Genomic DNA, 67,402 nt, shown 5'->3' on the forward strand with positions numbered 1-67,402 from the left:
CTGCTACCGCTGGTGCAGGGACCCCACTTGGAGAACCACTGTCGTAGTCGCTAGGGAAAGCAAATGGAGATGAATTCATATAAACCGGGTAGAACCACATGGCACGTAGTAAGCGCTCCACAAAAACGTTAGCTGTTGATACCAGTTCATGCCAGTGAGTCTGGCCTTCTTTAAATTCAAGGAGACCTGAGTCCAGGGTCTGGCCACACCGTTTCCTGGCCTTGGAACCCTGGGAAAATCACCTGGCTTCCCTGAGCCCCAGCGTCCTCATCTTCACAGGACTGTCCTGGAGGTCCCTTCCCAGGATAGCCTGAGCTTCCTAAAGGGCTTCAATACACAGCTGTTGCCTGATGGATATTTCTTGAACCAAGTGAAGTTTGAAAGATTGGGAATTCCCTGGTGGTCCAGTGGTTAGGACTCTGCGCTTCCACTTGCAGGAGGCACGGGTTCAATCCCTGGTCAGGGAACTAAGATCCCACGTGCCGCACAGCATGGTCAAAATAAATTAATTAATTACTTTTTTTTTAAAAAAAAAAGGAAAGGAAAAGAGATTGAAGCTGCAGGGTACAGCATGGATATGAGGCACGGCGGTCAAACCGACACAGGCTTATGAAACACTGAGATCTGAGGCCCCCGCTGCGACCCGCAGGGTACAGTGGGGGATGTCAGTGAGTGAAGCCAGCCAGGTGTGGGACAACAGGAAATGGTGAGCAGTGTGGCGAGTCCGGAGCCAGGCCCCTTCAGAAGAAGCAGCCACCATGTCTTTCAGTGAGATGTGGCAGTTGTGTAAGCGCAAGCCCAGGGCTGTCAGTCGCTCCGCCTGTGGCAGGAGCGGGAATGAGAGTTGTGACGTGAAATCACCCAGCAGTCAGACGTGACCTACTGTGGACCAGCTGCCAGCTCGGAGTGGAAGCAACTTAAGGGCGGCTGGCCTGAGCTCAGGGCTAGGATCCCTGAGGAGCCAGGGAAGGGCAAGGAGGCGGGGGGCAGGGCCCCCAAGGACGGGTCTGAAATCATCAGGATCTAGACGGGTGTTTGGCTTCAGGGCATTTATTCCATGTTCCTCGGTACAGGCCCTGGGGCCAGGTATGGGGACAAGAGACCAGGCAGGGGTAGCAATAAATAACACGGACAGACGGGCTCCCCTCCAGACAGATGAGGTTAAAGGAGGTTACAGGGGAGCCACAATGCGGAGCTGGGGCGCTGGCAGGGCGGGGACAGCTGGGAGGGAGGGGGAGGCCAGGCCCCCAGGACCTCACTGTCACCTGCCCCGTCCCTTTCCTGCCCCAGCCCCCGCTACTTTGGGGAGGAAGGAAGCCCACAGCCAGTGGGGGCCAGTGAGGGTCCTGAAGGGGTGGTGGCCATCCGGGCTGCCCCCGGCTCCCTCACTTGACGCGGATTTCAGCATACTCGGCTAGCTCCTCCGTCAGGGTGTAGCTGTCCTTGGTGGGTCGTTTTCCCAGGTCCGAGTGAGAATAGCTCAGGTCCAGCTCTGGGGGCTCCCCCCGGAGGCCCAGCAGCCTCCTCTCAGATCCCAGGCGCCTCTCACTCTATGAAGGGAACCAACCCATTAGAAGGTCCTGTTCCACCCTTGACAGATGCAAAGGCTGGAGTCACTTGCACCTCCCAGAGCTGAGTCCTGTGTGAGCCTCCTTCCTTAAGGACCGCCAGCTCAGCCAGCCCCACGGTCCCCAGTCCCCCTCTGGAGCTCTTGCCTGTGCCGATCCCCGCTACGCAAAACAACCTCCTCGCTGCCAAGCCTGAAAGTCGCCACAAATTCAACGTTTCCAGGAAGCCTTCTTCAACATAGGAATTTGGGGGGAGGGCACTCAATTCAGTCCATAACATGCTCTTAGATTAAAGCCACCTGGTCGGGTGCCCACCTTCCCCGATTTTTGTAAATGCCTGGCTCAGTATGTTTGGGTCTGGTGTGGTCCCCCTCCTCAACCTGGGAGATCCTGCAGGTGCAACTTTGGCTTCCCTGTCACGCTTTCCATCCCTACCCCCCACCTTTGGACACACACACACACACAGGACAGTGGCCACAGACATACAGAGGGGAGCAGCAATGGGACAGAATAGACAAGGCCAGGAGTGCTGGGCAGAGCCAGACTGAAGTGGGGACCAACCTGGACGCCTGACGGGGACGCATACACATGCACGCCAACCCCAGGGCCCAACAAGGGCCCAGAGGTGGGCACACTGAGGCCCCCGGAACCTACCTCCTGGGGTGCTCATTCCAGGGTAGAGAGCTCTCTGGACTATTGGAGAAGGAAATGCAGTCATAGACGCAGGCGGGGTGGATGAGGGCTTTTCTTGGGCCCCGAGCTCCACAGCCCCCCGCCAGGCCTCAGCCTGAGAGCCCCTTCCCAGCCCAGGGCCAAGCCAGCCCTCCGCACGACCCCTCCCTCCCTTCTGCAGGACAAGCTCCCCCTCTGCCCCTGGGTCTCCCGGGCCCCCTCCAGGCCCTCGGGGTCCCTGGCACACAGGATCTCCAGCTAGCCTGGCCCCACAGGGTTCTGGCCTCACCTCATACTTCTCCGGCACCCCAGAGATGCGGAAGTCACTGCTGAACAGGACGGGGGGGTCGTCCCCCGCTGGGAAGCTGGCGCTCTCTGTCACGTTCTTTCTGCAGGGCAAGACATGTCAGCTCCAGTGGGACCCCCAGGTCCCCCCACTCCTCTCTCTATCTGCAACCCCATCTACCTAAGGAGTATGGCCCAAGGGACCCCAGAGCTGCTCCCACCCGCCTCTCTAAGATGGGCAGCCAGCCCCTTTGGTGAGCAGCCTCTTCCTGTCCACCACTGCCCAGCCCTCCTCTGCTTCACAGCTGAGGATGAGTCACCTGGGCCCTGGTATCTGCCACCTTCAGGACCCCAGCCTGGCTGCTCTGGGTTCTCCTCATCCGCTCTGGGGCTATCCGCACCCCCTTGCCGCCAGGATGCGGAGCGGGAGATTAACTCCTTGTCAGGAGAGCTGATGTGTGCACACCACAAGGCAGAAAATCAACAGCAGCGCACCTGTGGCAGGTGGATGTGGCTTGGGACTGCGGAGCGTTTTGTTTTGTCTTGTTTTGTTCTGTTTTTTTAAGATTTCTTTGATGTGGACCATCTTTAAAGTCTTTTCATTGAATTTGTTATAATATTGCTTCTGTTCTACGTCTTGGTTTTTTGGCCACGAGGCATGTGGGATCCAGCTCCCCGACCGGGGATCAAACCCGCACCCCCGGCCCTGGAAGGTGAAGTCCCAACCACTGGACCACCAGGGAAGTCCCTGAGGAGCGTTTTTGATACCACAGATACGTGTAATCGTTGGGGCTTCCGGAACCAACTGTGACTGATGTTCTGGTTGCAAGCCAGGGGTACCGGCTCTCCCCATCACACCGGAGCGGCAGGAGGACACAGTACAGGATGCGGGGCACAGGTATCGACTGGTGAGAAGTGCTCGGCCCAGGCATTGGCATGCGTGACCCGACCACGGCGGCCCATGTTAGCCGGGGCCCTCTCTCCTCCATCCAGCTGAACATTCTCAGAGCAGAATCCTCCCTCCCTGGCCCACCCCCAGCCTCCAACTGCTCTGCCCCTGCCCTGCCCTTGGAGGCCACCCCGCCCCGCCCCAGCTCAGCCCGGAAGGCTACTCACTTTCTGCGTGTCTGGGTGATGTAGCAGACGACGGCAATTAGGATAGCAAAAGCAACCACCGCTCCCACAGGCCCGATCTTGGCCCACATCAGGCGATCTGAGGGAAGAGAAGACCCAGGCGCCCTCAGGGCTGCCGGTGGGAGTGAGGACACCTGGGTTCTTAGGAGACAGGCTGGGGCAGGGGTGAGAGGGAAAATATTTACACCGCTGGCATATCCTTGCACTGACTGGTTAGCCTGAAGGCCTTTGTTGCTGGAGGGGCCAGTAAAGTACAGGCAAGCTCGGGGCAGCCCCTCCTAACTGGCTGGAAAGGGCATCTTTACCACCCACTCAGCTGTGCAGCCTGACCCACGCGCAGCGGCTGGTGATCAGCCTTGGGGAGGGGAGCTTGGATCCAAGAGGGGTCCTTGTCTGTCCCTCGACTCCCAGCCCCAGGCCACACCACTCACGGGCTCCCTGGAAGGGCAGCTCCAGGCTCTTGGTGCCGTAGAGGTTGTGGGAGGAGCAGATGACCCGGGGCGGGGCCTGGGCCTGGCCCCGCAGTGTGAGGATGCTGGTCAGCAGGAGGCCACTGCGCTCCGAGTACACGAACTCGCGCTCCGTCTCGTTCACGGTCACGTTACGCGAGGGCAGCTCGAAGGCCACAGACGGCTCTGGGTTGGCTTTTACCACGCACAGGCACTGCACCGTGTCACGGGCCGCCGCACAGTGGGACTCCAGGAGGATCACGGGGGCAACTGCAGGGGCAAGACCAAGACCCCGCGGGCTAGAGACAGGGCCTCGGGGGCTCCTTGGCTGTCGCAGAGATGAGCTGCCTGTTCCCCTCTGCACTCTCTTTTACGTCCCCTCTAACTCTGCTCACCTTGTGAAACATAAATCAGATCACGGTGCTGCCTGCTGAAAGGCCCCCCCCCCCGCAAATTGCTCCCCGTGTGACTTAGAATAAAACCCCAATTCTTTGCCTTCGCCTGCAAGGCCCTGCAGGACTTAGCCACTCTCTAATCTCCTGCTGTCACCCTGGCTCATTCCCTTCCAGCCACACCAGCCTCCTTGCTTGTTTCTCATACTTGTGGAGCTGTTTCCAACAGCCGGGGTGGGGGTGGGGGTGGGGGTCTTGCATTTCTCCCTCCGCTAGGAACACTTCCCTGACACCTGCCAAACTCACGCCCTCACTCCAGGCAGCTTCTGCAGCAGACCATGTCTATTTCTCTGACCACCCCATGTAAGTTGCATCTCGCTTCAATAACCATTCACTCGAGTTTTCTCCCCAGCACTTATCCCTACCCGGGTTTTACACTGATGTGGCTGGTCTTGTATTTGCATCGAGACAGGCTCTTACTGAGTCTCCACTCTGTTCCCCACACTTAGAACATGACTTTCTTTTTTTGCCATACCACACGACATCAGGATCTTAGTTCCCTGACCAGGGATCAAACCTAAATCCCCTGCAGTGGAAGCGCAGATTCTTAACCACTGGACCTCCAGGGAAGTCCCTAGAACATCCCTTTCACCCGGCAGGAGCTCTGGGAAGACCTACTGGATGAACTAGTGCGTTCAGCCAGCTCCCCTTCCAGGCCATCCTACAGATGCCCCTATGGGCTCCCTGGAGCCCCCTGCATCCTGACCCTCCCTCCCTCGCAGGATTCCCCGTGGTACCAGGTACCACCCTCCACCCAATATCATTTTGTTGGGCTTTGCTTTGCTGCCATTTAAATTACAAAAACGATACTGGTATTTTTTTTTCCTTTCATTTTCCAAAATATGAAATTATAATAGAACGTTGAATGTTGCTTTTTAAACTGTGTTCTCTTTCCCTCATGGAGAGTCTGGCACTCCCCTCTGCTTGCTCTAGACTGACCTCTGATTCTCAGCCCTGAGCAAAACCCACTTCCACACGGGCAAAAGATCCTTGGCCCACCTACCCCACTTATTTTCAATTTCCAGTAAAAAAGAATATGCAGGTAACAGCGACGGAGCAGGGAGTCACCTGAGCCATGTATTGGCAATAGGGATCATTCCATATGGAACCTCAATGTGTACATATCTCTACGTCTAGTAAATGAACAGTTAAATATTCCAAATTCTGTTGATGCAGACGTGCACTGTGCTTGCTGTAGTATTGACAAATTAACGCACCACAGAGTAAATTAGTAATGACAAACCTGAACGGACAGTGATTAATTTTTTAAAAATCCTTTCATTCAATACTGCACCACTGGTACTGTTGTGACAGTGTTGCGGGAACGCTGACACCCTGTTGCATGTGCTCAGCATCTTTGCAGCATTGCCGGCAGCCTCGCGACCTGTGAAACCCTGATTGACACTAGATAAGCCCCAGGTCCCACACAGGATGGGGAGTTTGGGGTGAGACAGCTTTGGCTTGAATCTCAGCTCTGCCATCTACTGGCTGGTGGCCCCAATCAGGCCACTCAGCTTCCTGGGCCTCTGAGTTGGACTTCTCACGTGTGCAAAGAGGGGTAATGGTCCTTGACTTGCCAGGGGCTACGGGACTCTGTTCTGAAGTGGGTACATGAGTTTGTTGAAAAGAAAGCTTAGGGACTTCTCTGGTGGTGCAGTGGTTAAGAATCTGCCTTCCAATGCAGGGGACCTGGGATCGATCCCTGGTCTGGGAAGATCCCACGTGCCACGGAGCAACTAAGCCCGTGCGCCACAACTATTGAGCCTGCACTCTAGAGCCCACGAGCCACAACTACTGAAGTCCGTGCGCCTAGAGCCCTCGCTCTGCAACAAGAGAAGCCACCGCAATGAGAAGCCCGCACACCACAACGGAGAGTAGCCCTCGCTCACCGCAACTAAAGAAAGCCCACGCAGCAACGAAGACCCCATGCAGCGGAAAAAAAAAAAAAAAGAAAAAGAAAGAAGAAAAGAAAAAGAAAGCTTAATATCCCACGCAGGGATCGAACCACTCCAGCAGAGGAAGCAAGTGAGCAAACAAAGCCTTGGCAGCAGGAAGGCAGGCGGATACCCAGCCAGGAGTTCAAAGGAGAGATGAGTGGGAAGCTAAGAGGATGTCTAAGACTTACGGGGCACATGGGACACGTCGGGCACTATGGGCGCTCACCATGATTTCCTTATACTGTCATACCCGTTTTTCAGAGAAGAGAATCGGGGCTCAGCAAAGGTGAATTCACTTGTCTGGGATCACACAGCACATCTCCATCACAAGATGGAGATAGAGCTGGGATTCGGACCCAGGTCGATTCAGCTCTGTCGGGTGCTGGGCACCAGTAGCATTTCCGTTTCCTCCTATTAAACGGGTGAAGGGCAGTCCCTGCCCCCAATCGCGTTGTTGTGAGAATGAAATAGGTCAATATGCGCAAAGGGCTGAAACCAGTCTTCTAGTCATCACAAGGTCTCAGTGAGGTGAGTGCCCTGCAGGTCCCACGCTGTGCTGGGACCCAACCCCCACCCCCGCCCCCGCCCCGCTCAGGAGCACCCACCATCGTCAGCGAGCACGGAAGCCCCGGTACTAGGGGACCCAGACTTTGGGGACAGAGAGGGGCCTGAAGCCGGACACCCAGAGGGTAAGCACAGCGACACAGGCCTTGGAGCCCAGTGACCGGCTCAGCAGGGGTGGGGTGGGAGGCACAGCTGCTCCTCCCCACCGGCAGACTGAAGGCCTTGAGTACCTTGGGTACCAAGGACTGCAGGGGAGATGAAGCAGCCAGAGGTTTAAGAACTGGGTCGACAGGAGTCCAGAAGAATCCTGGCACTGGCCAGCCTTCCAGCTGCATAGCCTTGGGGAATTCTGACCTTCAGTTTCTCCTCAAAGGGGATGACGATAATACGTAGCTGCTTCAAGGGGCGACCACAAGGGCTCAGCAAAATAACACGTGCAGGGGATGCAATCCTGGCCCAGAGTAGGCCCTTAATGAACGTTTGCTGCCACCACTCTTATTATACGGGAGGGTCTGTGACTGAAAACATTCGTGGGCTGGAGGTGTGTGTATGATCAGAGGTTTCCATCAGATTCTCAGGGGGTTCTCTGACTCTACACCTAAGAACCCCTGGCTTGGGATATAGGTTTAACGGGGAAAAGCGTGAGGCAGAAGGGCGGGCATGTATGGAGAAGGCGGGGTACCCGCACAACCCATATGCATGATCACGTTGGTTGCTGCAAGCCAGCAGAGGCTGGGAAGGAAGGTGCCCAAAGAGGAAGGGCTAGCAGGGCAGTGGTGGCCATCACCTTGCCCTGGAAGACGGCACTCCAGGAATAATCTGTCTCTACTGACTACAGCCACATGCCATATTGAATATACGGACTGTGCCCAAAACCTTCTGGCAAGCTTGTGTGGTAGGGACCATTGTAGGTGGAATAATTTGGAGACAAGTGCCAGAGGCCAGGCTGGAGCTGGGGAGGAAGCAGGGGGAATGGAACTACGAAGGTGACATTCCAGAGGGAGTTGCTGGAGGAGGGGGAGTGGAAACTGCGACTTGGGAGCTATGACCCGAGCGAGTGACGGCCGGGGTGGGGGTGGGGTGTTGGCGGTGATGTCCATAGAAGGTTGGGAAGGGCTCTGGTTGGCAGTGGAACAATGGGCTTCATTCCCAAGACAGTTAGCTTTTTATATGCGTCCGTCTCATCTCTCTGGCTGTACTGTTATCTGTTAATACGCTTGGTGTCCTCTTGGTCCTACCCCCCACCTCCCACTGAGCCACACAGCCCGTGCATGTAACAACGGCTTGATCAATGTATTCTGATGTCATAACATAGGATGAGGTCGATGGGCAGTACAGAAGAGTGGAACCAGACCACTGTATTTGAATCTCAGTTCTGCCGTTTTCTGGCTGTGTGACTTTGGGCAAGTGACATAACCTCTCGGGACCTCAGTTTCCTTCTCTGGAAACTGGAGACAGTAAGAGAACCTCCCTCATTGGATGTAACAAAAACGAAAGAGTGGGTCCCTGTACAGAGCTTCCAACATTGCTTGGTGCCTAGAGGCGCTCCATAAGGGTCAGAGGTCGTGGTTATTCTTTTAGTTAACGCAAAGGGGCTGTGGCCACAGGATTCAGAAATCTCCTTGGTCACAAGCCCACACCAGGATGTGGGGGTACCGTATTCTCAGGTGGGGCTTTTATTTTCTTGCTGTGGGTTCCGCTTTCCCCCCTTCCTCATCCTTATCTGCTGGAGCGAAGCTGACCCCTGGCTGGGATGCGTGGGTACCTCCCGGTAACCTGGGTGTCCCCCGTTGAGCCGTCTACCACAGGGGTGGGTGGGCAGGAATCAAGGCCGGCTGCCCTCAGCAGGGGCAGCGGATGCAGGGGCGTACTCACACTCCACGGATAGGTTGAAGGCGGTGGCCCTCTGACCGTACTGGTTCTCGGCCACGCACCAGTACTCTCCATCATCCTCCGGCATGACGGCAGGCAGCTCCAGCTGCAGCTCGCTCTCATAGATGACCGTGGCCAGAATCTGCTTCTCCTTGAAGATGGTGAGAATAGGATCCGGGTTGCTCTGTGTGGAGCACAAGATGGAGACTGTCTCCCCCTCCACGGCCACCACTGTCCCGTTCACCGTCGGCTTCCAGGGTGCATCTGGGGGGCAGGACAGGGGGCCGATGGTCAGAAGCTCCCACCCCCAAATGTGACCCCCGACACCCCAATCAGGGCACACCGACTCAGGATGGCTCAGGTAACCCCAGGCCTGGGTGTCTCGTTTACAGAGACAGGGGCTCTGCAGCTACAGTGCCTGTGTTTGAATCCCGGCTCTACCCCTTCCCAGCTGTGTGTGGACCCATGTCTAAACCCCTCTGGGCCCCATTTTCCTTATCTGGAAAATGGGCTTAATAATATTCCCAACCTCATAGGGGTCACTGAGAACCAACTGTGACAAGCACTGTTTCAGCCTGAACAAGGTAGATGAAGATCCCTGCCCATGTGGACAGATGCTATATAAGGAAATCAAACATCTAGTCGGCAAGATGGGGATAAGTGCTTTGCAGAAAAATAAAGGTGGGATGGGAAATCGGGGTAGCTGACAGTCTTAACTAGGATGGTGAGGGAGGGCTGCTGTGAGCCTAGAAGGAGGTGAGTAAGAGCCAGCCGTGGGGAGGCCCCAGGGGAAGAGTATTTCTGGAAGGCACTCAGAAACTGCTGAGTAAATGTTGGCCGGTGCTGTCATTTTTATTATCCCCAGCCCTGGGCACTTTGCCTCAATAAATATTTGTGAATGAATGAATGAATGAATGACCTCTCCTTGGCTCCTAGTTAAGAATCCTGTCTGACGGGCCCCCTCTCCCTGGGGCCCCATAATGTTCGGGGGCTGGGAGAGGCCTGGGTTCTCCTCAGCCCTCCCATCAGAACTGCAATGGGGCTCATTTTAAAATGCAGATTCCCGGAGCCAGGCCCAGCTCTACCCGCAGGAAACTGAATTTAACAGGCTTTCCTGGGTGGCAGGGATTGCCTCTGCCTCTTCCCATCTCATCCTAGCGAGGAGAGTGGTGCAGAGTAGGTGTTCACCAGATACTCGTGGGGAAAATGAAGGAACTCCTTAACCTGCAACTTCCTCTCCATCTCCACCTCAACCACGGGCATGGTCCCGACCGCGCCCCCACTGGGCCCCCAGCTCCGCCCCGGGCGGGGGCGGCGACTCACACATGACGCTGAGCCCCACGGTGCGGTTGTCCTGGCCATAAGCGTTCTCGGCCAGGCAGGCGTAGACGCCGTCCTCCGCGGGCGTCACCTCGTCCAGCTCCAGGAACAGGCTCTCGGTCACCGCCTCCCGGAGCACCGTGCCGTCCCGCATCCAGGTCAGCAGCGGCGGCGGGTTGCTGTCGGCCCCACAGAGCAGGCTGACGTGGGAGCCCTCGATGGCCTCCACCGAGGAGTTCATCTCCACAATCACCGGGGGGTCTGCGGCGCCGGAGACACAGGACGTCAGCGGGCACGTGCCGCAGACCCCGCCCCCGGCCCGCACCCCGGCCCGCACCCAAGCTCACACTTGACGTCCAGGCTGGCGTAGCCCTCGAACTGCAGGGTGGTGTTGGGGAAGGAGGCCTGGCAGCCCAGCCGGTAGCCGTTGGCCTCCCTGGTGGGCACGAAGTGCAGCAGCGACACCTGCACCCAGGTGCCCTCGTCCTCGCGGAGCCGCCCCAGCACAGCCGGCTCCCCAAGCCCCTCGTGGCCCAGCCAGCTCAGCTCCGGGTGCATCTCGGGGCAGTTGTCAGGCACCATGCAGCTGACCTCCACTTCTGTGCCTGCCACAACCTCTGGGGGGACCATGATGTTGGGGGTGTCTAAGTGAGACGGGGAGATGGAGGGTGAAGGAAGCAGCATCGGACCCCCACATTGTCCGACTCCAGTCCTGGTACCCGGTCCCCTCCCCATCCTTGGATGCAGAATTTCCTACAACCTTCTCTCCTCCTGGGTACCCTTCACCCAGGAGCCCTCCGCAGATCCAACCGCAGATGCGATAATAACGGAAACAACAACATAGTGGTCTGAGTACTTTACTGTGTGTAACTTGCCCGTCCTTCCAGCCATGCCGAACGTAGAAAGTGGGTAATGTTATTTTGCCCACTTTGCGGATGAGGAAACTGAGGCCACAGCGCGCATGAGGTAAAACTGAGCTTCCATCCCTGTCACTCTGGCTTCATCGTCTGTGCTCTGGACACTACGTTATATTCCTCAAGAAACCTCTCTCCTTCCCATGTTTGCTCTGGTTTACCTTCCACGTGCGTGCGTGTGTGTGTGTGTGTGTGTGTGTGTGTGTGTGTGTGGTGTGTCCTGGAGCTGTCTGGCTGTGCCTGGCGGCGGAAGCGGGGTCTCTGTGCCTCAGGGCTGTAATCTGGCTCCTCATATAGACTCAGAGCTGATGGCAAACCTGAGTCTAAGGGTTCCATGCCTTTCGGGGCCTCTCAGAAATGAGGCAGTAGACCCTACTCTAATTGCCCAAACTGGCCCAGAGCTGCATTTTATTTGACCTAAATTTAGGGTATTTTTTAAAAAAAGTATCTGAATCAGCAGCTGATGTTGAAAAAACATAGAAAAATACACAGTTCCCTTTGAAAATTCAGGAATTCCCTGGTGTTTCAGTGGTTAGGACTCTGCGCTTCCACTGCAGGGGGCACGGGTTCGGTCCCTAGGATCCCGCATGCCGTGTAGCAGAGCCAAAAACAAAACAAAACAAACAAATGGAAAACTCAGAATGCTTGACAGCAATGACCCTGCCTTCTCACCCAGCACCACTTAGACGGAGCTGGGCGTCATGTACCAGGTACTGCTTTGCCCACTTGACAACTATTCCCTCATTGAACTTTGAGTGCTGTTCTTAACCCCATTTTACAGAAGAGGAAAAGAAGGCCCAGAGAAGTTAAGTAACTTGCCCTCAGTAGCCCAGCTAACATAGGAATCCAGAGGCCTGGCCCCAACCCCTGGGCCCGCTGCCTTTACCCCAGGTGTTTCTGGAAGAGTAAGACCACTGCTTTCCTCTGAGAGCCCTGCTTTGCCTGTTTCAGTCATCTGCCTGGTCTGTGTGGGCAGGGGGGGTTGCACCCCTCCCCCCAGCCAAACCAACAAGTCCCTGGTCCTGCCAGCTAGACCTTCCTGGAAAGGTGCCAGGAGGACTTCCTGCTCCCCCTGCACCCCCTGCATGGCCCCAGCCCCACGGCATCTGCACGGCCCCTGGGAACTCACTGATGATGTCCAGGACACTGTGCTCGGAGAAGGTGTACTGGTTGTAGCCCCCCAGGTCCCCGCGGAAGTAGTACTTGCCGCCCAGCTCGGGGCTGAGGTTGCTGAGCAAGAGGGTGCAGTTGCGCAGGCCCAGGGCCCCCAGGAGGCGGCTGCGGCCCTGGAAGCTCTCGTGGACGACTTGGGTGCGTGACTTGAAGACCACTGGCGGGTAGTTTTTCGGGTAGGGGCTATTGAAGTACCAGACGCCGTGCACAACGGCCGGCCGCAGCTCGTCGGGGAAGTCGAAGCGGCAGGGGATGGAGACACACGTGCCCTCGAAGGCCGAGATGGATGAGGGCATCCAGGCCCCCCAGTGACCCCCGCGAGAGGCTGTGGGCAAGTAAGACCACTGAGGCTGAGGGACATGTCCTGCCCGGATGCCCCCAATCCTCCCGCTCCCATCACCTTCCACTGCCCTGCGGGGCGGGGTCGGAGTCCAGGAACCCACAGAATGAACCCCAGCCTGCTCAGGGGCCAAGACCCCAGGAGCCCCAGACCCCCAGGCATTACCTGAAATCATCATCCAAAACAGAGGCAGCGCCGTGAGGAATATCATTTTGTACAGCAAGTGAGCAACAGCTGGATAGGGGAGAAGAGAGGAGAGGGTTAAAGGCCAGGGGGAGTGAAAAGGGTGCTTCTAGGAAGGCTTTAGGAAGCAGCCTGTTCAGATGTTAGCCACTGCTGCTATTATTATTTATAATTACAAACACATGTATGGGCATCAACCATGAACCACCCCCAGTACTTTACTACACAGAGTCATTTGATCTCTTTGAGGTAGGTGCAATTATTACCCTCGCTTTGTAGCTGCGGTCCAGAGAGGTTGAGTAACTTGCCCGAGGCCACACAGCAGGTAAGTGGCAGAGCTAGGATTCAAGCCCTGTCTGCCTGTCCAGGTCTGCAGATTTCACCACCAAACTGTCCTGACTCTATGTGGTAGTGACGTGCTAATAATTATCTTCATCACCATCCTGCCCTTGGGGATCTCCAAAGAGTAAGGATAGAGCCAAGTCTGGACCAGCATCGGGAAGCAGGGGAAGCCAGGAGGAAGGGGAATTTGGAACCCTCCCCCTCACCTCCGTCTCCCTGAGTTGGGAATGTCTTCTGGTCCCACTTGAAGCTGTCAGCCGGCCAACCTGGAACAAGAGTCAGACAGGTGCAAGGAGGTGGGGGCCTGAGGGTCCCCTGCTCCTCCCCGTCCCGCTTTCAGGATCTACTGTGAGTAGATCCTGTAGGCCGCCCACATGGTCTCTGTTGCCCATGGTTGCTTGGGACCCTCCCACACAGCCTGAAAGCTACTCTGTGGTCACCTCCCGAGGCGAACTGCGACGGAGGAGAACTCTCGGGAAGAAAAGGGAAGCAGCAGAGCTCTGGGGGTGGGGGGAGGCGGGGGGAGTGAACGCGGTGAGGGAGCACATGTCCCACGGCTGAGGCCTGGGGGTGGGAGGCAGGGACCCAGCCCCATCAATGACTGGGTTTCACATCATCAGCATTCCCAACATGCCACGTGAATTCCTGCCGCCCTCTCCCACCCTACAGATGGCCCCTGGCGTCCCCACCCTCCAGAGGCGAGAGCCCGGTACAAAAGAGCCCTGTTCCCTCAGGGTGAGGGTGCCTCGTCCTGGGGGGCTTCTGGGGTAGATGGGGGTGAGGGGAGAGCTGGGCGAGCCTGGCTGGGCTCTGAGTGGAGCCAGGAAGGACCAGGGATTGGGGTTAGTGACTCCCTGGCACCCAGCTCCTCTGTGGGTCGCCTCAGGGTTGGACCCAGTGTTTCCAAGTGGCTTCTCTTCCTGGCCTTTGACACTCTCTTCCCACGGACAGACGCATGCGATCAGACGCATGCAAATACTGCCATGAAATGTGACAGATCTGGACGCAGCCAGAAGGAGCAGGCTCGCACCGTAACACCAGTCAGGGCTCTGCACACGCCGACAGGCACCGAGACCCCCGTGCGGCAGACACACACACACCTGCGTCCTCCTGCCCACCACACACCGGGACGGGCATAGGCATGGCAATCGGGCATACACACGGACCTGCCTGCGTGCCATGCTCGCAAAGACACTCGGACCGGCTATGGACAGACCCACTCAGACACATGCTGATGGACACGCAGCAGATGCCACCTTTGCACCTGCGACGGGAAGGTACAGGAGGTAGACACAGGTGAGGGCCACAGGGCCTGGGCAGACGTGTGAAACAAGTGTGTAGACCATGCCTTCTGAATGGGGGTGAAAATTGGTTCTTGGGGTGGGGTCCAGAAAAATCTTAGTTATTACAGTGGTTTGTGGCTCTCTAAAAGACCACGGTACATAAACATATACAGTCTATCCATAATATTAAGATCTCATGGGGGGAGCTGGATTAGGAAAAACAGGTCTAAAAGCTTTCCTTAGTGGGGTGTAAATAAAGGTGGAGAAACCCTGACGTGGATTAAGACTCACTAAGAGAGGTGCGTGAGCACACGCGCCCCCGTCGTGTGCTCAGGGGCTGGAACTTGCTCTCTCACAGCCCCCTCCCAGATGGCAGGATGCAGACGTCTGATCACCTGGGCATCCTTCCACTCTTCACCTGGCCCTGGATGACTTCCACCCCATCTGCCACAAACTTAGGAGCCCCAGGGCAGAACGTCCACCAGAGGGGGGCTGAGGAGGGCTCTTCATTCTTTCTCTCCGTGGTTTCTTCCCAAGGCCCCGTCACTACCCCTGCCACGGTCCCAGCCCACGCCCGCAGCACCCTCCCCCGCCCTAAATTAGTGGCAGCTCCCAGCCACCATCCACGGCCCAGACCGCTTCGCACTGCACATGCCCTGGGCGACCCTGCCCCGTGCTCTCAGCCCCAGTCCTCTGTTCTCCTCCCCGTCCCACGGCCCTCTCGGCTGCAGTACTCACCTGATGCCCTTGCTTCTGCACCCTCTGCTCCGCAGGCCCCGCTCGCAGTCCCCTGGCCTCCCAGGGTCTAGGCCCCCACTTACCAGCCCCTCCCCTCCCCCGGGGTGCCAGGGGCCGCCTGCCTCCAAGGCCCAGCTCCTCCCTGCCCCCGGGGGAGGGGGGCACAAAGGGCCCTTGTCACCACTGCTTGAACTGGGCAGCCTGATGCCTGGGTTCTACGAGCTCCTTCCTGGAGGGGCTGGGGGCGGCTGCCTCACTCATTCCCCCCTCCATCACTGTGTACCCTGGTTCTGGGTCCCTGGGAGGATGCTCTAAGATCTCTGGAGTCTCAGGCTGAGAAGCAGAAGGCATTGTCCTCAGCGTCTAGGGGATCTTGGTGGCAGTGTTAGGGATAACCCCAGGCCTGAGAGGCCACAGAGGCCGGTGTGGCCAGGAGGAGGAGGCAGGACATCTCACTCTCGGCTCCAGTCACGTCCACCCTCTCTAGAGGGTGTCGCGTTTGGTACCCACATCCTGGTCTATTGTCTTCCAGCCACTTCTTGCCATCGGAAACCACCTTATGTGTTGACTGTCTCCTCCCGTGATAACATGACCTCCTCCAGGAGGACAGGGCTTGGGCTGCTTACGCCCAACCTAGCCTGCTGGGAGGCTGGCTCCTGGCAGAGTTAAGATTTGTAAGCGCAGAGTGGGTGCATGGGTGTGACCCTCCGATACCCTGAGCGGAGGCCTTGGCGCCTCTTCCTCCCTCCTAGAAAGCTCCCCTGCCCCGTCCCACCGCCCGCTCCGCTGCTGGCCGTAGCCTGTGCGGCCTGTTGGCTCCCAGCTTGGACGCTGCTTCCTCTGGAAGCCTGCCCGGCCCCTCTCACCAAGCCAAGTTCCTCTGTTTAAATGCTGCCCGGTCCCTCTATGGCCCTCAGCACGCCATTTGCCAACCTGCACCCTCAGTGAGCTGCTTCCCCACTGGCATCTGAGCTCAGGTCTCCGCCTGCCTGTTTGTCTGTCTGTCTGTCTTGTTCACCATTGTATCCCCTAGAACAGTGCCTGGTGCACAGAGGGTGCTCAGCCAGGGCTGTGCTGACTCTCTGAGCTGGGTAGGGACCCTCTGTGCACAGAGTCCACGGTGGTCCTCCTGCCACCCCGGCCCCTCCCATTGGTCATGACCTTTGCATGGTAATGGTGGTGTGATGAAGTGGAGTAGTGGTTTGATCATGAGCTGTTCAGTCACACTGGGGCATCTTCTGTCCTCCTTCAGGCCAGGGCAGTAGGGAGGGAGGCGGGGAGGGTCCTTTCTCCCAAGGGAGAGCCCAGCCCCCGGGGGCGGGGGGACAGATGCAGAGGGTGATGGGTGGGGAAATCCCTCAGACTGGGGAGTGAGGAGTCAGAGAAGGCTGGATGGAGGGGGATGGGGAGTCCCACCCCCACCTCGGGCTTCATGATGTCAGACTCTGCCCGTGCCTTTCCCAGTCAGGGACAAAGGCCCACTGAGAGTGGGGTGGGGCTTGAACGCCAGGGTTCCAGACAAGACAGTGGCCTGGTGCTTGGGCTTTGGGAGAGGACACGGAGATCCTAGGGGACTCTTGTCACAGCCTTCAGCATCAACGCCAGCCACCCTGGGGTCTTGTGCCAGAGCAGTTTGGGGGGTGGGTCTATCGTCTCTCCGGGTGTGAACTGAATGATGGCTGTCCCTGGGGGCGGGCTGTGCACGTGAGTGAGTCCCACAGAGGGCTCTGTCGCTGAGACTTGCACTCGGGTCTCCAGCCCAAGGGAGGACTGGGGGACCGGAGAGCACGTACCAACAGAAAGGAGAGGTGTTGCTTAGATCAGCTACCAGTGCTACCTGATCATCGGACCCTTCCAGGCAAGGCAGGTGTGTCAGTTTGCTAGAACTACTGTGACAAAGTCCTACCAACTGGGCGGCTGAAGAAACAGTTTATTGTCTCACAGCGCTGGAGGATAGAAGTCTCCGTGTCCACATGGCGTTTTCCCTATATGCGGGTCTCTGTGTCCAAATTTCCACTTTTTATAAGCATACCAGTCCTATTGTATTAGGACCCAGCGTAATGACCTCCTTTTAATGTGATTATCTCCGTAAAGACCCTAGCACCAAATGCCACACAATCGCACTGGGGATTAAGACTTCAACATAGAGATCATTCTATTCTATTCTATTCTATTCTATTTTGCCATGCGGCTTGTGGGATCTGAGTTCCCCGACCAGGAATTGAACTCAGGCCACCACAGTGGAAGCATCTAGTCCTAAACACTGGACCACCGGGGAATTCCCAACGTATACATTTTAGAGGGACATAGTTCAGCCCGTAACAGCAGGAGCTCAGATTTTTATGTGAAATACCTCTATCTTTAGATAGTAGCCCAATTTTTGTCTAAAACATTGTGCAGACCAAGCAAAATTGATCTCAGGGCAGAATCAAGCCTTCCCAGGCCCACTCGTTGCACGTGCTCTTGAGGGGTAGCGGGTGGTTGGTCCAACCCAGAGGTGCTCTCTGCCCTCAGACAGAGTTGGCAGCTTCAGCAGCAGGAGTCTTCAAACTGTGGCCCCCTGGCCAGCAGCAGCAGTATCAGCTGGGAGCTTGTTAGAAACGCAGATCCTAAGGCCCCACCCCAGACCTGCCAAATCTGCATTTTACCAGGCCCTCCAGGAGAGTCGGGTGCGTGCTAGTGTTTATTTATCAGGAGGGTCTGCGCAGGCTCAGCGGCCATGGCTCACGGGCCCAGCCGCTCCGCGGCATGTGGGATCTTCCCGGTCCAGGGCACGAACCCGCGTCCCCTGCCTCGGCAGGCGGACTCAACCACTGCGCCACCAGGGAAGCCCGCCACCTTCTCTTGAAAAGGCGCTCTAGCCATGTGTCGCCTGCCTGTGGGCACGGCAGCTATGCCTGGCAGCCCTCTTTAGATGGGGCCCCAGGCCTCCCCACTCCCTATCTTTACGCAACATTGAAGCCAAATGGCCGAGGCCCTTTATCATCACGCTAGCGCTGATGTGTTCCCATGGGCTAAGATGATAGTGAAATGCATCTTGCATTTCTTCTATCAAAAGTGGGGAAATCAGATAAATTGACAGGGATACAGTTTTCAAGAAGCAAGGGAGGGAATTCAACCCCTTATGGAGATGAACAGTATTGTCCTATGTGTCTCCTATGCGAAGTATGTTGTTATTGAGAGAAGATAAGTGAAGATGCTCCCGTGAAACAAATCCATCGCATCTCGCTCATTTACGTCACCTGGTGGTCCCCGAAGGCCAGTGGTTCTCAGGTGTTTTGGTCTCAGGACCCCTTTATACTCTGAAAACTTATCGAGAACTTCAAAAACCTTGTGTTCTAGTGAGTTATATCGATAGGTGCTTAATTTATTAGAAATTGAAACCGAGAAATTTTTTTTTTTTTTTTTTTTGCGGTACGCGGGCCTCTCACTGTTGTGGCCTCTCCCGTTGCGGAGCACAGGCTCCGGACGCGCAGGCTCAGAGGCCGTGGCTCACGGGCCCAGCCTCTCCGCAGCATGTGGGATCTTCCCGGACCGGGGCACGAACCCATGTCCCCTGCACCAGCAGGCGGACTCTCAACCACTGCGCCACCAGGGAAGCCCCGAGAAATTTTTAAAGCATAAGATACACAAGCACACGATCTACCAGACGTCAGAAGGATGACGTCCTCGCACGTTGTGGGGCCTCGCTGTCCACTCACGAGGGAAGGAGGGTGAGAAAGACGGGAGACATCTTAGTAGTTTCCACCTTGTGGAGCCCTGGAGTAGTCCCCAGACCTTACTCTGAGAACGCTTGCTAGGCATGTGAATTTACCCCGGTAAGTTGCAGAAGATTGCAAGGAGGAAACTTTAACTTTCATTCCCTGCTGTTGCGACATAAATTCGAGGTTTTCTGAAGCGGGGAAAGATGGGAAGAACAGAAACCAAATACCCTTCAACAAGCTTCCTTGCAAGCACACCAACCCTGCACACCCCACCGAGCACTGGCCCTCCCAAGACAGGGGCCACAACGAGCCTCTGGCATAGGCCTTTGGCAGGGAGAAAAGACAGTGGACTCTGGTTTGGAAAATAAGGGCTAGAACCGGCCGTTTTATTCCAAGACCGTTCACTGAGGGTTGGAGGGTAGCAGGAATAAATAAGGGAGCGGGGGCAGGGCGGCAGGGGCTGCTCTAGGTTCTGCAACATAACCCACACGTTGCTTTGTAACAGCAGCCACAGCAGAACGTGCAGATGGGGAAGTGGGTGTCTCGTCTCAGCCTCTGGAGCGCGGGCTGTGGGAAAGAAGGGCAGTGAGCGGGGCGTAGGCATGGGAAGGCGTGGGAGGCTCTGAAGGGAGTGCCAGGGAACCTCACCGTCAAGCCAGCTGCGGCTCCTGCTGCGTCCTGGGTCTGGAGGTCTGCGAGCCGTCTTGTCTGTGAAAGCAAAAGGGGAATTGAGGACGGCAGGGCCCTGGCAGAGCTCTCAGTCTCGCTCCCACTGAGCAGCTCCTCCCCAGGGGTTGGCGTCCGCTGGTCCAGCTGGAATCCTAGGAGTGGCCTTACTTTGTGGCCTTTCCGCACCTTCCCACGGGTGGTTCTCCTGCCTACAAACATCCCAGATCTGTCTTCTCTCTCCGCAGCTGCTCACTCTTCCGTAGCACTCTCCGTGGCCTGGAGGCCAGTCCCTGCCTGTATCTTGTCCCTTACAACCCGTTCCCCGTGGGTTATCCGTCAGATCTCGGCTTAAAAGCCTGCAGGGCTTCCCCTGTGCTTGGAGGAAGATTGGCGTTTGCACAGTTGCCCACAAGACGTGGCATGGCCAGCCCTCGGTCTCATCTCGAAGCACCATCTCCTTCCCTTACCAAGCCCTCTAGTCCTCAGGTACACCATGCTTGCCCCACCTTGGTCTTGGCTGGCTGCCCCCTTCTCTTCTCCTCCCTGTCATAGGTCAAATAACATTTTCTCACAAAAGAGCCAGCCCTTGATGCCATCTAAAGAAGCCAACCCACATCATCACTCTCCCACCATCTTTTATGTTATTCACGAATAGCATTTACTAAACACAAGTGTTCACTTGTTTTGAGTTCACTGACTAATTTCCCTGACCAGGATGTGAGCTCCACGAGAAGATTCTCTCATCTACCTTGTTCACTGCTTGGTCACCACTGTCTAGAAGAGGACTTAACACAGAGTAGGCCCTCAATAAATAACTGTGGAATTAGATCAGGGCCCCCAGTCCCTGCCACTCAGTACCCCATCTCTGCACTTCGAGCAGCTGCCTGTCCCCCTTTGCTTGCCCTGAGCTCTGGCCCGTGCTGGGGTCTCCTGCTGCCCTCCGTTGTCCCCTCCCAGGGACCTGGCTCTCCGTTGCGATTCTGGCTGCCCTCCTGGGCCCAGACCCTGTGGGCTCTCACCTGGGGTGGCAGAACGAAGCCACTGGTCAGGCTGACCAGGAGAAGCAGGAGGCAGGTGGCCCGGATCTGCGTGTTCAGTGCCATTGTGCCGTCCGTCTGGCTGTCCTTCTGTTACGTCTAGGACTTGCTCTGGTGTCTGGAAGCCCAGTTACAGTTGCTTTTATGGGGCCTCCCGGGGGAGGGGGGGCGGGGATGCGAAGCCCCCTCCCCTTTGGCCCAACTCATTTCCAAGAAGGTGGTGGCGCCGAAAAGGCGGGAGAGATAAGCGGGAACAGAGTGACAGGGAACAGGGTTGTGTCACCCTCAGCCAGCAGAGGTGTGTCCAGGAGGTGGGACAGACGCGACCACAGACACACGCCTCTTGCCAGCCACCTGGGAAACACTTTCCCCAACATGACATCACCCTGTTGATTTCAGAAAAAATTCCACCTTTTGCCCCAGCAGCTGAACTGGTCGATGAGCAGGAGCGAGGCGCCCTCCTTCCCCACCCTTCCCCGGCCTCCTCATTCACATGCCATATGGCTGTCACTTGCCGGGGACGGAACACCGTGACGGCCACGTGCAGGAGTCTGTGTCGACAGGCGCCCCCAGAACACGTAGGGAGTCTTTTTTTTTTTCTTTGATGTGGACCACTTTTAAAGTCTTTATTGAATTTGTTACAATATTGCTTCTGTTTTGTTTTGGTTTTCTGGCCGTGAGGCCTGTGGGATCTTAGCTCCCCGACCAGAGATGGAACCCACACCCGCTGCCTTGGAAGGCAAAGTCTTAACCACTGAACCTCCAGGGAAGCCCCACCTGTAGGGTTTTTCAAGTGTCAGAAACTTAAGATGTGGCCCTGGTATCTGGGAAATATTCCTGCGAACTTTTGGCCAAAAGAGACAGTGGTGACGGTAATAGCTAACATCTGACTGCACCTCAGGAGCCGGCAGGTGTACTGACTCACTTTTGGGTTAACTCAGCCTGTGCCACCTATCCTCTGAGCAGCTCCTACCTGACCCACCCTGGGCTCTGCTCTGTATTCAGGGTGCTAGCTGCCTTCTCAGCCACTGACCCCAGGGGCCAGGCTTCCTAGATCCTGCTCCTGAGGGAGGAGCCCACCATGCCCACCTGAGACTTACTTTCTTCACTTTTCAGGAGAGGAGCTGAAGGCAAAGGTGAGGGCGCTGCCCGAGCTCGGCCAGCCAGAGGCAGTCGGGACTTCAGCCCGGGCAGCCTGACTGGGGCCTGTGCCCTCATCACCAGGCTTTCCTGCCTCCCAGAAAACACAGGAGGGCACGGTGGGTCTGCTGGACCTGGCTCATACGGCTCAATGAGCAGCTTGTGCACGTCCCATCCCAACTCCAAAGTTAGGGGCATCGTGTTGGCACCTTGAAACCCACTGATGCGGGAGTCCTTACACCACAGACGTCGGCAAACACTAACAACCCAGGCTTTCCTTCAGGGGGCCGGCTCCCTGCCCACCACGGGAAGGGGAGCTGGGCCGAGGCTGCCTGACTGCGGCAACCTCATTGCTACCCGTGACCTGAACCATCTTAGAGCGCACACGGCCCAGGAGAACAGCAAACCTTGACTCCAGAGATGGCCCCTTGGCCATTTTCCCTCCCCGGCTCGCTCTAGGGCCATCCAGTGTTAACCCTACGAACCTGGGATGGTGCTGTCAAGGAATGAACTCTCCTTCCTGGCCCCAAACTGGGCCACTCAAAGAGCACAGAAGTGGGGGCCCCTGGGAAGTAATGCTGTTCCCTGCCATCTGCCTCCCCACTCACTCTGTTAGGCCCCTCCGGCTGCACACAACCTCACTCTCAGAGGAGGAAAGGAGACGGGGCTCTTGGAAGGAAGAAACCAGCTGGGGGCCTCTGGGATGGGCGCAGCGTGGCGAGCTGTCAGGTGACCAGGCCTAGATGCCGGGAGTGGCTGGACTTGCACGGGGAGGCACGGCAGCATCCCCCAGCACTGCCAGGCATCACTGCATCTCAACTCAGGCCAGGTTTCATCATCAACCAGGGGCAGGGGTCACAGCACAGGCGCCAGAGTTGCAGTGCAAGGCGACAGGCTGACGGGCCAAGCCTGGCTTCCTGGCCATCTGCCCTCCCTGGGGGTGGGGGTGCTCAAGGCCAGGCCCCACCATTGGCTGATGCAGAGGGGAGGGCGTCAGCCCAGAAGAGCAGGGCCAGGAGCCAGTCCTGTTTCGGACCTGGTGACACAGAAGACCCCAGCCTCTCCTCCAAACACATGGGACATGTCCTTGACCCTGGCTCCCCCTGTCCCCCACACCACATACGCAACACCTTGGGCCTCCGCGAGGCTATCCATTCCTAATTCCTTCATCCACACAACCAACAGACTGGGTACCAGGGACCAGCACACAGCCACGAACACAAGAGGGAGGCCCTGCACAGACCCCAGACTCCCTCCCCACACCTGAGATGGACAGATACACAGACAGACAAGGCGGGGCCACATGGGGCCAGTTTATTGCAGTTAAATACCTCTCTCTCTCTCTATTTTTTTTTTTGTCCATTTTTTTCCATAAAGAAAATTAGAACACACTCACACACCCAAAGGGGAGCAGGGTTCCAGAAACAAGAGGTGGGGTGGGACATGGCCTCCCTGCTTAGGTCCAGGCCCCAGGGCTGGCCCCCCAAAGGCTCCCCTCCTTCCCATAAGCACCCTGTCTCAGTGCCTCTAGAGTCCAAGGAGGCAGTGGGGTATGGCAGGGGCTCTGTCCTCCTTCCTCTTGCCTCCAGGTGAGACCACTAGAAGTGCCAGGGCTGAGTAGGGGCCGGGAGAAGGGAGACGGACAGACGGGCAGGGAGGATATTGTTTCCGAGTTGAGGAGAGCAGTGGGTGCTTATCCACAGAAATTCATTATTTCTCCCCGTTTTTTGTTAAAAATCTACTATAAAAAACGCAGCTGGGGGAGGGGCGTCTGTCCCTCTCTGTGCTAAGGGCTGGGGAAAGGGACGGCAGGGGCCCGGAGGCGGCCCGCGCCGCACGCTGCGGACGGCGTCACTGCCGGGCGCTCTCGCCCACCATCTCCAGGTTGTGCTGCTGCAGCTGGGCGCGGAGCACGGCGTTCTCGTTCTTCAGCTCCTCGATCTGCCAGACACGACGGGGCACGGGCAGCCGGGGCTGGCTCCCCGCGTCCTGGGGCTCCTGGGCGCGCCTCGCCACCCGCCCAGGCCTGCCGCTCACCTGCTGCCTCAGGAGCTCACTGTCCATCTGCAGCCGCTCGGCCTCCTTGAAGGCCTCCTGCATGCGCTGGTTGGTCTGGCGCAGCTCCCGGATGTAGTCGCAGGCCTTCGACAGGATCCCTCCTTTACTCTGGGGGGTGGGCACGAGCATCAGCACTGCCCGCCGCCCGCCGCCCGCCGCCCGCCGGCTCGGCCCCAGGCGGCTCCCGCCTCTGGCGGCCAGGCCAGGCAGACTCTCCGCAAGGGGTCGGGGACGGGCCGCCACAGCACTGAGGGCCGGAGGGCACTCACCGCTCCTGTCTTGCTATTATCTGCATTACAATCTGGAATGATTTTTGAAAGCTGGACGATCCAGTTGTTGATCTTGTCCCTCCGCCTCCGCTCCACTGCAGCAAGAACAGCAAGAACGAGGCTACGTTCACAGCACTCCCTCTGTGCCCGGGCGATTCACCGCCTAAGGCAGGTGCCACGAGAGCCGAGGCCACCCAAGGTCACACCGCCAGCAAGTACGGGGCTCCGATCTGAACCCAGGCAGCTGGCTCCAGCCCCCTCCACATCGCTCCTCGAGAGGAACCCTCAAGTGCCACACGTACCTCAAGGCAGAATCGACAGCTGGGGGGCTGCAGGGTTCGCTTTACCCGCCCAGCGTGTTTTCAAAAATCTGATTCAACATTTAAAAATTAGGAAACTTCACCTAACAACTGGCCTCTTTTGAAAACTGGAGTTGTGGCCACAGTGGGCACATGTTCTTGGCAGGCAAGAATGGGCCAGAGCCCTTTACACAGGACCGAGGCACCCTTCTCCAGTCCCCAACGCCCCTGCATTTCATTCTCCACGGTGCTCAGGTCTCCCCACAGCTCTGGGCCCCACGATCCTATTTCTCTTTTCATCTTTAAAATCACGGTCTGACCACGTCTCACCTCCACTGGAAGTCCTTTTCCAGGGCCCCCGCAGCAAGTCTCAGCTTCCCCGGCTGGCACTGCGGCTCTCAGGGCCCTGGCCCATCAGGGCACTGGGTCACCCGGAAAGAAACGCTACGAACCCTCTCTTGAAGGCCAGGTTTGACAAACTACTGGCATATTTCACTTGAAAAGTCCAGATTTGTGATTTATCTCATAAAACGCCACAATCTCACTCTGTCTGCTGAGTTGCGGGGAAGCTGCCCCCTTCAGGCAGGACTCGTATGTGTCTTTGCCCTGTCTTCTCATCCGGCCTGTCACGACCTATGACGGCGGCCTGGGGTCTGCCTGCACGGCAGCCTGAGATCCCTGGTCTGGGGCTCACTGAACAAAGCTATCCCAGCCCTTCGTACTAGGCAATTGCTGGGGACACACAAGAAAGCCCAGCTGCCCCTGTGACTCTCACCCATACACTCTCATCCCCCTGCCAGGGCAGCCCATGGACAAATGCAGGTGGTGTCTATAGAGGAGCGGGGACCGTAGGTGGGACTTGGCAAGGAGGGCCAAGGGGTATTTTCTCAGGGTTGGGAGACTGGGGGAGGGGTCGGGTGAGCGTGAGAAAGATGGGGTGGGCCAGAAGCTTGCCCCTGACTCCTCTCCTCCTCTGAGGCCAGCCCCACCCCCCGACCCGACTGCTCCCTCAAAGGATGGGCCTGGCCACTAACAGGCACATCCAACTGTCTTCTCCGGGCACTTGCTTTTGCCCACTCGCTGCTGACCGGTCCTTCCAAGAGCCCCCCACTTTGGCCTCGGTGACAACACCCTCCCATGTGGACTCGCTTCCTCCCTCACTCTCCTCTCTTTCCGCCGAAACCTCCCCCTACCACGGTAAGATGCCGCCCAGTATTGAGCTTCACCTGACCCTGGCCCTGGGGTCAGCGAGTGCACAGACCTGGGCCCCATCACTACCGTGGTGAGTGAACTTTCCCAGCGGGGACGACCCTGTCTCACGGTCTTTGGGGACTCTGTGGTCCGAAACAGCAGCGGAGCTAAGGGTCTGCCCAGGTCTGGCAGCACTGGCCACCACGTCCCTCAGCAGCGCGCTCCACTCTAGGGGTTCAGCTGAGGAGCTCTAGAGCAGATGGCTGCCCAGTTCCTTCCTCTACCCTCCCGCAGCCCGACATTCCTGAGCCTGGGCTCCGCACTGCAGCTGCAGCCCACACACACTCCTCACTTCAAGCCACCGGGGGCAGGGATGGGGGGCGGGGGACAGCAGTTCGCATTTGCTTCTTCAAAACTTACCGCCCGCCCTACTGTGTGCAGGGCACTCCGCGAGGCTGAAGTCCAGGGTGGACTCAACCTCTGTCCTGCTGGCACTCGCGGCACCAGCGTGACATGCACGTGAACAGGAGACACTGACGCCACAGGACTGTGTGTTATAACTGAAGACTGTACCGAGTGCCTGGGGAACGCCAGGGTGGAACGATGCATCCCGCAGGGAGTGAGGTGGGGTATATCTTCAGAGAAGGATTTAGAAAGGAAACATTTGGGCTGGTTTCTGAGAGGAAGGACATCAGGCCGACAGGCATCAAGAAACCCAGAAACGGTGATATGGAAACACCTTGGAGGGTGCAGGGGGTGGCGCAGGGTGGCAGGAATAGATTGTAGAAACAGGTTGAGAACCCCTGAATGCCCTGCTAGCAGGTCTGGACCTTGTCTTCTCTTCCCCTAGGGGTCTAGGCCCTCGAGTCTAGGGCCTTTCTTGGCAATGTGGTCAGGCCCGTGGCTTGGGAAGACCACTTCGGCACAACCGAAACGGAGGAAGACCAGTTAAACCAAGGCCATGTCCATTTCTCAGAAGGCTTAAGTCACACCCATACAACATTTAAAACACAATTTAGAAGCAAAATCTGCCAGGACTCATGGGAGAAATGGGCAAATCCACAAATGTAAGACATCAACAGTCCTCAGCGATTGACAGGACAAGTAGATAAAAAAATGAGGACAGAAAACCTGAACACTGTCAGTCAACCTGGCCTATGCCACCGATGGAGCACGCCACACACAGAAACTTCCACCAAAATAGACCGTATTTGGGGCCGTAAAAGTAAGTCTCAACGAATTTCAAATAACTGAAATTATATACATAGAGTACGTTCTCTGACCACCACAAAACTCACTTAGAAATCAGTAAGAGAAAGATAGCCAGAAAATCCATAAACATTCGTAGCTAAACAACACACTTCCAAATAAGCCATGGCTCAAAGAAATCATAAGGAAAACTAGAAATATCTTTAATTGAATGACAAGAGAGCACAACCTATCCAAATGGGATAGAGCTAAAGCAGCGTTGGACTGGAATTCGCAACTGTAAAGCCTTAAATTGAGAATAAAGAAAGGCTTAAAATCATCTTAAGAGGCTGGGGGGAAACCCCCAGCAAATTAAACCCATATTAAGCAGAAGAAATAAATTAGTAACAGTACGAGTGGAAACCGATGCGACAGAAAAAGCAACTCAAAAATCAGACTTCATAAAAGACCTGGATTTCTGGCTTCTCAGAGGTTCTGGCAGTAGTGGGCCCAAATTCTGACACGGCAGCGATGGCTGGCACCGTGCAGTCACCCTTCAGGCAGGACAGACACACAGACCCCAGTTCTCCACAGGGATCACCACTCCCCTTTCTGCCATACTAAGTATCCTGACTCCCTCAGGCCCCTGAAGCATCTGCGGCCCAGAGATGGGCCCCTGTGGTACCAAGAAATGTGGGAAAGAGGGAAAAAGGAGACAGAGCTGATTTGAGGTCCACTTCGGCACAGCGTCTCAGGGCTTGTGGACGTGAGGGAAACGGGCAGAGCTGAAGTGGCCTGGCTCTCGAGTCCGGCTGCGGTAATCATGACAGGGGTGCCTTTTGCTGCTCTGGAAAAGGGAGGCTTTGGGAAGGAGGGACAGAAGGTTCTGTCTTGGACAAGTTGAGTGTGAGGTGTTTCAAGGACAACCAGAAATGGAGATTCTGAACGGGCACTTCAAAAGATGGGTGCAGAGGAGATCCAGAGAGATGGAGCAGAAAGACAGCTTTGTGCAGTGCGGGGGGCGGGGGAAGCCCTGGGAGAACATCAGGGGGCAGTCTCTCCTTTTTGGAATCACATACTTTTCTGGATAAAGCTCGCAGACGCACTCCCGGGAGAAACGACAAACACCGACAACCGGGGATAGGGTCTCGGGGATACTGACCATCCCTGGGCCTGATGTTTCACTCTCCTGAGACCGCTAGAAGAAGGGGCTGGACCTCAAGAAACGCTAACAGCCAAAGCACTTTCCAAACCTCGCCCATCGTGAAGAGTCACCTGGGGAACCTGTTGAAACACGGACTCCCAAGCTCCCCCTCCGACCTACCCATTCAGCACCTCGTGAGGACAGCCGTGACTGTGAAGCCCTGCCCTCAGGAGCAGGCTGGAAAGGAGAATCAGAGCAGGTAGAGCAGAAAGGAACATTCCCGAAAGGAGGGGAACGGGCAGGGTCAGATGCTTGGAGCGCAGACAGGAAAGGAAGCCAGTGGATTTGGCAATGAGGTCATCACAAGTGACCTTAAATAGAGCCGTTCTGATAGAGAAATGAGCCAGACTGCCAAGGGTACGGGGAGGCCAGGCAGAGGGTCGGTCAAACACTCTGCAGGTTAGGAGAGAGTGGGCAGGCCACAGCTGGAGGGCAAGGGCGAGGTCACAGCGAGACTGATTTTTACAGGATGAGGAGAAGTCAAGACTTTGGAGCTGGATTAATCCAGCGAGAGGCAGAGTGCGAGGAGGGTGGAGGGTGGCTGGCTGGTCTCCTGAGAATCGTTAGCCGTGGTCTTACCAGGCGGCACACCACCCTGCTGGGGGCTCACGACTCAACGTGCTGCACCCTCACGACGAGCCTCTGGGGTAGCCAGTTGTGTTAACGCATCCTTAAGAGGACTAAACGGGCGCGGAGGTCAGGAACCAGCCTGAGGTCGTACGACCAGGACGCAGTAGAGCCAGGACTGCCCAAGGCGGACAGCTGGAGACCCCTGAAACCCATCACACCCAAAACCAAGCTCACACTCAACCCTTCCCTTTAAACGAACCTGACCCCGTCACGAAAGCCTGATTCACGAAACCCCGATTCTGCAGCCTCCTGCTCTTCCGCCCCACAGCTCAGGCCCCCACAAGCCCCGTTCAGGCCCCGCCCTGTCTGAGGCCCCCAGCTGCAGTCAACTCTTGTTTCCCTAACCTCTGGTGCCCCATCACCCTCACCATCCAGCCTCCGCACACAATCCCTCTGCTTACTTCCCCTCGAAGCAGAATAAAAATCTAGGAATGGGGACCCCGGGAAGGCCTCTGACAAGGCCCCACGTGATCTGGCCCTGGCCAGGCCACCCACGACCCCACCAACTTCCTCTTATCTTTCCTGAAACCTGCTCTTCTTCAGACACACCAAGTCTGCTCCAGCCCAGGCCTGGGTGTTTGCACTTGCTTGTCCCTCGCTGCCTGGGACTCTTCCCATTCAGGCCCCTGCTCAGCCGTCACTTCTAGAGAGGCCTACAGAGCACACTGCCGCCATAACCCTCCATCTCCTTACCCGGGCTTATCTTCCTTCACGTGACACATGACTTATGTTCCCTGACGTCTTATTGTAGCTTTCTGTAGTTTCTGTCTCTCCCACCAGAATGAACACCCTGTAAGAGCCAAGGTGTCTGTTCCATTATCTGCTGCTGTATCTGAGGCCTAGAAGAGGGGCTGGCACACAGTACGTATGTGCTGAATGAATGCCTGAACTCACCACGCAGCTTAGATCACAGCCGCACAAGCCCACCTCCCAATCAAACACCTTTAGGACTCTCAGGTCCTCACCCTGAAGTTCAAGGCCTTCCTTGACCCTCCCAACTCTCTCCTCCCAAGCACTCCACACAGAACCTCTGCTTTAACCAAACCAGCACCCACGAAGCAACTTCACTCTACCCTGCCTTCCCGTGCTTCCCTCTGCTGGACAGGCACTCCCAAAGGCCACTTCCCTGGGGGAAACGTCACCTGATCCCCCAGTCAGTGTTCAATCAAACAGCCTGAACTACTCTGAGCTTCCTGGACACTCCAAACTAGTGGCACGGGGCATGTACTGCCCAGCCTAGTATCCACCTTCAGGAAATATCTGCTGAATGATGGCTATTTGGGTGGAAGTGTCCCCTGGACATGCTCTGGCCTCAGCCAGAGACATGGACTTCTCGCAGTTTCATCTTCAGATGTACTCTCTCTCAGACCAGAGCTACTCCTGGAAGCTAGGCTGGTAGAGGCGTGGGGGGCTTGAGCAAAACAGCTGCTTCGTGGGAAGGCAGGTCCAGGTGAGCCAGACCAACCCAACTTTCCAAGAGGAGCGGGAAATCCATACATGAATGTGAAACTTGCCATTTAAAATATTAGTAATTAATTCAAAGTCACTAGCCGGGATGTTAAACACACTGCAGCTCACACCTCCTGCCTATTTGCTCGCGACAGCGAACCTCCACATTTCTGCTTTTCCAGCATTCGACAAGCACCTCTCACGTACTTGTCGCATGCCTGCTGATCTGTGACTCCGAGCACCGGGCCAGGCTGTGCCCATGAGGCCCAGCAGCTCCACCCTGACCTTACCTTCGTTATGTTGAGCTCTCCTTCTCTCATCCCGTGGTGTCCTGGTTCCATCGATTTTCCTAGAAAAGAAAAAAAAAATAGATGCATGTTACCTCCAGCCCATTGGTCCAAACGTTTATTAAGGAGTCAGACTTAAAAATGACCTTTGCAACACATATCCACATGCAGGGAGAGAAAGAGAAAAAGAGAGAGAGGAGAGAACATGGCATTTTCTTTACTTAAATTAAAGAAACAAAAACCGACCAAAAAATACACCAACTGCCTGCCGTGTACTCAACTGCCTGGCTCCGATTTCAGAAACACATTCCCTTCCTTGGGCCCCCACACCAGGCCCTCCCAGTGTCCCCGACTCCTGGGACCAGGTCTGCTGCACATACGGGGAGTAGGGGTGTGTCCGGGGTGCAATTGTCCTCTGCGTTCCTGTCTGAAGCACATCCTGGGGCGTCATCATGACATAGAACTGGCCTGCAGGGAAAGCAGGGGTTAGTGCTAAAACTGGGGACAGAGTCAGAACTGGCCGGGGGAGCTTCCCTCCCTGCTAGGCCTGTTGCCTCCCCTGCCTTCCGCCCTGGCCCCTTCCTTCCTTTACCTCCAGCCTGCAAGCTCTGGTCTGTGGTCTGTACGGACACAGCCGTGGTATCTCCCACACTGGACGCTGGGAAATAGGCAAATCGTGCCTCCCCACTGACAGCCTCAGCTGCCGGGCTGCCACCATTGCTGAAGGGATTTTGGATTACAGCCTAGGGAGTAGGAGGACAGAGGCCACCCTTAGCCATCTTTGCTCCCCAATCCATCCCCTAGTTGCCATATTTGACGTTTACTGCATTCTCTAGGGAGAGTGGGGAACCCCTCTGTGTGTGCCACTCTGCCCTGTGTCTCACAGCCCTGGAACTCGACAGATACTCAGCAATCACTTAGTGAACTGACCCACTTTTAACTTTTAAGAGACTTTCCTGTTACCGTGATCCCCCTTTCACAAAAAAAAAAAAAAAAATGTTCCAAAGATCCTGCCCCAGGTTTCACTGTGCAGAACAGAGATTTCACCTGAGGGCCTGAAGGCAGCATCTTGGTCCCACGTGCCCCACCCCCTGGGGCTCCCCCAAGAACAGAGGCAGTGTCCCTTCTCCATCCCCCCAGGGGTTGCTGGGCACCTACCAGTGGGAAGGGCGCTGCGGGACCTGGGGGCACAGAGGCAGCAGCGGGGCCGGGGCGCTGGGTGGCCCCATCCACACCCACCTGCGTCACAGCCTGCTGCCCCCCCGCGAAGGCAGCCGTAGACACGACGCTGACGGCGCCTGCTGTGTCGCCCTGGCCGTCCAGCTGACCATCAGTCACCTGGACTACGCGGTATGTCACCTGCAGGGGGCGGCAGAGAAGGAAGACCCGCGCTGGGGCCCGGGTAGGGGCCAGGTCCGAGCCCCTCCCAGCCCGCCCACTCCACCCGGGGCTCAACCCTCCACCTGCCCGCCGGTCTCCGGGCCCGCAGGCTCACCTGTCCTCCATTATTCTCTGTGCGGAATTGGTACTGGATGTTGTGGTCGCCGAACGCCGCCTGCTGGACGCTGGCGATGGCCACCGCCGTCTGCTCCTCCGCCCCAGGGCCGTCCCCGCCTGCGGTCGGAGGAGGGTAGGGGGGATGGTCAGAGGTGGCGCGGGCCAGGGCGCTCCCAGTGCCCTCCCGGGCGCAGGTCGCGGCCCCGGTGGGCCCCGCGAGCACTCACCTTCCTGCAGCTCGACGCCCTCCTCTGCCTCGGGTCCCTTGTCGTGACTGCGGGGAGGACGGGAAGAAGAGGGGGTCAAGGTTGCCCGCGCCCCCGCCCCTTCGCCCAGGTGCAGGGGCCCCATCCCGCCCGCCCCAATCTGGGGCTGCGGCACCGCCAGGTCCGGGGGCCAGGGATATTCGCGCGGGTCCTCCCTCCCTCGCGGCCTCCATTTTGAGCTGGGCCCGGCGGCCGCTCGGGATCATGGCGGCCAGGCCGAAGGGCCGGGGCCAGGGCGCGCGGGGGCGCGGATCGGCCGGGCTCCCTTACCTGGCGGCGGCAGCAGCAGCGGTAGCCGAGGCAGCAGGATCCAGACCCGGGTCCAGCATGTCCATGGGGGGGGTGGGGGCGGGGGGGGCGCCGGGCCCGGGGGGGAGGGGAGGGGAGGGGAGGGAGGGAGGGGAGGGGGCGGGCGGCCGGGGGGGCCCCGAGCCCGGCGCTCACGCCGCGCGGCAGGAGGGGACGGAGGAGACACGGGAGCCGCTCGCGCTGATCACGGGGACAAACAGTGGGGTCATGTGAGGAGGAGATGCCGCCGCCGCCGCCGCCGCCGCTGCTCCTGCAGCCGCCTCCGCCCTCTCGCCCGCCGGCCGGCTCCCGGCGGCTATAGGCTCCGGGACGCAGCGCAGCCGCCCCCCGCCCGCTCTTCGCGGCCCTCGGGCCTCCTTCCCTGAGTAGCCGCCGCCGCCGCGACTTTTTTTAACCCGGCCCGCCCTGGATCGCCGCAGCCTCTCCCCTGGGTCGCCGGCTCGCGCGTCCGCCGCCCGGCCTGGCCCAGCGCGGCGGCGGATCGCTGCTGCAGCCGCCGCCGCCGCTTTCTATTTTTTCCCCCTTTTTTTTCCTCCTTTACTTGAGCTGCGCGCGCGCGGCGGCGGCGGCGGCGGCGGCGGCGGCGCGAGCCCGGGGCCGACGCGCGCGGGGGGAGGGCAGCCCCCGGGGAGCGCGCGCGCTGTCTGTCTCCGATGGAGGGCGGGTGCGCGGGCCCGGGTGTCGGCGGGGCGCGAGGTCGCCGCCGCCGCCGCCGCCGCCGCCAGCGCGGCCGCCGCCCCGGCACCCGCCGGCGGGCCGCCCGAGTGGAACGCGGGCCCGGATGGAACGCCGGGGAACCCGGAGGAGGGGCTCTGGTCGCCGGGAACGAGGCAGGCGGCGGGGTTTGGAGACAGAAAAGTAGGTCGGGGTGGGGGGAAAGAGTAGATGGGGTGGAAGGGGAGAGGAGCGCGCACGCGCGCCCCCGGCGGCCGCGCTGTGGTGCGCGAAGGCGGGGGCCCGAGGCGCATGCGCACGTCTGGGCGGGTCCGGGGGCGCGCACGCAGGGCGGGGCGGAGCCAGCGTGGGGCACGTATTCCTGGCCGCCGAGGGACGGAGAAGGCAGAGCTGGTCCTTTCCTCCTGGGTCGGGACGCAAGTCCCAAGACAGAACTGGACATGCGGCCTTTTGCAGACACACACAGCAGCTGTTCGGGCTCCCCACCTCGCGCAGCAAAACAAACGCTTCCCTCCAGACTTAGGACTTGTGATCATAAGTTTTATTAGTCTTAGGAGGAGATCATCGATAATTCCTCAAATTTAAAAAACAGTACAAAAGTTACATACAAAACGTTGAGATCAGACGACTAAACTTTCCCGACTCAGGCCCAAGTTCTGCAAGGGAAAATGAAAGAAGGATGTGAGCTGGGGAGGACTGGAGAAGAGGGTCCAGGAAGGCTCTTAGAGCCAGGTAGGGCCGTTCACTCACCTTCTTAAGCCTCCGCTCCCGTGAGGCCTGGGAGTCAGTCTCAGAGTAAGGGGGAGGCGCTGGAGGGTAGTAGCCTTCCTCTTCTTCCTCCCTGTAAGGTCTCCTTCTCTCCGCTGGCCCCTTTTTCCGCAAGGCCTCTTCTAGTAGCTGCCCATCATATTGGGGGTCCCCAGACCTGGAGCCATCATCTGGAGGGTCCCGGGAGGGGTGGTAGCGGGCCCTCGGGTCAGCATGAGGGCGGCCTCTAGACCTGAAGTCATCATAGTAGGGATCCCGGGAGTGTGGGAAGTGCCTTGAGTCGTCTTGGTCTTGGTCGTAGAGGTCATCACGGCTGCGGCTTCGGGGGGGTGCATAGGCCCGGCCTCTCCTCCCACTACTTGGGGGAGACCTCCCTGATTCAGCAGAGCCCGGCCGGGCGAGGTCATCTAGGGCATCCACAGAACGGGCTCGGGGCCGCCCAGCCCCCCAGCCACTCCCTGGCCGGTCCACGGGGGGCTCTTGTTCCCACCTCCTCGAACTCCGGGGGGAGTGGTGACCCCACTCCTCATCCCGGATCGGGGTGAGGGCAGGGCCCCGGGAAGGCCGGGATCTCCAGTCGTCCTCATGGAGGGAGGTGACTTCACTCATGGCTGTGGGAAGGAAGGTGTCACTGGTGGGAGGAGGTCAGGACCTAATGTCAGGAGCCCTGTGGTCCAGCAATGTCACCCACTTGGCTCATATACTCTCAAGGGGGCCCTAGGCTTTTCATCTATTTAGTGATGATCGTACACTTCACTGTGGCCATGGTAGGGAATGAGGGATTGTGTCCAGGATTTGGAGTAGGTATCAGGGAGCCATGTTTCCCCCAACCCCCACAAGAATCCCTCAGACCCCAAGGCTCCTCACCTCGCTCTACACGGCCATTTGGGGGACCAGGTCGAGAGGAGTCAAAGTTGGCCAGCTCCTTCTCCATGTAGTACAGGACCCGCATGGAGTCGTCCTGCTGGTTGGCCTGAATCCTATAGCCACTACGGATTTCTGGGGACAGGAGTTGGAGGTGATCAGTTCTGGGAGGTTGGATGCTGACCCAGCCCCCGCCCCTATAGGCATGTCCAACCTCATAAGGATTGGTTCTCACCAGAGGTCACATTGCTGTCTGTGTCACGAAGCAGGGGTACCTGGGAGCTGTGGCCACCAACTGGGGGAGACTGGCTGTCAGGAGGAAAACCCTGCATTCCCAGCCCCCAAGCCCCCCTTCCAGCCCCAGACCCCTTAATGGCCAAATACCCAGCCTACCCCCTGCCCCAGCTGCTCCTGGCTCCCCCCGACCTCACCTGAGCTATTCCTGTCGAAGTCTCCAGAGTACCCGTTGTACAGAGGGCCCATGGGAATCATGGCTGGGGTCTTGGCAGGGGAGAGGTGGGCATAGGTGCTGGGGGCGTAGATGCTTGGGGCACCTGAGGTGGCAGCTTTGCCAGCAGCATACACTGGGGAGGACACACATAGCATGAGAAGGCCCCCAGGGGCCACATGCCTTCTTCCCACCCCACCTCCTGCCACCCCACCTCCCGCCACCCCAGGCTGAGGAGCTTCCCTAGGTGCTCGGTTGGTTTCTGCAGGGTCCCTGAGGTTAGAGGACATCAGCTTCATTGAGTCCACACCTCCTGTGCCATTCCTCACAGAAGTTTCAGGATGGGGGGGTGCGTATTGGCAGCTGGCGGCCCCGATCTGGTAGGCCAGTATGTTTTAGACAGTTTGATGGTTTGCCAACATCTGACAAGGTTTTACATCAAACTCTCCTGCCAGCTTATCACAAGATGCGGCCACCCCGGACCTGCATTCCTACAGAGCAACAGGGGCAGAGGTGCCCTATAGGTAAAGCCCACAAGCCGGTAAACAAGTATTCCCTTTGGCAGCTGAGCCCTTGCTCTAGAAAAATGGATCATCTGGCAGGGGGAATCCCATGCCTACTCCCCTCTCACACCTGCTCGGTCCTCCCCACAGGGTCTTGCAGACCCAAAGGTGGTGGGACTCAGTCTGAGGCAGGATCTTGGGAGCCCCAGAGTTCACTTGCCTCAGCCAAGCAGCAAAGCGTCTCCTCTACTGTTTCCCACTTGGGGGCTGCACCCACCCCGCTGCCCCCCCGCCCCCCCCCGGTTCTAAGGCTTGACAGCTCAAGGACAAATCCTCCTCCTCTCCCTGCCACCTTCCTCCCCAGGCAAGAGGTTGGGTCCTGGTGGCTGCTTTGAGGCAAAAGTCATGGGCCTGGGCAAGTCACTTCCTCCCCGGGACTCCAACAGGAAGATGGAGTGGGGAGATGGGCTCAGGAAGCTCCCTTCACCTCTGATTCAATTGGGAGGCAGAAGGCTCAGTGCTCAGCCCCACCCCACCCAGCCCTGAAGGAGCCCTTCGGCGGCTCAGCTGATGTGCCCTTTTATAATTAACTGTGGGAGACGCTGCTCCAGGACAGCTCAGCAGGACTGTGGCTGTGACAGAAACGACAGGGCTTCCGGCAGGGAGTTAATGGGACCTCGCTTTGGGGTAACAGGGTCTCAGGATGGAGGAAATGGGGCCCTGGGCCTGGCATTTGCAGTCCTGGTCCCAGCCTTAGTTAGTGGGGTAACTGCGAACTTGTTTGCAGCCCTTGAGGATTCCACGCGACCTGTGAAATGACCAACACCCACTGCCCGAGCAATAAGCAAGAAGCTCTCACTAAAAATGATGAGAGGGAGAGGGGATGGCCAGCACAGGCCTCCAGAGAGCAGTGGATTTCTTTTTTCAGGGCCGCGATGAAGCAGGTTGCCCACTGCTGAGTTCAGTGACTGTAAAGTTAGCCAGCATGGATTGAGATGCGGCCCCGTGCTGGGCCTGCATACACAGTGCTCCCTTGATGCTCACGATGCCCCCGTGACGGCAGGACCTTGCAGAGAAGGAAACCAGCTGCTCGTCTGAGGTCACGTGGTGTGAGTGGCAGGGCTCTGATTTACCAACGCTGACAGCAGCAATGTCCAACAGCTAGTGGGCGGGGAACACTCTATGTAGGCCAAGCCCCGCAGTTAATGCGGGACACACCAGTTCACCAGATCCCAACTCACCTTGTACAGCGGGCCCTACCATGGCCCCATTTTACAGAGGAGGAAACTGGGGCTGAGAGGGGAGGTCATTCACTGGGCTTCCCAACAGGTAAGGTGTCCAGCCAGGACTCAAACCTCCACCTGCCCAAGCTTGCAACGACTGCCTATGATTTTACCTGGACCATATTGCACTGGAGTTATGGCACGTGGAAACCTTAAATATACGGATGCCAACACACAGCTGTCTGAGCTACATGGGTAATTCTTTCCACCACCTTGGCCTAGGGGCCAAGGAGCCAAATCAGCAGGTGCCAGGAGAGGGGCAGGTCCGTCCCTCTTTTGGTCTCCCATAGTCTAGGTGCTCCTAACACGTAAAGTTATTTATTTCTATCTACCAACATCATCTGTTCATCAAGTAAAGATACGGTGAACTTGACAATGATGAAGGAAAAGGTGAGGTGTCCTCACTTAGAACTAGTAGGGAAGTGCGCTTTCATGGCCCACTTTCAATACAAGGAACAAGAGAGCAGATATGTCTGAATATAAGAAAGTAGCCAGTGTAAACTTCAATGTCAGAGGTGATGAAATAGTCATGCGAACTTCCCAACAACGGAGTGCAGAGGTGCTGGTTCACCCAGACGCTCTCTGGAAGGCAACCGGCAGTGCTGAGGTCCCTGAGGAAGGGGAACGGGGCAGCTGGAGGAGGGAGACTCTCTCTTCCTTTCCACCCCTGTTTTGTTTGCTGCTTCTCCCTCCATCTCTGGTCCCACGTCTAATCCCAGGCCTGCAGGTGCCCACTCTGAGGCCCTGGATGTGTCCTTAAACAGCACCCGTGGGAAATCCGGAGTGCTTGTGTGGATGTGGGTTGTTAAAAGATGCTTGAATTTGCTGGGGCTGTCAACCTTGTTTGGTTTCTCACCTTTTTCACTTAGATTTTGTTTTTATTTTTTTTTTGGCCACCCCGCATGTCATGTGGGATGTTAGTTCCCCAACCAGGGATCAAACATGTTCCCCCGGCAGTGGAAGCGCGGAGTCTTAACCACTGGACCGCCAGGGAAGTCCCCAAGATTCTGTTTTTAAAGGGAGTTTTACTTTCCGGTGAATAATGTTTTGTACTATTTGAATTTTTTTTTTTTTTTTTACCACGTGCATAAATTATACTTTCAAAAGCAAAGACTCAAAATAAATGAAAGGTGAAAAATAAGTGAAGAGCTGAAGTATGTAAATGATAATCTAAAACAGCAGGTCCTCCTTGGCCCACTTTCTCCCAAATTGCTCCCCTTAAAACCTCCAGACCGGGACTTCCCTGGTGGTCCAGTGGTTAAGACTTTGCCTTCCAATGCACGGAGCGCGGGTTGCGGAGCTGAGGACCCACATGCCTCAGGGCCAAAAACCTCCAGACCGGTGAGTGGCACCGTCCCGGGAGGCAGGCAGACGGCCACCTCCTCTCCTTGGACTCAGGAGGGAGGCCAAGCGGGGGCGGACAGGCAAGGGGCGAGGGACACTTACGGGCCTCTGGGCAGCAGCACTTTTCAGGGCAGCAGGGGCACCTGACGTAACAGCAACAGGTGTGGGGGCAACACTGACACCAGCAGATGCCCAGCAGGAGGAAGACGAGGAAGGCAGCCAGGCAGACCACGACCACGAACAGCCAGTCTGCGGAGAGACAAGAGCTGGCCCTGAGCTGGGAGGCCGGGGAGGGGACAGGGATGCGGGCACCGGGGGCAGTGCGGAGTGAGGGTGGGGCAGGGGCCGTCTGCAGAGCTCTCCGGGAAGCTGCAGCCCTCGCTGGAGTCTCCATGCCAGGGGCTGGGGCGCAGCTGCAGAGGGACGCCCGCTCCTCTACAACATGGGCCGGCCCCAAAGTTAGGGAACTCGCCCCAGGCTCATCTGGACGAGGCAGCGAACACAAGGCGACCCGGCCAGAGCAAGATAGGCTGTAGCCTTGAGAGAGGACAGAGAGCCAGCTGCCCAGATCCCGACCCCCAGAAGGGCACTGCAGGCACCAGTCACAGGACCCCCCTGCCTACACCCCAGGCCCCTCGTTAGCCAGCCCAGCCCACCCCACGGCCCAGAGCCAGGTCACTAGATGCCCCGGAGTCGGAGTCAGGCGGCGTTATTAGTGGGGTCTGAACGGGCGGCATTTAGGGCGGGGGAGAGTACTCGGACAGAAGCGGTAAGTGGTGCATGGGGGACTCCACCCGCCCTACCTTCCATGGGCCCCGCCTGAAAACCGGGTAAGAGCTCAGCCACCCCAGAGGTCCTGCCTGGAGGGACAAAAGAGAGACAGATTATGCTGCCCCTGCCCTGAAGCCCGGCTCCGGGGTCATCAGGGTGGAGGTATGCCCTGCAGAAGAGGTGGGGTCGGTGGACTAGCAGGGTCCGAGCATATGGTTCCTCCCCCATCCCCCCATCCTATGTGGGTGCTGTTTTCCAGAAGATTTCCATCATGTAATTCACTCACTCTCTCCCGCCACGGGGGATTCTATTGCCCAGAAGGGTTCCAGGATGTATCCCATGGGCTCTGAAGGATCGACCTCAGTTTGGGACTCCATCTCTTCCACACACACAGGTCCTATCGCCCCAAAGGGTTCCATCCCAGGTGAGAGGGGCAGTCCCTGTTCCACCAGGCACAAGAGGTCTAGTAATGCTAGGGCCCATGGAAATGTTTTATTTTAAAATCTGAAGGAAAAAATACGACAATACTGAATATATAACAATGACTTGTCTTTATAACAACGCAATCATGAAATATAATGTTTTTTTTTAATCCAGAGGAAGAGGCCCTTGAAGGCGAAAATGCCTACAACCCATAAAAGTCACAGTATGGCCCTGGGTTCTCTGCCCACCGGGGTCCCCTACGCAAGTTTCATGGCATGGCTAGTGTGTCCTTTAGGTGCCGCCCGGCACTCCGTGCCCCGCGAGTGCTGTATCTCAGGGGCATCTACACACCTGGCTGTACACCAACGAAGCTCTATCCAGAGCTCAGCACCCCATGCCACATGCCCCCAGGAGAAGGTTCTAGCATATAAACCAGCGGTTCTCAAAGTGTGGTCCTGTCTGGGAGGCCAAGCCGCTCTCCTGATAACACTAAGCCATTGTTTGCCCTTCTCACTCTCCTTCACCAGTAGAGGTGCAGGCGGGGGAGCTTTCCACAGGCTCCATCACATGTGATGATGTCATTTGCTCTGATGGTAATCGACTGTGTGCCTGTGTGCCAGATCCAATTTATAATATGTTAAACAACTATAAATATAACCCACAGAAACTTAAACAGCATTTCTTGGAGATCCTCAATCATCCTTCTTTTACGTGGGTCCTGCGACTAAACTTGAGACGTGCGGATGTAGGTTGTGCATTTTACCGAAGAACACACAGATTTCTCTGGGTCACTGGCGCGTGCACTCTGTCACCCAGACGTGAACTCTGTTGCATGATCTGAGCACCCTGGGGGCGTGCTCCCCCGTCATGTGCTCGTGCACACATGCGTCGCCTTGCATCACGCATGTGATGATGGCAACGTGCGACCTGGCAACATCTCACGTATAGCACACACCACGCGAGACTGTATGTGTCGGCTGAGAACAGAGCATCTGGCTAACGGCAGCATCCCTTCCACACATGGCGGGGTGGGGGGGCCTCACAGCCGGGCGGAGGCTGCTGGCGGGTACCCCAGCCTGCCCCTGAGCTTGTAGAGGCAGCCGAGCTTAAGGGGAGCAGTAACTACACAAGCCACACAGTGGCATCCCAGCAGGGCAGAGGGCCAGCTTCCAGTGCTCTGGCAAGGGACTCCGGGGTGAGAGGTGGCTCTGGGAGTGGGGCAGAAGCCTCCTCTCAGTTATACATGCCATCAACCCTCCTCGCTCACTGCCCATCAACTCTAACCGTTTCTGTATTTTTAAAAACGGAGACTGGGAAGAGGTAGAGTCCCCATTTCTCTCCACTCTTAGTTCTGGCTCTGGTTTATTTGAAATGTTGCAGCGGGCGAGGGGTCCCTACCCTGCCCGGGGTGCAGGGTACAAATAAGCCCAAGTGACTGGTGGTGCTGTGAGGGGAGAACAGAGCAGGCGACAGAGCCCAGAAAGTGAGCTGGAGGGCAGAGAGCAGATACAGCAGTGGCAGAAGCAGCCCCCGACCCTGTCCCTCAGGGCCCAGCCCACTCACCGAGGACGATGAGCTCTGCGTAGGCCTCGTTGTTCCCCTGGAGGTCCTGGGCTGAGACCACAGAGCAGTAGTACACACCGCTGTCCCCCCAAGCCGTCTGGTCAAAGGTCAGGTCAGCATCTGCGTCAGGAGGAGATGCGTGAGGGCACCTCGGGGGAGGGGTGCCTGATGCCCGCAGCCCCTGCCATGAGCACATGGGGAAGGGGGCTGCAGACAGACAAGTGAAAATTGAATCACTCATACCAAGGGCGCTCTACCTTTTAGGCTCGGTTCTAAACACTTAATGCGGGGAATTTCAAGAAAGCTGTCAGATGGCACTGTTACCTTCCCTGTCTTGTAGAGAAAAGAAAGGGGTCTGGTGAAATTACTGATGAGCTGTACAACTGTGGCAAAAACTGGGGTGGTGGGGCTGGGACGGTCTGACTCCAGAGCCAGCAGTTCAGACTTACGCCTTCCTCTGTCCCATGTCCCAAAGCAAAAGTCGACTCCCCAAGACACGACCCACCACAGAGCCTAGTGCAGACCCAGGGGCCTGGGGCCTGGATAAGGAGGCAAAGATAAACAGGCCAGATTCCAGGGATCAGGAGTCACCCCGGCATGAGAAGGCGGGGATGTGAGGGAGAGACGTGGACTAGTTCCCTCGTCCTCCGGCCACCATCAGCACCCCGCTTCCAGGTCAGGCCCAGGGCTTGAGCACGCTCTGTGAAGCAGCCCCAGGCAAGGAGCCTCTTAATTACACCAGAAAAGGGTTTCCGCACATCCAGTTTCCTCTCTGCTCCTCAGGCCCTAATTAGTTAAATCGCTCCAGCCATTCACCAGGGCGGGACAGGGTGTGAGATGGGGCTGCGGGGCAACTCCACCTTAGGCCCCCAGAGGACAAGAGGTAGGAACAGGCCAGAGACAGCACCCCCAGAGGCCCACAGCCTTTCTCCCCAGCTGCTCTGGCTCTCTGGCTCCCTCGGACCTGCCTACCACCTTGCCCCACGGACCCCTGCCCTTCCCCAGGACAGTTCCGAGGGCAGCCACTGCGTGCACCCCAGTCCACAGCACCTGGGCATCAGTCAACTGCCGAAGGAATGAAAGGCCCGGAGCCTCCTTCATTCTTTGGAAGGAAGACCTCACATCCATAGAAAAACCTCCTCTCAATGTCTATCTACACCATTCCAATCGCCTTACCCTGGCTCACAAGGCCCTTGCAGTAGTGACACACGGCCACTGGTCACCACACCAGCCTCATCCCCCCACTCTCCTTCACTCACTAGACTCCAGACACACTGGCCGCCTCACTGTCCCCCCACGTGCTGGGCTCACAACTGCCTCAGCCTGCACTCCTGCTGTTCCCTCTGCCTGGCTCTGTGTTCGCAGACCCTCAGAGGGCTGGTTCCATCCTGCTGGCACAGCTCCCCTGCCAGACTGCCTAATTATATCAGCCAGCTTAGGGGCTGCCTGGCCATGATCCCATCTCCAGGAGGAAGCGGGCTCCAGGCAAGCAGAACCTGGTCTGTCTTGGTCGCCGCTGAGTCCTCCAGGGCCTGGCCAGGAACTGGGAATGAGCCCCTTCCCTCCCCATGCTGACCTTCCTTAGCGTTCCGGGCATGTGGCTATATTCGAGTAGGTGCTTGATACAGTCACTACAAATGAGGCACCTGGTGTACGAGAGAGCAACCGTTCTCAAAGTGTGATCTGTGGGACCTAGGGTTCCGCCAGACCTTTGCAGGGGATCCCTGAGGTCAAAGTTATTTTCATAATAATCGTGAGATATCTGCCTTTTCCACTTAATCTCATGAGTGTAGCCTGGAGCTTTCCGGAGGCTACGTGTGTGTGTGTGTTATCACAGTACACTGAGTGCAGAAGCAGCTCTGAGAAGCCAGCTTCTATTCAGCCAGACTTTAAGGAGATGTGCAAAAACATAAAATCAATGCCATACATTTTCATTAAAGGTTTTCATTTGGGAAATATGGTTATTTTTTCATAAAAGTATGTTATTTATACTAATCTATAGAGTTTATTATCATCATTAAAAATTTTTTTTTATCTTCTCAGTTTTCTAGCTGTAAAAACAAAGCTCTTTGAGGGCCTCAGTAATTAAGAGTGTAAGGAGGCCCTAAGACCCACACGTTTGAGAACCACTGCTATAGAGGACAGGTATGAACCCCTGCCCTTATATGGCTCAGATCCTAACTGGGAAAGAGTGACAAATAAAAAATTTAAACATATCGAGGATCAGATGGTGAGAGCAGTAATAGAAGGCAGACAGGAAGTGCCTCTGTTGTAGAGGTGGGGACCGTGAGGAGTTTAAGTGACCCGAAAGGTAGGGTGACCCTGGGCGCTGACACTCCTTCGTGGTCACATATCCAGCCCCCAGTTATTGATCTCTTACTATGTGCTGGGTCCCTCTGCATATGTTCTTTCATGGAATCACCCTAAAACTCTAACCTACATTCTCCCAAATCCTCCAGATTCTCCATAACACCCTCTTGGCCCATCATTTTTTCCACTTGTATCTTTAAATCAGACTCTAAAAATGCCTCTCCAAAACCAGAACCCAAGAGGAGGGCCCCGCCCAAAGCCAGAGTGGGGTGGGAAGGCAGCCTCTAGGCCAGCAAGAGCTCCTAGGCCAGAAGCTAAACTCTGGGCTCCTGCGGGCCGGATCTGGGTCTCAATGCATTCTGTTTGGCCTGCACAATGTTTTCAAAACCCATGAAAAATACCACTTTCCGGCTTCTTTTGATCAGTTCTAAGGCCTGGGCTCACCTCCTTCCTGCAAGGCACACCCTGTTCCCAGTCTATGTCTGGTCCTGACATCACCTGGGCTGGGCATTGCTCTAATTATTTTAGGTGCAAGGAGAAAATGCCGGGTCTCCATTTGGGAACAGGAGCTGGGCTTTCCTCCACTTCCCTGGGCCTCTGATTCCTCATTGCACACAGCAGAGGCGGCCCTGGTGATCTCGGGGCGGGGGGCGGGGAGGGGTGTCCCATGAGCTCTCAGGTCCAGCGCTACTGAGCTGGGGGCACATGGGCCCCAAGCAGCCTGAAGAGGTAGAAACAGGGCCCCAATCCAGGCGCCCACATCACCCAAAGGACGGAAGAACGGAAGGGGAAGCGGGACCCACCCAAGCTGAGGGACACTGCTCTGGTTTTCCCAGGATGACTTTCACTTTTAAAACCTGGGCCGTTGGTGACCATAGGAATTCCAAAGGGAACTCTGCTTTTCTCCATCCTCAAAGCTGAAATGGAGGAAGCTCCCATGGCTACTGGGCTTCCTGAAAGGACATACACACAATGGATGTTTACAAATCACGGCCTATATCAAACATGGGCCCAGGTCAAGGCAACTTGAAAGACCTGGGCCTGTGGGGCCTCTGGAGCAGGAAGAATCTGCCCCAGATAGAGCCTGAAGGTCACTTGAGTTCTGGACTCAGCAAACGGGGCACAATTCCAGCCAATCTTCAAGGGCACTCTCAGGACTGGAGCTGTCGTGACAGGGCTGTCCGGTCATAACCTGGTCCAGGATGGAGAAGTCCCTGGATTATGGGGTAGGGGCCTACACAGGTTGAACCCGCAAGAAGCCGTTTATCCACAAGAACAGCAGGATGCTTTGGGCTCGCTGCCCGTGGAAATTCAGAGCCAGCAGGGCCAGTCCCTCCCCAAAACAAGACTGACATGCTGGGTCCCTGCCCGTGGTCTAGACAGAGGGTGGGAAGGACTGTGCTCCAAGGTCTGGTCTCTTGGAGTCGGTAAAGGGATGCCCCCTTCCCTCCTCGGCCCCCATGCCCATGATTGAAACTCTAATCCTTGTTGAAGCAGGTGAGCCTTCGTCCCTCACCCACTGCTGCCCATCACCCTCCTCTCTGCCGGCTAGATTCTTTAGGGCACAGTCCCAGATCCTCTTCAAATCATATTTGCAGCGGTTTTAAGGGGTGAGCCCCGAGTCATTATCACATATCACCCAGGTCTGTTTTCTTCGTAGCACTTTGCAGGACTCTCTGAAATTCTCTTACTCTTTCTTTATCTGCTTGTTTGTTGCCTGTCCCATCCCACGAGAACATCACCTCCTTGAGGACAGGAATCTTGGCTGACCTGATCACCCCTGTAGCCCCAGCACTGGTTACCATAGCTTCTGGCACTTAGAAGATGTCCCATAAATACCAAATAAATGGATGAATGAATGAACGGCTTCCCCACTGCCCTTGACCTGGTTCCAACAGGCACCTCCTATCAGCAGCTAGCATTATGGTGAAGGACAAGGGTTCTCAGTGCTGCCTGAATTCAAATCCCAGCTCCAGCCTTTTACTGGCTGTGCACCAAGACAAGCTACTTTATCTCTCTGTGCCTCAGCTGTCCTGAGTGTAAAATGTGGGCATAAAGCACCTGGCAAGTTGTAGGCTTTCTCCATTAAAATCCCTCACCCCTTCGGTTCACTCCTCTTACCTCCTCAGTGAGTTCTTTGCTGAACTCCCTGGGCAAGCAAAGGGGTTACTAGCTTGAAGACTAGACCCAAAGTGTCTGACTTAGACTCCCACCAGCTGTGTGACCTTGTGCAAGTCACTTGACCTCTCTGGGTCTCTGTAAAATGACAATAACAGAATCTACCCACTCAGTTATTGTGGTCTAAATGAGTTAATCCATGTCAAACTGGATTAGAGCCTGGCACACAGGAGGCTCTTTAAGAGTTGTTACTTATATAAATTCTACTTATTATTGCTGATACTACTAGTATTATTATAGAACCCCACCTCTCTCTCCATTACCCACTTTTCTTTATCTTCAAGCACTTGATAGTATGTGTTGTGTTTATCTTATTTGTCTCCCTCACTGGAATTCAAGCTCCAGGAGGGAAGGGATTTGATGATTTTGTCTACTGCTGTAAATCCAAGGCCTCAAATGGTGCCTGGTATATGTTAGGTGCTCAATAAACCTTTGCTGTTAAATAAGGGTATGGACGGATAGGTAGAAGAAAGGATCCCTCCCTCTGTCAATCCTTTCAGACACTGGCGCTGACGAACTTCCAGGTGGGGACTCCAGGTTGGACATGAGGAAGCCAGCACCACCAGCCAGTCCAGCCCCAGCCCACCCCCTGCCACCCCCCTCCCCACCCCACGTACTTCCTGTGATGGTGATCCTCCGGCCCTGGTAGTAGTCTCCCAGGGTCACAGCATTGCCCTGTTTGGTGGCCACAACCCTGACGGTGCGCACGCTGTCCTGGCACTCCACGTAGGGGTTGTAGCCCGGGTTACCAGCCGCCAGCTGGGCGTTAAGCTGGTTGTCAACACTGGCTGGGGAGAAGGCGTCAGCCAGGCGGTCCCGGCAGAAAGACTTGTACTTCCAGATCACGATGGGCGCCATGGGCGTCGTGGTCGACTGGTAGGAGCAGGGCAGGGTCACGGGTTGGAATAGGATCACCACGTGGTAGGGGTCTGTCACGGTCACCTGGATGGCGCTGGCAGGGGCTGAGGGCAAGGAGAGTCAGCAGAGGGACCGCTGTGAGCTCAAGGAGGTGCTTCAGCAGGAAGGAGCAACATTACTTGTCACCAGCTTGACATTTACAAGTGTACGGTTTTACAAAGCGCCTGGCACACATTGTTCCTTAATCCCCAAGACCGGTGAGATAGCTCGGATAATCGTGCCCATTTTACAGACCCAGGGGGCTGAAGCGGCCGGTGCAAGGTCACATTGGCCAGATTTCTTGGAACATCCTGTCCACCCCTCTTCCCAGAGTGTGACCTCGGAACCGCCCTTGCCCCCTCTTCCCTTGCCCATTCTGTCATGGAAAGGGCCTCTCTGTGGCCCGTGCAGGCAAGCCCAAATGGCCCCCCACAAAGCCCACAGTGCTCAAGGCCCCCCTTCAAAGACAACCACCAAGTGTCCCAAGTTACTCCGGGTTCTGTGAATTTGGAGGGGGGGATTTTGGAGTTGTTTGGACTGCTTTGCATACAATGGTTAAAGCCCCCCTGTAATGTCTCCACCAGCCTCCCACCTCAGCCCACCCAAAACCATCTCAAATGAACACGCCCAAAGTGCCTGCTGAAAAGTAAAGTACCTCTGATACTCCCACCCAAACAAACATCAGATCCAGCAGAAGATGGTTTCCAAACAAGTCCTTGAGTCCCTTCCACTAGACTCTCACGCACAGATACTTCGGACATGGTTGGGTTGGGGGGTGGGGGGTTTCCAATACCGCACCCACCAAATGCCTGGGCGCTGTTTCTTGATCTCTCCCCCTAGGAATCTTCTACTCCAACGCTCAAGTGCCTCCTCCCCGTTACCCCAAGACTTAGAAATCTCGGCGGGCTACCGAGTCCTCATCCCGGCCTTTCCCAGTGATCGGTGGTCCTTCACCCCTACCCCACAAAGGGTCCCATTCTCCTTGCCGCTCCCGGATTCGCTGTCCCGGGAGTTTCACTTCCTGTTATCTCTGAACAAGGGCGGGGGAGCGCTCTCAGGCACGAACAGAGAATTCCTCTCTGGCACACAAGGGATCTCCGGAGACTTGGGGATCAGGAGGTCTTAGTCACTGCGCTCCCCCTCCCCCAGTTCTCCTGCCTCTTGGGCAGTGGAGAACTCCATCCATCGCCCTTCTACGGTGCCCTCCCGCCGTTCCGCGGCACCAGGGACCCCGCTCTCCGTACCTGTGCACAAGGTGCTGAGAAAGAGCCACACGAAGACGACAGTGCCCCAGCCCGGGGTGGCCGGGCAGGAGCCCAGCCACCCCTCGAAAAGCCGGCGGGCCAAAGGCGCCATCTCGCCGGTCTGGGCGAGTCGGGCCCGAGCGTCCCCTCCCAGGTACCCGGAGGGTAGGGGGCGCGGCGCGCACCAAGACTGGGAGGGGTGCCTGCTCCTCCCCTTCCTCCTTCCGTTCCTTGTTCCTATTCCAAACCCACCCTGTTCTAGGATTTTAACTAGAGGACATATCGTGGACGAAGAGCACGCTTCCAGCTTTCGGGGAGAAACTTGCTTGACCCACTGTGGCTCTCCGAGCCACTCCACCCCCCCCCGTGGCTCTGGGGAATGGATCGGCCCAGGTACACAGGGTGAGAACACAGGGCAGGGCTGGGGGGTGGGCGGCGGGGAGGGGCTCCTCCACCTCCCTCCCCGGAAGTGGGCTGACCCAGGTGCGTTCCGGCCCCGAGGGTCGGAACCAAGTGACCAGCCTGCCGGGAGGGCGCCTGCAGACTAGGGGTCCCGTCCGGCCCCCTTCTGCTCAGGTCGTGCCGAGCGGGGTGTGAATCACCGAGAATCGAGACTCAACTGGGGTGATTCACCTGTTGAGGGAGGCGGGCGCCGCCGCGCACCTGTTCCCTCTCTGCCCACACCCCTCTCCCCACCTGGCGATGGACCCGCCTAGGTACACCCTGCGGGGAGGGGCGAGTCTAAGCGTGCCTTGGGCTGGAAGAGGCTTGCTTTTACCGCCTGATTTTTCCGCTAGACCTCGGGGTCCTCGCGTTCGGCTGGACTGAGGCGATGCGGTCCTCGCGCGCTTTACACTTAGGCGATATAAAGAACCAAGCGAAGTTTTCGGAAAGGAAGTGTGCCTCCTTAGGGATGCCCGAGGGGAGTGGGGCCCAGGAAAAGTTGTAATTCTACTTTGGAAGTTTTCTCCGCCTCCCCGCCCCCCACAATTCCTAACTTTTGGTTTGGCCCCCGGGCGTTCATCGCCCCAGGTCTGGCCTCCGGAAACTATGGCTCTTAAAGGGGCCGAGCGGAGGCGCGGGACTAGGGACGGTTTCCGCCTAAGTATTCGTAGGGACCGGGGCCACCTGCGTCGAGGGCGGGGTGGGGCGAGGCCAGGCTCCCGGAACGCGAGGCGCTCTACGCGGCTCTGCTGTCCTCCGATGGCGGCTAGGGGAAGTGCATCCTGGGGAACTCTGGGAGCTTCTGAGGAGTCTCCACGTAGGTCGCAAACTGGTTACCGGCTGGCGGGTTACGTACCCAGGGATGTTTTGTTCGACCGCATCCTGTTAAAACCCAAGTTGGATCATGCCCCTCTGCTCAAAACCTTCCCGTGTCTCCCCCTCCCAGCAGAAATCAAAATACTGGGAAGTGGCCTGAGCCCTCTCTGACGTCACCACTGTCCCCCTGGCTTACTCAACTGGCCAACTCAGCGTTTGGGAATGTGCCTCTCACCCTCTCACTTCAGGCCTCTTGCCCTCACTACTTCCTCTGCGGGAACACCCGTCCCTCAGATGGCCACCTGATCCTCCCCTCCTTTAGGGCTTTACTTAAAGGTCATCTTTGCAGTGACACCTTCCCTGACCAATTTTTATAAAATTTCAACCAGGTCACATCCCCCCCGCCCCTCCCCCCCCCCCCCCCCCCCCGCACACACACTTTTTTGTTGTGGTAAAGTATACATACCATAATAGTAATCATTTTAACCATTTGCAAGTATACAATTCAGCGGCAGTAATTACATTCACATGGTTGTGTACTCATCGCCACTATCTACTCTTTTTCATCATCCCCAGTATAGACTCTACTTATTAAACAATAATTCCCCATTCCCACCTGCCCCCAGCACCTGGTAACCTCTTTTCTACTTTCTTTCTCTATCAAATTGCCTATTCTAGGTACCTCATTTAAGTGGAATCATATGACATTTGTCTTCTGTGTCTGGCTTATTTCACTACACACGTTTTCAAGGTCCATCCACATTGTAGCATATATAGCAATCAAAATTTCTGTCCTTTTTATGGCTGAAATAGTATTTCATTTTATGTATATACCACATTATGTGTATCCATTTATCTGTTAGATCCTTGAGTTGTTTCCATCTTTTAGTTATTGTAAATAACGCTGCTGTGAACATTGGTGTACAGATACTTGTTTTCAATCCTTTTGGATATATACCTAGGAGAGGAATTACTAGGTCATATTGTAGTTCTAGTTTTAAACTTGAGGAATTGCCAAATTGTTTTCCACATCGATGCACCTTTCTTATTCCCACCAGCAATGCACAAGGGTTCACACCTCACCAACACTTGTTTTTTTCTGTTTTCTTGATTATAGCCATCCTAGTTGGTGTGAAGTGGCATCTCATCAGGGTTTTGATTTGCATTTCCCTAATGACTAATGATATTGAGCATCTTTTCATCTACTTCTTGGCCATTTGTGTATCTTCTTTGGAGGAATGTCTATTCAAACGTTTGCCCATTTTTGAATTGCGTTGTTTTGTTCTCTGCTGTTGAATTGTAGTTCTTTTTATATTCTAAATATTAATCCCTCGTCAGATATATAATTTGCAAATATTTTTTCCTGTCCTGTCGATTGTCTTTTCACTTTCTTGATAGTGTCCTTTGATTCACAAAAGTTCTTAATTTGATGAAGCTCAGTTTATCTATTTTTTCTTTTGTTGCCTGTGCTTTTGGTGTCATATCTATGAAAATGTTGCCATATCCAGGGTCATAAAGATTTTCTCCAGTGCTTTCTTCTAAGACCTTAATAGTTTTAGCTCTTAAGTTAGGTCTTTGATCAATTTTGAGTTATTTTTTGTATATGGTATAAGGTAAGGGTCCAACTTAATTCCTTTGTATGTGGTTATCCAGTTTTTCCATCACCATCCGTTGAAAAGACTGTCCTTTACCCACTAATTGATCTTGACACCCTTGTCAAAAATCAATTGACTGTATATGTAAGGGTTTATTTCTGGGTTTTCTATTCTATTACATTGGTCTATATGTCTACCCTTATGCCAGTACCATACTGTTTTAATTACTGTAGCTTTGTAGTAAATTTGAAGTTGGGAAGTGTGAGTCCTTCAAATTTATTCTTCTTTTTCAAGATTGTTTTGGCTGTGCAGGGCCCAGTGCAATTCTATATGAAAGATTTGCTTCCATTTCTTTGAAAAAGGCTGTTGGAAGTTTGGTAGGCACTGTGTTGAATCTGCAGATTGCTTGGGTGGTATTGACGTCATAACAATTTTAAGTCTTTCTATTCATGAGCACAGAATGTCTTTCCATTTATTTAGATATTCTTTAATTTTTGTTAGCAATCTTTTGTAGCTTCAGCATACAAGTCTTTCACCTACTTGGTTAGATTTCTTCCTAAGTATTTAATTCTTTTGGATGTGATTGTAAAATGAAATTGTCCTCTTAATTTCCTCTTGGTATTGTTCAGTGTTGGTGTATAGCAACACAATGGGTTTTTCAGTGTTAATCTTGTACCCTGCAACTTTGCTAAGTTTGCTTATTAGTGGATTCTTTTTGATTTCCTATATGTAGGATCATGTCATCTGAGATTAGGCATAGTTTTACCCCTTCCTTTCCAATTTGGGTGCCTTTTACTTCTTTTTCTTGTTTGATTGCTGTGGGTAGGACTTCCAGTACAAAGTTGAATAGCAGTGGTGAAAGTAGACATCTTTGTCTTTTTCGTGGAGGAGGAGAGCATTCAATCTTTAACCATTGAGAATGATGTGAGAAGTGGGGTTTGTTTTGTTTTGTTTTTTTATAATACCCTTTATCATGTTGAGGAATTTCCCCTCTATTCTTAGTTTCCAGGAGTTTTTGTCATTAAAGAGTGTTGGATTTTGTCAAATGCCTTTTCTGTATCAGTTGAGATGATCACATGATTTTCCCCCTTCATTCTATCAACATGATGTATTACATTGGTTGATTTCCTTATGTTGAATCACCATTCATGCATAAATCTCCCTTGGTCATGACTTCTGCCATTTTGCTATTTGTTTTCTATATGCCTCATAGCTTTTCTGCCCCTCATTTTCCCCATTACTCCCTTGTTTTGTTTAGTTAATGTTTTTGTAGTGAAATATTTTGATTCCCTTCTCATTTCCTATTGTGTATATTTTATGGCTATTTCCTTTGTGGTTACCGTGGGGATTACATGAAGCTATAACACTTCAATATGAATTTATACCTGGTTAACATAATTTTTAAAATTATTTATTTATTTTTGGCTGCGTTGGGTCTTCGTTGCTGCTGCAGGCTTTCTGTAGTTGCGGTGAGTGGGGACCACTCTTTGTTGCGGTGCGCAGGCTTCTCATTTCAGTGGCTTCTCTTGTTGCCAAGCACGGGCTCTAGATGCGTGGACTTCAGTAGCTGTGGCACACAGACTCAGTAGTTGTGGCTTGTGGGCTCTAGAATGCAGGCTCAGTAGTTGTGGTGCATCGGCTTAGTTGCTCCATGGCATGTGGGATCTTCCCGGACCAGGGCTCAAACCTGTGTCACCTGCATTGACAGGCGGATTCTTAACCACTGTGCCACCAGGGAAGCCCTATACCTGATTAACTTTAATAGCATGTAAAAACACTGCTCCTATACCTCTCCATCACCTCCTTTTCATTATTGAGGTCACAAATTACACCTTTATACATTGTTTTCCCAGTAACAAAGGTTAATAATTATTTTTATGTCCTTTCTTTTAAGTCATGTAGAAAATTAAAATTGAATTTTAGTACAATAATACTAGCTTTTATAATTGCCCATGTATTTATCTTTACTGGAGATTTTTATTTCTTCATACAGTTTCAAGTTACTGTGCAGCATCCTTTCATTTCAACCTAAAGGACTCTCTTTTGCATTTCTTGCAGGGTAGGTCTAATGGTAACAAACTCCCTAAGATTTTGCTTATTTGGATGTGTTTTCATTTCTCCCTCATTGTTGAAGGGCAATTTTGCCAGTTACGGAATTCCTGGTTGAAAATTTTTTTCTTTTAGCACTTTGAATAATTCAACCCATTGCCTTCTGGATTCCAAGTTTTCTGATGAGAAATCAGCTGATACTCTTAATGAGGATCCCTTTATGTGACAGGTCACCTCTGTCTTGCTGCTTTCAAAATTGTCTTTTTTTTTTTTTTTTTTTTTTGCGGTACGCGGGCCTCTCACTGTTGTGGCCTCTCCCGTTGCGGAGCACAGGTTCCGGATGCGCAGGCTCAGCAGCCATGGCTCACGGGCCTAGCCGCTCCGTGGCATGTGGGATCTTCCCAGACCGGAGCATGAACCCGCGTCCCCTGCATCGGCAGGCGGACTCTCAACCACTGCGCCACCAGGGAAGCCCCAAGATTGTCTTTTTGTCTTTGGCTTTCAGCAGTTTCATTATAATGTGTCTTGGTGTGGATCTTTTTGTGTTTATCCTATTAAAGTTTGGTAAGCTTCTTGGATTTGTAGATTTGTGTCTTTCATCAAATTTGGGAGGTTTTCAGCCATTATTTCTTCAAATGTAGCTCTTTCTGTGGCTTTCTCTCTCTCATCTCCCTCTGGGACTCTCACAATATGTATGTGGTTCCACTTTATGGTGTTCCACAGGTCCCTTAGGTTCTGCTCACTTTTTCTCAACCTTTTTTTCTTTCTGCTCCTCAGACTCAGTAATTTCAATTGTCCTACGTTCATGTTCATTGATTGTGTTTTCTGCCTGTTCACATCTGCTTTTGAACTCCTGTAGTGAATTTTTTCATTTTAGTAATTGTATTTTTCAGCTCCAGAATATCTTGTTGGTTTCTTTTTATATTTTTTACCTCTTTATTCATATTCTTATTTTGTTCATACATCATTTTGCTGTATTTTTCTATGTCTTTGTTAGCTTTTTGAGCATTTTATGACAGTTTACATCTTTGTCTAGCGTGTCGGCCGCCTGGGCTTCCTCAGGGATGTTTGTTTGTTTTCCTTTGAATGGGTTACTTTCCTGTTTCTTTATGCCTTGTTGAAAACGGACACTTAAATCTTATAAGTGGTAACTCTAGAAATCATATTTTCCCCCTTCCCAGGGTGTGTTGGGGGTTGTTATTGTTGTAGACTATTGTTGTAGACTATGTCTGTGCTGGGGATCAGCTTGAGGTGAAAGCTTAAGGTCATCTCAGATCTCTTATGAGCTCACATCTTTCTCTGGGTTTGTGCAATGACTTTCTAAATTCCCTCATATTGTGTGTGTATCAGTTGTTTTTGAAAGTCCTAATCCCTAAATGTCTGGCTCCCAATAGGGGGGAAAGGAGAGAAAACCCAACTGTCCCTTTAAATCTCTGGGAAGCCACTTAGCCAGTGGGGGTTGAAAAAATGATGACCTGCCTCTGTGTCTGTACATCTGTGATCAGAAGCTGTAATCTGCAGTCAGAACACAGAACCCTGATATTTGGAGGACAAGGTCCTTATTGCCCATCCCTCAATAATAACACCACCTGAGCACTTTATATACAGCATCTCAACAAATCCTCATAAGAGCGCTGTGCAGCCAGTACCATTGAAATCCCTATTTTGAAAATGAGGAAACTGAGGTTCACAGAGAGAAAGCTGTTAGACCAGACCTTCAATTCAGGAAGAGGCTTCACTGCAGTTCCATAAAATATGTGAGAAAGAAAAACAACCCTTGGTATCTGGGAGCTGACCTGACACAAATAACGGGGTATTGGTATTTCTAGGAGCCAGCCTAGAGTTCACAGCTAGGTCACTGAACATAAACAATTTCATAGAACGCCAACATCACACAAAGTCTCTCTGTGACTGTGATGAACCAAGACAAAAACAAGACTACTCCATAATCACGTCTGAACACAGACAAACAGAAACACTGTCCAAGCCACAAAAGACTAAACATCTCCCTCTCCCATTCTTCTCACCTACCAGATAAGATAGAATTATTCTCACTTCCTGACAGAACCCCATTCAGAGAAAATCTCCACTTCCTTGAACTCATCCCCAAATCACATAAGACAAGCCCAAATTCTGTAAATCTGTTCTCACACTTTCTTACTGAAATGTTGTACCATTCTTATGGTGTGCACCTTCCCTCACTGCAGTTAGTCAACAAATCCAACTTTGTTGAACCACAAGTGTGTTCCTAGTCTTTGGCTGAAGTGCACTGGCACCTGCCAAATGTGTACCCATCTCAAGGCCTTTGCATGTGCTGTGTGCTTAGTCCAGACTTTGCTTCCTCTGGCTCATCTTATGTAGTCTGCTCAAATATCACTTTTTTTAGAGAGCCCTTCTCTCTCCATCCCATTTAAAATAGTCACTGTATTAGCTTGCTAGGGCTGCCATAATAAATGCAGCCATAACAAATGACTGGATGACTTAAACAACGGAAATTTGTTTCTTCACAGTTCTGGAGGCTGGAAGTCCAAGATCAAGGTGTTGGCAGGGTTAATGGCCTGCAAACAAAAGTAATGTAGATCCCTCCCAGGTCAAAGCATTTGACTATCCTTCCTTATCCCATAGCAGCTAATGATGCTGCAGGTGGCGCAGCCTCCACTGGCCATGGTATTTGAAGGGACTGTGTAGAGCAGAGCTCTCCACCAACCCACAGTAGACATGTAAGATGAGAAAAAAAAATGTGTTAAGACACTGAGATCCCAGAATTCTTTTGTTACACAGCATAACCTAACTTATCCCAATTAATACATCCCCCACTAGAGTGGAAGCTCCAAGAGGGCAGGGACTTAGCCTGGATCCTTAGTGCCTGTTGAAAGATGAGTAAACAATACTTATTTATGGAATGATTGGATATGCCAGGCACAAGGTGAAGTTGCTGGGCATGGATTATTCTAATAAAAGGTGGATCTAGAAATGAAACTGATCCCAGAACCTGGGACTGAAGCCACTTGGCCACATTCCCACTAACTAACCACTGTGTTAATCCAAACCTGGACCGTTCCAAGAATTTGACATCAGTAATCTCTTGAAAGCTTAATAACACCATAGTTTGTGATGGAAAGTTCTAATATCCCATTTTACAGTTGGGGAAGTGAGGTTTAACAAATCTCAGCAACTTGCCTAAAGGTCGTGTAGCTCACATAGTGCTTACCACAGTCCTGGTACAACTGATATTTCCTAACCATGGATGCTGTGACAAATATGGCTGGTTATACCAAATAAGCATTCTCTTCTACATCTCTCCTGCATACAAAGCCCTGATTTTTTTTGGAGTCTTCAATGACTTCTATGGTCAGAGAAGGTTATACTTCCCCAGTTCTGGAGAACAAATTCTGATTGGCTTAAGCCAATCATGGAAATTTTCTTTACTTTCAGAGATTGATTTTGATCTGAACATGGGACCTCATTCTGGCCAATGGAACTTCAGGAGAGATCTGATGGGAGGATTTGGGGAATGGTTTTAACTTTATGATCTAAAAGAACACTGCTTGTAGTAGACATTAGCTGCAGTAATTATTACTGACTGCCATTTTCTAAATGTTTCCTGGACATATTAGAGCTCCATTTCCTTTGTTGGGTTGGTGAATTGCTAGTGCCATGTAACCATTTCTGGCCAATGGTTTGTGAGCAAATGACATGTGTCATTTAAGGCCAGAGCATTTAATTACAGACATGAAATCCTATAGAGCTTTCCTCCTCCTTTGGCATAAAACTGGAAATGTTTGGGATGGCAGTTGCTCAGTCATCCTGTATCCCTGAGTGATTGTAATGCCAACCCACAAGGGACATGGAGCATGAATGGGAAGTAAACTTGTGTTATTGTAAGTCATTGAGATTTGGATGAAGTTTATTATAATAGCAAATAGCCTACCTTGAGTGATACAGAAATTAGTATCAGGAGTGGGGTGAGTGCTGCTGTAATAAAAAAAAACAACACATGGCATTGGCTTAGATATAGAGCAAAGGGAACAAGAAAATTATTTGAAGCCAGAAGGATGGAGATTATTGCCTGAAATACTTTGGGAGGCAGATAACGTACTTAACGAACTTGCAGCTTTAGGGGAAGCAGTTGGAACACAGGACACTAGGAGTGAATATTGGCCAAAGATGGCCCCAAATCAGGAAGACCTTTGAGAGTCAAAGTCCAGTTAGAACTCAGATTTTGTCAAGGATAAAATCAAGGATTAGCACCAATCAAATCATTATTAACCATTGTTAAGATCTCTGAATAAATTAAGGTACTCCCAGGAAACACTTAAGATAGTCTGAGGTAGACAAAATGGCTTAGAATATGGCTTTCCATGGATGCCGGATAGAGTCTAAGGTACCTGCAATGAGAGAGAGGGAGAGCAAGAGGGAGAGAGAAATGAGGAACATCTTGAACAGAACTGTGGATGTGGGGGGTTTGTACATGGAGTTAACTGGAGACTTATAAGAATCCTTAGGTCCCACACTTTAGGAGACAGAAAGCAGGCTGAGAAAACTGCTCATGTGCCAAGGAGGGCACATCTTCCAATGTCACCTGAGATGTAGCCAAGGAAGATAATGGAAAAGGGGGTAAGTCCCTGGAGGGTGAAGACATAAGCTACAGCGAGCAAAGATTTGGGAAGCTCCCCACCCTTAAGGAGTTGATTTGGTACTAATTAAGGAACCCTCCCCATCTATAAGATAGGAAGTCCTTACAGTATCTTTTCACTAGATTTTAGAAATGATACAGACCAGTGATTGCTGCGTGTCTTCCCTTATTCCCCTTTCCAATTGGGCATTTTGACCCATTCCATCATTGTATATTGGGTATGTGGAGGGCAAATCATTTGACTCTTTAGTTCACTCGTTCTGACATAGGTTCACTCATTGTGTTTCCTGCCCATCTCTTGCGGACATTTGAGTCTTTGACTCTACAGCCTACACTAAGCTATTTGATGACGTGAACTAAATTGGACTCCCGGAAGTGCAGTGGGTCAAGGTCCATTCTACTGCCCAGGGCTGATGCCGAGTTCTGTGGGTGACTTCACGATGCCCCAATGGTTCCCAGCCTCCTTCTGTAGTCTGTAGGCGGCCATGTTGGCCACCTTGTGGTTGCTTAGCCTTTCTCTCCCCACTTCGTGGGCCCAGATATTAGTCAGCTGTGCCTACAAGAGTCTCTGCCAGCAGGCCCTACTCTCAGGCAATGACGTTGTCCTGCAGTGTCACCATCTCAAGGCACGCTGGTACTTCTCTTCCATTCTGGGGGAGGATGTCTTGTTGCTCTCCTCAGTGCCTAACATAAAGAAACTGCCTGGGGGCAGCCTCCAATTGACCAACCCTCAGCCCTCCCAGACAGGCCTCTATCACTGTGAGGACAATGACAGTGCCCTCGTGGTAGAGTATGAGATTGATTTCCAAGATGTCACTACCCTACATATTACGCACAAAGGCCTGGGCCAAGAGCCCCTGCAGAATGAGACCCTGAGTCTGGGTGGCAAGGAGCTCATCTTCACCCACTGGGAGCCCTGGCAGGACTGTCACTGCTGTGGGGAGCCAGGTGAGCACAAACGCCTGGGGTACTGCTACATCGAGGAGCCCCTGGAAAAACCCATGCCCTGTTGGCTCTATCTGCAAGAAGAGAAGGTGCAGTACAGACGCATGTGGCCTGAGATGCAGGTGGAAGCCTGCCTTATACCCTGCGACCACATCAAGTAAATCAAACAGCCGTATTTCACCTTTGACATTTCCCAGTTGGGCAAGTTGACCAACAACATGTGGCTCACCTGCCCCTTGGCCTCCATCTACAGGTGACTGGACCAGGGCATCAGCCCTGCCTTTAACCCTCACCCAGGCTCTGTTTCCTGTGCCTACCTGGGCCAGGGGGTTACCTTCCGATAGAAAAGCAGGGTCTGTCTCCCAGCCCATAAGCTTTCAAGGTCAATCTGTGCAGAAAGGGGTCTCTTCATGGGCTTGTTGGGATGTTCATTCAGCAAGAATTCCTGGCTGCCCCTTCTGGGCCAGGCCCCGGGTAGGAGATGTTGGGGACACAGTGGTGACCAACAAAGACCTAGTCCCTGCCCTTCTAGACTCCTGATATTCAGGGTAGGCCAAATGTAAAACCTAGAGACCAAGACATTCCGGCCCATGCTCATGGCAACATAGACTTTAGTGTGATTTCTGTCTCCTCACTGGACTCTGACTGATACAATTTATCTATCCATCCTTGTACCAATGCTACAGTGTCTTAATTATTATACCTTTACAATAAGTCATGATATCGGTCGTATAGATTTTTCAACTTTGTTCTTCAAGATTGTCTTGGTTATTCTTGACCCTTTGTAAAAAAAAAAGGAAAAAAAAATTGAAATCAGCTTGTAGTTCCCATCCAAAAAAATACTGTTTTTTTAAAAAAAAAATTGGGGCATCATTGAATCTAAAGATAAATTTGGGTAGAATCAATATTACAATATTTAGTCTTCCAATCCATGAACATTGTAAACACTTTCATTATTTAGTCTTTCTTTAATTTCTCCCAGTAACGTGCAGTTATTAATGTAGAGGTTTTACATACATTTTATTATATTTGTTCCTAAGTATTTGATATTTTCATGCAAGTTGTGTCTTCTTTTCCCAAATTTTGTTGTATATAAAAATATATTTGGTATTTATATATGACCTTGTAACTAATTATTTTGCTAAATTCACTTACCTCCAGTAAAATGCTGAATGGAGAAGTTGATGGCGGACATGCTTATGTTATTCTTAACATTTCACTATTAAATATAATTCTGCCTTAGGTTTTTAATAGAACCTTAATAGAAGATTAAGAAAATTCTTTTTCATTCCTATTTTGCCAAGAGTTTTGAGCCATGAATGAGTGTTGAATTTTATCAAAAGATTTTTCTGCATCTACTGAAATGATAATATGGTTTTTCTCCTTCATTCTGTTAGTGTGGTGAATTACATTGATGTTCAGATGTAAAGCCAGCCTTGCCTTCCTGGGATAAACCCAATTTGGTCATGATGTTTATCCTTTTTATTTATCATTGGAGGCAACTTGCTAATATTTTGCTTAGGATATTGTGTTCACGTTCATGAAAAAACGGCCTGATATTTTCCTTTGTTGTAATGTCCTTATAAGTTTTTGGTATCAAGGTGATTCAGACCTCATCAAAGTTTGGAAGTGTTCCATCCTTTTTTATTTCTGGAAAGATTTTGAAAGATTTATGCCATTTCTTAATTGTTAAAAAATATCTGGAAGAATACACTGGTAAATCTCCCTGGGATTGGAGGGGGCTTGTGCATAAGTTTTAAATTACAGACTCAATGCCTGTAATAGTAAATATAGAATGGTTCAGTTTATCCTTGTGCCAGCATTGTTGAGGTATTCAATGAATTTACCCATTTAATCTAAATTTTCAGCAGTTTTGACCAAAAGTTTTTTGCAATATCCTCTTATTATCTTTTTATGCCAGTAATTTCTGTAGTAATGTCTCCTTTTCTTGTTACTGTTATTAGTTATTTAGGGTTTCTTTCTGGTTTTTTTCCCCTTTATCAGTCTTGCTAGGGCTTCATCAATCTCATTCATCTTTTTAAAGAACCAACTTTTGGCTTGTTGATTTTCTTTATTGCACTTTTGTTTTCTATCAGTAGATTTCTGGTATTTGAGATGCTTGCTTTGATCTCCAAGTTTTATCCTTTTTTCTCCAGAGTATGTATTTAGGCTGTAAATTTCCCCCTAAGCACAACTTACCTGCATCCTGCAAGTTTTTATAAGTTATACTTTCATCTTCGGTCAGTTAAAAATACTTTCTGGGCTTCCCTTGTGGCTCAGTGGTTGAGAGTCCGCCTAACGATGCAGGGGACACAGGTTCATGCCCCGGTCTGGGAAGATCCCACATGTCGCGGAGCGGCAGGGCCCGTGAGCCCTGGCTGCTGAGCCTGCGCATCTGGAGCCTGTGCTCCGCAACGGGAGAGGCCACATCAGTGAGAGGCCCACGTACTGAAAAAAAAAAAAAAAAAAAAAATCAAAAAAATTTCTGTTTTCAATTGTGATTTCTCTTTTGATCTATTAGTTATTTAGACATTTCATTGTATAGTTTTCAGATATCTGGGGACGTTCTTTGTTGTCTTTTTGTCATTTGTGTCTAGCTTAATTCCGCTGACCAAAAAATGTGATTCTATTCCTTTAACGTTTATTGAGACTTGTTTTATGGCCTAGAATATGGTCAATTTTGGAAAATATTTCATATGAATGTGAAAAGAATGTATGTTCTGAAGTTAAGTGCAGAGTTCCATATATATGAATTAGGTCAAGTTTATATCATATGGTTCAAATCTTCTATATCTCTCCTAAATTTTTGTTTGCATGTTTAATTGTGGATTTGTCTATCTCAACATTTAGTACTCTCAGGTTTTGCTTTATATACTTTTAGGTTCATACAAACTTAGGATGTCACTGTATCTTCCAGTTGGATTGACATTTTATAAAATGTCTCTTGCAAGTCTCTATTAATACTTTGACCCTTATATCTACTTTTGTTATTGGTATAACTACTACACCACTTTTCTTTTAGCTAATGTTTGCATGATATTTTCCCATGTTTTTACTTTCAACTTTTCTATATTCTTTTGTTTAAGGTAAGTCTCTTTTAAGCAATATATATTTAGATTTTTGTTTTGCTATTAAGTCTGAAATTCTTTGTCTTTTAATTGGAGTATTTAGTTCATTTACTTTTAATGTAATTACTGATTTAGTCGGGTTTAAATCTACCATCTTCCTATTTGTTTTCTACTTGTTCTGTCTCTTCTTTAGTTATTTTGCCTTCTCTTGCATTTGAATTCACCAAGTGTTTTTTTTTAATTGTCATTCCATTTTCTCCTCTATTAACTTATTAGATATGCATTCTTTTTTCATTTACTCTAGAGCTTACATTAATTCTCACTTACTACAATCTAATATAAATATGTACTTGTACCATTTCCTAGACAATGCAGAGACCTTACGACCTTTTAGCTCCATTTACTCCCCTTCCATTTGTTGTACTCTGATTATCAGGTATTTTTATTTTACATTTATTTTAAACCCCACAAGCCATTATTTTAAAACATTCTGAATATTAATTTAGTTTTAACCACATATTTATTCTTCTGGTGCTTTTCATTCCTGTATTACCTTGCTTCCATTTGGGATCACTTTCCTGCTGCCTGGAGAATTCTCCTTAGTATTACCTTCAGTGTGCTCTGCTGTGGTGAATTCTCTCAGCTTTCATCTGAAAGTATCTTTATTTTTTACCTCCATCTTTGAAGAATATTTTCATTGTGGTATATAGAATTCTATACATAGAATTCCAGATGGCAGTCATTTTCTTTTAGTGTTTTGAAGATGTCATTCCATTGTCTTTCTAACTTTCATTATGTCTGTTTAAAAGTCAATGTAGAGTGTTATGATTGTTGCTTTGAAAGTAGTGTATCTTTTTCTCCCCTGGCCATTTTTAAAATTTCCTCTTTTGTTTTCTGCAGTGTTTTCCTATAAATTGCCTAGGTGTGGTATTTTTTTGTCTTGTTTTGCTTTTGATATCTATTTATTTATCTATCCTGTGTGGAGTTTGAAGACCTTCTTGAATTTGTGCCTTGATGTCTTTCAGCAGTTTGGGAATATTTTCATTCAGTATCCCTTCAAGTATTGCTTATGTTCCTGTCTCTCCTTTTCTTCTGAATCTCCATTTACATAAATGTTAGACTTTTTCACCATGTCCCATGTCTCTTACACTCTTGTGTATTTTCCTATTGTTTTCCTTAGCATGCTTCAGTATAGATATTCTCTATGAACCCATATTTCATTTCCTCTCTTCTATTGTATCCAAAAGATTTTTACCCCACCTAGTGAATCCTTAATTTCACAAATTTTATTTTTTTATTCTAGTGTTTCCATTTGATTCTTCTATATAGATTCAAAATCCTCATCTTGTCATCTCTTAGACATACTAATCTAAGTGTAGACTTTATCTTAAAGTCTACACTTGTTATTAGCAAGAGGGCAGTCTAATATAAGCTACTCAAATGTAGCAGTGAGCAGAAACCTCACGCATATTATTTAAAGAATAGCAGGGAATTTGGAGTCTCATGTGAAATGTCTTGGATTTTACATGTTGGTCACAGATTTAAATATTCTAAAAACACCTTAGGGAGGCCAATTAAAACATTTCCTCAGGCTGGCTCCAGCTAGTGTGACTTCTCACCTAGATAAAGTGAAAGTTGGAAGTGACCTTTCTCACAGTGTCCCCATAGCCCTGTTTACTTGTTTAGAAAAGATTTCCTGGGCTGAGGAGAGAGACAGAGAGGGAGAGAGATGGGGGGAAGTAATAGGGGTATGAATGTTAATATGTCTCAGACAGAGGGTCTGAGACATATAAAGTTCTAGGAAGCAGAAAAAAACTCTAGGTGGTTTTGTAGACCTGAGAGCAGAAGGGATGTGTGACCCACTCTTGGGGTGAGGGTGGCAGCAAGATAACATAAGCGTACAGCTTATGCCAAACATAGCCTGTAAAATCCCCACATGGGGTAGGGGCATGACCAAGAGAGACCCCAGCCATTAGAAGCGACGTAGAGGAAGGCAGGACATCTTAGCAAAGACCTAGATGAACCTCTGACCTCACCCACTCAGCACTCTCCCCCTTGTCCTTTCCTCCTTAGTCACTCTGGCCTCCATACTCTTTTTTTTTTTTTTTTTTAAATAGATCTATTATGTTTTTTATTTTTATTTATTTATTTATTTATTTTTGGCTGTGTTGGGTCCTCGTTTCTGTGCGAGGGCTTTCTCTAGTTGTGGCAAGCGGGGGCCACTCTTCATCGCGGTGCACGGGCCTCTCGCTATCGCGGCCTCTCTTGTTGCGGAGCACAGGCTCCAGACGCGCAGGCTCAGTAGTTGTGGCTCACGGGCCTAGTTGCTCCGTGGCATGTGGGATCCTCCCAGACCAGGGCTCGAACCCGTGTCCCCTGCATTAGCAGGCAGACTCTCAACCACTGCGCCACCAGGGAAGCCCTCCATACTCTTTACATATACTAATCAGGCAGCCATGTCAGGGTCCAGCCCTCTCCTGAAAATATCCTTCCTTCAAATACCCACATGGCTCTTTATCTCACCTCACTCAGGTGTTTGTGAAAGTTCCCCTCCTCAGAGAGTGCTCAGACAGGCCTGCTCATCCCCTCTAAAATAGTCCATCCCCACACACCAACATTTTACTTTCCATCCTCATTTCCCTGCTCTATTTTTCTCTTTAACAGTTATTACCGTTGATCCTCATTATTCAAGGATTCCACACTTGTGAATTCACCTACACACTAAAATTTTTTTGTAACCCCCAAGCCAATACCCTCAGTGCTCTCAGAGTCATTTGCAGACATGCACAGAGTGGTGAGAAAATTGAGCCACCTAAGAATGAGCATTCCCAGCTGAGGCCAAACAAGGTGACCCTCTGCCTTCTTGTTTTAGCTCCCATACTGTGTTAGCAAGTATCCTTTTCATGGTCTATTTAGTGCCATGTTTTTTGCATTTTTGTGCTATTGGTGATTTTGCTGTTTAAAATGACTCCCAAGCATGGTGCTAAAATGTTCCTAAGTGCCTTATGAAGTAAATGCATGTGTTAGATTAGCTTTGTTCAGGCATGAGTTACAGGGCTGTTGGCTACAACTTCAATGTTAATGAATCAACAGTACATATTGTGTCTTTAAACAAAAACATACATAAAACAAGGTTATGTGTTGATCAGCTGACAAAAATACTGTGACCAAAGGCTTATAGGACCCTAACTTTGTATTTCTCCTAGGACCACTGTTTCATTATCTTGTAATTCAGCGACTTTATAGAACATACTTCCATGAATAATGAGAATCTACTGTATCTGGCATTATGTTTATTATCTGTCTCTTCCACTAGAAGGTAAGCTCAAGGAGGGCAGTTGTCTAAACTGTTCACTGCTTTGATTAGAATACCAAGCAGCACATAGTAGGCATTCAGTAAACATTTGTGAAATGAGTGAACAATGGCAGGTCAAGCCTGCACAATAATTATTTTTTAATATTTATTTATTTATTTGGTTGCACCGGGTCTTAGTTGAAGAAGGGGGGCTCCTTAGTTGCGGTTCGCCAGCTCCTTAGTTGCGGCCTGTGGGCTCCTTAGTTGCAGCATGCGGGCTCCTTAGTTGTGGCATGCATGTGGGATCTACTTCCCTGACCAGGGATCGAACCCGGGTCCCCTGCATTGGGAGCATGGAGTCTTATCCACTGTGCCACCAGGGAAGTCCCATAATTATTTTTAATTTGAGAACTGAGAAGAAGTTTAGGAAAGGGTTTGGGAAATGGGCAACTGAGAAAAATATTTGTTTGTTTAAAATGAATCGAGTCATGCAGATATCTGTGGGAGGACCAGCATGTGCAAAGGTCCTGAGGCAGGAGCTCTTTACTTGCCTGATGTGTTCAGGGGACTGCAGGGAGGCCAGTATGGCTGGAGCAGTTGGGTGGGGAAGGATAGGATGTCAGAAGGGAACCAGAGAGGATTTATTGACCTCTCCATCCCTAGTACTAAGAAGTGTGCTCAGAACATAGTAGGTGTTCAGAAAAAATGTGTTGAATGTTCACGTGACACTTTAACCCCAAAGTTGGGGGATGGTAGAGAAAACCCTGAATAGACAAATTAAGTGTCCTGCTGACCAAGCAGAGTGGAAGGCTTATCACAGAAATGAAATAAGATTGTTAACTTGTCACAGAACAAATGTGGGAATTGTGACCTCACATCCCATGGGGGTGGACTACAGTTCATCCTGCTGCCCAGGGCTGAGACTTGAGTTTCATGGATGACCTCACAAAGTCCAGGGTGGTGCCCAGCCCGCTCCACAGTCCCAGTCCACCATGTTGACCACCCTGTGGCTGCTGCTCAGCTTTGCTGTCTCGGTGCTGAGGTCACACTTTTCCATCAGCTGTCCTAATCGGCATTGCCAACTGGCCCTACTCTCAAACAATGATATCTTCCTGCACTGCAATGCCTCTGGGGCACAGTGGCAATTCTTCTTCCTGTCAGTCAAGACCACCTGGACCAACAACCCCTTCACTAACTCCAACGTGGAAACAATGCCCGATGGCAGCCTTCTCATTAGAAATCCATTGCCCTTGCAGACAGGCTTCTACAACTGCCAGGACAAGGATGGCAAGAAAGTGGTACAGTACGAAATTGACTTCCAGGATATTGAAACCATACATATCACACACAAAGGCCTGGGCCAAGAGCCCCTGCAGAATGAGACCCTGAGTCTGGGTGGCAAGGAGCTCATCTTCACCCACTGGGAGCCCTGGCAGGACTGTAACCGCTGTGGGGAGCCAGGTGAGCGCAAACGCCTGGGGTACTGCTACATCGAGGAGCCCCTGGAAACGCCCATGCCCTGCTGGCTCTATCTGGGAGATGTGAATCTGTGGTCCAGTCGCATGCGGCCTGAGATGCAGGTGGAAGCCTGCCACGTCCAGTGCACGTCCTCAAACGTGGACTACGTCACTTTTGACAACTTCAAGCTCAGTGAGAAGTTGGGATCTGCGTGGCTCACCTGCCCCTTAGGATCCATCTACAGGTGATGGAAGCGAGTTCCAGCCCTGCCCTTGGCCCCTTGCCAGACTTTCCCCATCTGGGAGCCTTTGTGGGTTAATCTGTGCAGAGAGGGAGGGGTTCTACGTGGGTCAGCCCCACAGCCTCTCTCCACTGGCTTCTTTAGATATTCCTTTGGCAAGAACCTCCTGGTGCCCACTGAGTCACACACAGGTAGAACAAGGACAGCTAACACAGAGGGAGCGCTCAGCTGACTCCGTGTCCAGGCCTGTGCTGGGTGGTGCTATGGACACGGCAATCATCAGGCAGCTGCAGGCCTGGCCCTTAGGAAGCCCCCAGCCCAGGGGGGGAAACGGCCCAGGGTGGTCAGGGCTGGGATGGGAGAAGTCCAGGCAAATGATGGGGCTGTGCTGGGGGTAGCCCGGGAAGCTGTGAGACTCTGAGGCCTCAGACTCATCTGGGAAGGTCAGCAAGCCCGGGAGGAGAGGATGGTGCCCCAGGGATGCCCATCAAGACCTGTGCCCCGGCGCTCCCATTCATGTTCTTGTCTTCCTGCCTGGAGCCCCTGGGAAATCTCCCCGCCCTCTCATTTTCCCCAGCCCACCTGCCCCTACCCCAGTAATAAGAACTGCAACCACCCACAGTGCTGCACTTTCCCCATGGGCTGGTTCCTGGGCAAATCTCTTAATAAACTCCAAGGAGGCCCATTGATAGATGGGGAAACTGCAGCTCGGAAGGGTACAGTCCCTGCCTGGGGGAATCCGTGGTGGGAGGTGGCAGCGCAGACCCCACAGCTCACATACTTGGCCACGGGGACCCTCTTGCCCTCCTTCCCCGCTTGCCAGTGGCAGCCTCTTCCTTGCAAGCGGGGAGCCGGAGCAACCTCTTGGGGCCTCTGCAGCCACAGTTTCTGTGGAATCTGGCCTCACCGCCTCCATCTGGTTTTCTTTCCCTTGCTCATCCCAGCTGTCACTTCTATTCTTCTCTTTTTCTCTCTATATCTTTTCGTCTCCCTTTCTCCTTTCTTCCTCCTCCTCAAAGTATAAAAGTAACACCTGGGCTTCCCTGGTGGCACAGTGGTTGAGAGTCCGCCTGCCGATGCAGGGGACGCGGGTTCGTGCCCTGGTCCGGGAGGATCCCACGTGCCGCGGAGCGGCTGGGCCCGTGAGCCATGGCTGCTAGG

The 67,402-nt window shown here is 53.0% G+C and overlaps 6 protein-coding genes across 12 annotated transcripts in view; 2 read left to right on the forward strand and 4 right to left on the reverse strand.

The window, feature by feature from the left end:
• Window positions 1–1,034: 1,034 nt before the first annotated feature.
• On the reverse strand, window positions 1,035–15,266 carry MAG (myelin associated glycoprotein). 2 transcript variants are annotated; one of them, XM_065899401.1, is made up of 13 exons: window positions 15,227–15,266; window positions 14,087–14,228; window positions 13,412–13,471; window positions 12,846–12,914; window positions 12,297–12,665; window positions 10,601–10,897; window positions 10,257–10,514; window positions 8,937–9,197; window positions 4,091–4,378; window positions 3,642–3,738; window positions 2,530–2,629; window positions 2,223–2,261; window positions 1,035–1,550 (listed from the first exon to the last, which is right to left on the reverse strand). In XM_065899401.1, exons 4-12 carry the CDS (start codon window positions 12,889–12,891, stop codon window positions 2,235–2,237), a joined length of 1,743 nt encoding a protein of 580 aa, XP_065755473.1. In that variant the 5' UTR covers window positions 12,892–12,914; window positions 13,412–13,471; window positions 14,087–14,228; window positions 15,227–15,266; the 3' UTR covers window positions 1,035–1,550; window positions 2,223–2,234. The 2 variants fall into 2 exon arrangements, with proteins under 2 accessions (XP_065755473.1, XP_065755472.1); XM_065899400.1 differs by lacking the exons at window positions 2,223–2,261; window positions 14,087–14,228 and having other exon boundaries at window positions 15,227–15,236.
• A 4,129-nt stretch (window positions 15,267–19,395) lies between these two features.
• Window positions 19,396–20,702, reverse strand: HAMP (hepcidin antimicrobial peptide). The gene is made up of 3 exons (XM_065899466.1): window positions 20,619–20,702; window positions 19,579–19,638; window positions 19,396–19,497 (listed from the first exon to the last, which is right to left on the reverse strand). Exons 1-3 carry the CDS (start codon window positions 20,700–20,702, stop codon window positions 19,396–19,398), a joined length of 246 nt encoding a protein of 81 aa, XP_065755538.1.
• Window positions 20,703–23,067: 2,365 nt separating this feature from the next.
• On the reverse strand, window positions 23,068–32,449 carry USF2 (upstream transcription factor 2, c-fos interacting). Of its 3 annotated transcripts, XM_065899426.1 has the most exons (10): window positions 32,385–32,449; window positions 32,076–32,122; window positions 31,847–31,965; window positions 31,510–31,710; window positions 30,944–31,094; window positions 30,732–30,819; window positions 30,355–30,413; window positions 24,104–24,198; window positions 23,814–23,942; window positions 23,068–23,717 (listed from the first exon to the last, which is right to left on the reverse strand). In XM_065899426.1, the coding sequence occupies exons 1-10, from the start codon at window positions 32,447–32,449 to the stop codon at window positions 23,628–23,630; spliced, it is 1,044 nt and encodes a 347-aa protein (XP_065755498.1). In that variant the 3' UTR covers window positions 23,068–23,627. The 3 variants fall into 3 exon arrangements, with proteins under 3 accessions (XP_065755498.1, XP_065755499.1, XP_065755500.1); XM_065899427.1 differs by lacking the exon at window positions 31,510–31,710 and having other exon boundaries at window positions 23,628–23,717; XM_065899428.1 differs by lacking the exons at window positions 30,944–31,094; window positions 31,510–31,710 and having other exon boundaries at window positions 23,628–23,717; window positions 30,732–30,778.
• Window positions 32,450–33,622: 1,173 nt separating this feature from the next.
• On the reverse strand, window positions 33,623–47,950 carry LSR (lipolysis stimulated lipoprotein receptor). Of its 4 annotated transcripts, XM_065899411.1 has the most exons (10): window positions 47,695–47,821; window positions 46,171–46,515; window positions 41,066–41,185; window positions 39,112–39,168; window positions 38,411–38,557; window positions 35,162–35,314; window positions 34,966–35,025; window positions 34,734–34,865; window positions 33,849–34,477; window positions 33,623–33,754 (listed from the first exon to the last, which is right to left on the reverse strand). In XM_065899411.1, the coding sequence occupies exons 1-10, from the start codon at window positions 47,804–47,806 to the stop codon at window positions 33,719–33,721; spliced, it is 1,791 nt and encodes a 596-aa protein (XP_065755483.1). In that variant the 5' UTR covers window positions 47,807–47,821; the 3' UTR covers window positions 33,623–33,718. The 4 variants fall into 4 exon arrangements, with proteins under 4 accessions (XP_065755483.1, XP_065755484.1, XP_065755481.1 ...); XM_065899412.1 differs by lacking the exon at window positions 39,112–39,168 and having other exon boundaries at window positions 47,695–47,950; XM_065899409.1 differs by lacking the exons at window positions 38,411–38,557; window positions 39,112–39,168 and having other exon boundaries at window positions 47,695–47,806.
• Window positions 47,951–57,719: 9,769 nt separating this feature from the next.
• On the forward strand, window positions 57,720–58,340 carry LOC136140273 (protein FAM187B-like). The gene has a single exon (XM_065898350.1). It carries the CDS (start codon window positions 57,720–57,722, stop codon window positions 58,338–58,340), a length of 621 nt encoding a protein of 206 aa, XP_065754422.1.
• A 7,194-nt stretch (window positions 58,341–65,534) lies between these two features.
• Window positions 65,535–67,402, forward strand: part of LOC136141237 (protein FAM187B-like) — a 4,502-nt gene continuing 2,634 nt past the window's right edge. The window contains 1 exon segment of the mRNA XM_065899424.1: window positions 65,535–66,244. Coding sequence (XP_065755496.1) covers window positions 65,535–66,244 — 710 coding nt within the window.

Source organism: Phocoena phocoena, chromosome 20 (genome assembly GCF_963924675.1).
Source record: "Phocoena phocoena chromosome 20, mPhoPho1.1, whole genome shotgun sequence".
In the NCBI taxonomy this organism is placed as follows: Eukaryota; Metazoa; Chordata; class Mammalia; order Artiodactyla; family Phocoenidae; genus Phocoena; species Phocoena phocoena.

What these genes read in the sequence shown, in the direction of transcription:
- USF2 (XM_065899426.1), bottom strand. Translation starts at nt 32,449, where the DNA reads ATGGACATGCTGGACCCGGGTCTGGATCCTGCTGCCTCGGCTACCGCT. An exon ending in GGGCGTCGAGCTGCAGGAAG is followed by an intron (nt 31,966 to 32,075) that starts GTGAGTGCTCGC and finishes CTCCGACCGCAG; the next exon opens with GCGGGGACGGCCCTGGGGCG. An exon ending in CCAGAGCTTGCAGGCTGGAG is followed by an intron (nt 30,820 to 30,943) that starts GTAAAGGAAGGA and finishes CTTTCCCTGCAG; the next exon opens with GCCAGTTCTATGTCATGATG.
- LOC136140273 (XM_065898350.1), top strand. Translation starts at nt 57,720, where the DNA reads ATGTTGGCCACCTTGTGGTTGCTTAGCCTTTCTCTCCCCACTTCGTGG.
- HAMP (XM_065899466.1), bottom strand. Translation starts at nt 20,702, where the DNA reads ATGGCACTGAACACGCAGATCCGGGCCACCTGCCTCCTGCTTCTCCTG. An exon ending in GCTTCGTTCTGCCACCCCAG is followed by an intron (nt 19,639 to 20,618) that starts GTGAGAGCCCAC and finishes TTGCTTTCACAG; the next exon opens with ACAAGACGGCTCGCAGACCT. An exon ending in GAGCCGCAGCTGGCTTGACG is followed by an intron (nt 19,498 to 19,578) that starts GTGAGGTTCCCT and finishes TCTTTCCCACAG; the next exon opens with CCCGCGCTCCAGAGGCTGAG.
- LSR (XM_065899411.1), bottom strand. Translation starts at nt 47,806, where the DNA reads ATGGCGCCTTTGGCCCGCCGGCTTTTCGAGGGGTGGCTGGGCTCCTGC. An exon ending in CTTCGACAGGAATAGCTCAG is followed by an intron (nt 35,026 to 35,161) that starts GTGAGGTCGGGG and finishes AGTCTCCCCCAG; the next exon opens with TTGGTGGCCACAGCTCCCAG. An exon ending in AGACAGCAATGTGACCTCTG is followed by an intron (nt 34,866 to 34,965) that starts GTGAGAACCAAT and finishes TCCTGTCCCCAG; the next exon opens with AAATCCGTAGTGGCTATAGG.
- MAG (XM_065899400.1), bottom strand. Translation starts at nt 12,891, where the DNA reads ATGATATTCCTCACGGCGCTGCCTCTGTTTTGGATGATGATTTCAG. An exon ending in GTTTTGGATGATGATTTCAG is followed by an intron (nt 12,666 to 12,845) that starts GTAATGCCTGGG and finishes ACTTGCCCACAG; the next exon opens with CCTCTCGCGGGGGTCACTGG. An exon ending in CTTCAACCTATCCGTGGAGT is followed by an intron (nt 4,379 to 8,936) that starts GTGAGTACGCCC and finishes TTGCCCCTGCAG; the next exon opens with TTGCCCCCGTGATCCTCCTG.